The 72,089-nt window shown below is 38.9% G+C and overlaps 1 protein-coding gene across 1 annotated transcript; it reads left to right on the forward strand.

Annotated features, from left to right (window-relative positions):
- The first annotated feature begins 31,471 nt into the window (after positions 1-31,471).
- Positions 31,472-34,507, forward strand: pou4f2 (POU class 4 homeobox 2). The gene is made up of 2 exons (XM_087807840.1): positions 31,472-32,194; positions 32,499-34,507. Exons 1-2 carry the CDS (start codon positions 32,012-32,014, stop codon positions 33,420-33,422), a joined length of 1,107 nt encoding a protein of 368 aa, XP_087663966.1. The 5' UTR covers positions 31,472-32,011; the 3' UTR covers positions 33,423-34,507.
- The last annotated feature ends 37,582 nt before the right edge of the window (positions 34,508-72,089 follow it).

Genomic DNA, 72,089 nt, shown 5'->3' on the forward strand with positions numbered 1-72,089 from the left:
TTTCTGAAACGAAGGTTAAACACACGCCGTTAAAGCAATGATACGACATAATCTGAGCTGAGCCGACAGACCTCAGCTGACTGCACCATGTGGGCTCCGGCGTGAGGGATGAGCGGCGGCAGAGAGACATGAATCATGTGTCTGGGAATTATGTCCGGCACATTTAATAGAGTGGGAGTATATTTCTGCCCAGAGCCTCGGCGTCCCGGCCGGCAAGAGGAGTGGAAAACAAATCCGTAATGGGCTCACAATTGAATCAGGTGTCTGGTCCTCTTAAGGAAATTAAGTTGCCTCCGGAGCGGGGCCACTTAATGAGAGGCAGAGTCGCCGACAGTGACGAATGGAGGGTGACACGGGCAGGAGTGTGAGGCCGACACAATATCTGCATTCGGACCAGCGATGATTTTTCATCCGCCCATCTCCGACACACACACAGATACACTTCCCTGTGTGAGACTCCCAATTTATTTGCACATATATTCATGGGAATGATGACTTTTAATAAAAAAAAAAGCAGAATCTCCCCGCCATGTGTTTTTACTTCATTTACTTTGATGGATGTCTCTCGTGGACGACTCGCAACATGCCCCCCAGAAAGACTTTTAGCTGGGGTCCACAGCTTGTGTTATATGTTTCTTTATCGAGGACACCTCCAGTAATTATGCATTCACAGAGAAAACACACAAAAGATCTCACTCGCTATACTTACCTTTTCATAAAATATGGATGTGCAGTTGTGACTCACTTCAAATATCTTTTTATGTTCCTGCCTCGGCTGATGAGTCTGGTATCTAAATGTATGGAACCATCTTTATTTACTTGAAATGTATCAATAATAAGATGAAAAAACAGCTCAATATAAAAGAAAAACAAAACTGTCCAGAAGTAGGTTCTGGAGAACGACGGGACAAGAAATAAAACACAAATCCTTAACCCTTGTGTTGTCTCCGGGTCAAGGTGAACGGCCTCCACTACTGCATATGTGTTTATGGAAGTCTGGGAGGTCGTTGACCTTGACCCAGAGACCACACAAGGGATACCACAAACACATTCGTTTTCAGTCCACCAGGTCATCTTGACCCAGAGACAACACAAGGGTCTGGAAAAGCGTTATATAAATACAAATTACTTACTCAGTTACATTTGTTTTCAGTCCACCGGGTCATCTTGACCCAGAGACAACACAAGGGTTAATAAAAAGAAAGCCTCCACACTTGCTAACAACAACAACAACAACAATACTTTCAGTGAAATAAACACAAACACAGCCATAAATAAAAAGCCTTGAATGATTATTGGTCAATTATTAACTGCAGTATAGGTGTGTATTAGCAAGAATCCTGATAAATACGAGGGGCAACGATACGATATATTGCAATACCACAGGATTGAAAATATACATGTAGTATTGCCGGAGTACTTGAACTTATTTTATTTGTTTTAAACCCAAAATATGTCCAAACATCTGCATGTGGAGTCGACTGTATCCTCTCTTCCTCAGTCATTGCCGGGATCTAATCAAATTATTTAATTTTACACAAATTATTTTGGAAGAAGAAGCCATAGAAAAACTCAAAACAGTAATATTTATAATAATAATTAAATTAAATGATTTGAAAACCAAAAGAAAAAGTATAAATAAAAGGTTACATTTGATGACAGAAAAATGAGCTTTACACAGACAGCCAGGAAACATTTTTTGTATTTAAGAATTTCATTAGTTTCTGATGTTTTTCTACTTTCTTTTTTAAACGGGTCACTCTGGCACAGATCAACACTAAGGGAAGTTTGGTATCAACACAAGAATAAACCAGTAATGGGTTGATGACGCCTCATTAAGCAGCGTTCTCGGCTTCCATGCACAGTAGGTGCCGCTGTTGGCTTAACACTATTTTGTGGGTTTCATTTAAAAGCTGGTCGAAGCTAAACATTAAACAACAGAGAGTATTGTATATGTATATATATTTAGCTGAGTTTGAAAATGATTACAATGATTCATGAAGCTAAAGTACAACAAAACTAAGACAAAACATCTACATGCAAAAAAAAACTTCTAAGCTCCATGATAGTTAAAGCAAATTCATATTATTTTTGCAGTTTGGTTCTTATTTATTGATGATTATATGAGTAATTTGTAAGTTTTTAAATCAACATAAACAAAGGTTTAGCCTCGTGAAGAAAAAGAAACCACTTCAGTTGGACAACATAAAAGAAACGTGTCTGTAAAGCATGAGTAGCACATATATATATACTGTATATAAATATATATATAGTGTGAAGTAGTCAGCAATCTGTCATAAAAATGGATTATGTCGGATGTATTGCCACTAAACCTAGAGGAATAGACCTGAAAACTAAACCTGAAACACACGTATTATGAGGTTTAACTTCTGCAAGAACAGCAACAAAGATGGTCTCGCTTCACTTAAGGGTTGCAGAGGCCTTTGTTTTTCTAGCCCTTCACTCATAATCCAGAGAGAAAATTCATGCTTGTGCGCAGAACAACAAGTGTAGAGTGATTCTCTTTGACTCACGTCCTGACTGGGTGGACTGTATGCATAATGGCAGCGGTAGCGGCGGCGGCGCCGCGATGATCAATGGCCGCCCATTCAACAGAGTAATTGTGAGGCCAGAGAATAAGTGCGAAGCCGAAGCCGCCGCTGCTGCTGCTGCTTTTCTGGACACCGGAGTGAGCGGTCACTCATGTATGCCTTTTAAAGTTACACCGCTTCCAGACAAGACTCGGATTTAGATGTGTGGACGGAGGCAACAAGAAGAGTTGTATGATTCGATCAGGGCTTCACCGGCTCTCTCCCAGCTGACTGGCGATGAATAATTGACCCCGATAGTCTGGGCCCTCGTCTCATTACTGCGGGAAGTTTCAGCCTATTTTGTGATGCTGGGAGAGGAGGGTGTCATCTCCACACCGTCCACACACACCTGCCCGAGCTCGCTCTCCCACATCTCCGACCACACACTCCTTCATCTTTAATGGCGTTTGCCGAGGATCGGACATCCAGCCTCCTTCAACCTTCCAGCCTCTTGCGCGCTCACTTCATCACGAGCGTGTGGTCAGTCACACGTCCACCGCCAGAGTTCTTATGAATTCTGAAGAACTCTCGGGTGAATTTGAGGAGTTTGGGGCAGGAGTATCAAAGGAGCACCAGGTAGACAGTAGAGCGAATACTGACAGTTCGGAGAAAGTTCTGTGGGAAAGTTTGCTCTTACAAACTCAGAGTTTGGGGTTTGGAGAGAAGGAGAGAGGGGGGTCTTCTAGTTTAGGGTGTGGACTCCGAAAGCGTTGACTTGAATTCTATACTTTGTACAGATAACATTTCACCCAGAAGACAATAAAAATGAGAAAAAAAAGGCGAAGGAACAACCTTATCTGTCACGCAGACCAGGACCAATGGAAAGTGTGTATATACAGCACTGTGCAAAAGTTTTAGGTGAGTTTGAAAATATGCTGTAAACTAGGAATGCTTTCAAAAATATCAATAATAATTGTTTATTTTTTTTATCAATTTACAAAATGCAAAGTGAGCGAACACAAGAGAAATATAAATCAAATCAATATTTGTCGTTACTACCCTTTGCCTTCAAACCAGCATCAATTCTTAAGGGTACATTTGCACAAAGTCAGTTTTTGTAGGATTAAAGTGAAGTGTATGATCAACTAATTCTACCAAACAGGTGCTTATGATCATCAATTTCACATCAAGTAAAAAAGATACATCTCTATAGGAGCTTAAAACTGGATGAGGAACAAACTCTGCTACTGTAAGGAAATGACAACTTTACTGTAATCAATCATCTAGATTTAACACACATTTCAAATAGTCACTTGATTAACTGATAATCTTACATATTTAATTCATTCATTCCTTGCACACACACAGAAAGATTAAACAATCCCAGACTCCCAGCAAGTCTGTGGACACCTGTTTGAGAACTCACACTGAAAGACACAACAGGCCAGCAAGTCGCTGGGAACAGATTCTCTCTAGAAGACAACAACCTTTGGTAAATTTCCACGACGACCACGTGCGGCGGCCATCTTAGAATCAAGTGTTTACAGTTACTGACCAATCCTACATGTACATTTGACTAGAGGCGTTAACCTGAATATTCAACTATAAAGATCCACCATTTTGTGCGATCTTTGCGTTCTGGCATTCGAAGACGTCTGCGATAGATCTCTCTGCTTGCTAGCGCCCGTGTCCACGTAAGTTTGTCTCTGACTTTTGCATAATTCACTAAACAAGCATTTTTCTTAAACTCATCCATGTGTCTGTCCTTCATTTTCCACCACCACGTACGAGGCTGGGGAGGGGTCGGTTCACCGGAACACAAAATCCCCCCACTACCAAGCTGAGGTCGTGGAAGACAGTTTCATGTCACAGGTCATACACCAGGGCAGGACGGAGCACAGCAACAAGACACGAGGTAGTTCTACTGCATCAGCAAAGGTTTCTCCCAGACAAAGATTTCAATGCAGATATTTCAAGATGTTCAAGCTCTTTTGAAGAAGCACAAAGAAACAACGTTGAGGGTCAAAGACGCAGTGGTCGGCCAAGGAAACTTAGTGCAGCAGATGAAAGACACATCAAGCTTATTTCCCTTCGAAATCTAAAGATGTCCAGTTGCGCCATCACCTCAGAACTGGGAGAAACCAGTGGGACCCAGGTACACCCTAGAAGTCTGTCCATAAGTGGTCTTCATAGAAGAGTTGCAGCCAAAAAGACATTCCTCCGACATGGAAACAAGGTCAAGCGAATCAACTTTGCACGAAAGCATAGGAACTCGGTGCAGAAAAATGGCAGCAGGTGCTGCTTGAAATATTTGATTGTAGCAGAAGGCAGTTTGTTCGCTGAAGGGCTGGAAAGCAGTACAATAATGAGTGGAGTAAAGTTTGGGGCTGCATTTCTGCAAATGGAGTTGGAGATTTGGTCAGGATTAATGATACTTGTCCATCATGCAATACCATCAGGGAGGCGTATGATTGGCCCAAAATGTATTCGGCAGCAGGACAACGACCCCAAGCATATAGTCAATGTCATTAAGAAATATCGTCAGCGTAAAGAAGAAGAATAAGTAGTCCTGGAAGTGATTGTATGGACCCACAGAGCCCTGATCTCAACATCATGGAGTGTTTCTGGGATTTGAGACAGAAGGATTTGAGAAACATCTACAGAAGATCTGTGGTCAGTTCTCCAAGATGTTGGGGACAACCTACCAGCCGAGTTCCTTCAAAAACTGTGTGCAAGTGTAACTAAAAGAATTGATGCTGTTTTGAAGGCAAAAGGTAGTTACACGAAATATTGATATTATTTACAATCTCTTCTGTTCATTCACTGCATTTTGTTCATTGATGAAAATAAACTTTTAACGCTTCCATTTTTAAAATAATTCTTAGTTGACAGCATTTTTTCCACACCTGCCTAAAACCTTTGCACAGTACTGTATATGTATATATATATACTTTATTTATTAATATAGTAGTATAGTCTCTACAGGGACCCCCAACACCAACATTTGTTACCGGGTCGCACAAAAAAAAGAACAAAAAAAAGGTTACCCTAAAAGGTGTTTCATTTGGAAAAAGAAAACATATTTACTCTGAAATAACATTAGCGTGTAACTTGTAACTAGTAAAAAATGAGTCAAACATGAACTCTAAAAACAAAACTTCTGTTCTTTGATTTCCATTTCTTTTTTCAACATTACAGAATCATATAAAGCTGCAAATTATAAATAAATTAAATTAAAAAAAGTACGTTTTGTGTTGATCCTCTTATTGTGTATTTATTTAACACTCTTGTCTGCATACAATCAAATATACATAGGAGCAAATACACAAACATCTTTTTGTAGCCAGTCAGGAGCTTTTGGTGATTCAGTGTAATGGTGTTTTTTCATGCACTTAATTGTGGTTTCTTTCAGGTTATGCTATTCAATTTTATCTGAAAGTTGGTCCCTGAATAGAATCATTCAACCGGTCCACGGTACAAAAGAGGTTGAAGACTCCTGGTCTACATCATGATTGTTGTGGGTCAAATGTAGCTGAATAAACCTGGATAAAATAGCAGAAAAGGAAGGCGAAGCAAACATGGATATGAGTGGCACCACTTTCAGGCCCAGCGTGGAAAACGCTCACTGATCTCAGCCACAAGGTGCATGAATGCTACTATCACAGCTATTCCTGGTCACAGACAGGGATTTCTTGCCGGGCTGTCATTGTGTTTTCGGGGGAAAACGAGAGTGGGAGAAGAGCCCGTTTGAACCAGGAGTCTGTGAAAAATGGTGAGACGGGCATATTTATACTCTCGGTCTGCACGGCAGGATTACAAGCGGCGTCAAACCATCTGACAGCATCACTGCAGAGTGGGTTTGAAGACCTCCTCTCATTAGACCAGCGAGCCGTTTACCAACTTGAATAAACAAACGCTGCCGATGATCCCGAAGGCGACAGAAACAAAGTGATGTTTCCGAAGGATTAGCTTAAATTCAAGGTAGCATATGTTGCGCCGCTTGCATCCAAGAGTCCGCAGGTGTCTGGCGACGAAACCACAGGTCTAAAGTTAGTGGAAGGTCAATATACAATTGTTTGTCAAATGTGAAAGAACAAAAGGGTTAAAAAAATTATAAAATATAAGATTAATTTCCACTCTCTTCATACTTCAAGATAAAATCTTGGACTTGATCCGTAAACACACAACATCTCATCACAGATTCCTTTTTTTTTTTATTCTTTTTTTGAGAAGTCGCCTGAAAAATTCGCTTCAAGCACATTGGGTCTCATTCATGAAACGTGAGTTAATCGAGCAGATTCTCACATTAAGGTGAAACGAGAAAATGACTCTATATTCTTGAAGGATGCAGAACACTCCGGTCTTATGGTAAACATGTGATGAATCCCAGTCAAGGTGACCCAAAGGCCCCAAGAAAATGTGTTTGTGGTATCCCTTGTGTTGTCTCTGGGTCAAGGTGAACAGGTGGACTGAAAACAAATGTGTTTGTGGCATCCCTTGTGTGGTCTCTGGGTCAGGGTGATCTGGTGGACCGAAAACAAACGTGTTTGTGTTATCCATTGTGTTGTCTCTGGGTCAAGGTGACCCGGTGGACTTAAAACAAATGTGTTTGTGGTATCTTTTGTGTTGTCAAGGTGAACCTGGCTTCCATAAATAAATATGCAGGTAAGGCCCTGTTGAACTCCCCTAACCAGTGAAGTATCATCTGCCACCATTAGAACCTGAATCTGACTGAAAAACACAAATGTGCATTGCCAGAACTCTGAAGGTATTTAAAGTGATAGTTCACCCAGAATTCAAGCTTCACTCATTTTCTACTCACCCTCATGTCGACTAAGGTCATCTAACAGTAATATGTTCCTTTTTAGAGTCTTGTCTTCGTCGAAAAAGAAACTTAAAACACCCAACTAAGTTCATACTGCTCGACCTGAGAAATGACGTAATTAAAAAAACGTGAATAAGTTTATATTTATTTAAAAAAAAAATTGTAGCAGAATCCCATCCTATAAGCTATAGCCTTACATCTTAGGTGCCACCAAAGCCAAAAATCCAGGTCATTTCTAGAGGGCTTACAAGATGGTTAGCTTAAAATTAATTTACAGACGCATGTTCAGGATTTACACGGATGGCCTGGAATCATCCGCTTGCTTAAAATATAGACTTATTTTAATTTTTGTGAACAATTCCTATGCTTTTTATCACAAGACAGACATAATAGACGAGCAGTATGGAGGTATTTGGATGTTTTTAAGTGTCTTTTTGGCAAGACGAAGACAACTGAGCTCCAGTCGCTACATTAAAATGAACAAACAATTTTGTCTATAACTCTTAAAAGGAAAAGATTACTCTGAAAATAATCCCAACCCTTACTCAACCTGAGGGTGAGTAAAAAATGAGCGAAGTTTGAATTTTGAGTGAACTAAACATTAAAAGCATTAAAGGCTCCAGTGTGATTTTAAAGTCAACACAATCATCACAAAGCTTACAGGACATAGTTCTAGACTTGGTAAGAAAAGATGAAAGAAACAAGTCAAAGAGAAAAGCAGGCAATAGATGCCGGAAAAAAAAAGAAAATGTTTTTGTGCCTTGGCTTCACCTGAGAGGCAGATGTTAAGTCCCAGCAAGTATTTACCCATCAATTACCAAAGCTACAGAGAAGAGAAACCCTTCCCCTCCGCCGCCGTACAGAGGAGAGAACAAACAATAACAGCAGCTCCAGCACATTATAATATGTGCCGACGTGAGAGGGAAGAGCTGCCGTTGATATAGAGATGGAATTGAACTTGATTAAAAAGCAAACAAAACAAACCCCGTACAAAACACAAACACTCGCTGCGCTTTGTGAATGGGTTGGTGGAAGCAAGCGGGGAGCTACTGGGGCGCTCCCAAGGAAGCCAAGATGAAAAAGAGCGAGTGTTTAAAAGGAGATATCTTCTTCTGTTCGCCTGACATATTTACACAATTACGCGCAGAAGCCGCGCTATGGAAAACTGCATCACTCCCGTTCTAGTCAGAAGAAGTTTAGCTCTTTTTTTAAAAAAAAAACTTGATTCTTTCTTTCCACTTTTTTTATGTCACGCCGTTTCAATGAGTTGGATTTGCCGGAAAATGTCACCTGTCACATTTAAACCTGATCAAACGAACTCACCTTTAATTACAGGTGACACCAAAAATCTTCCAAACCTTCGTCCTAAAGAAAGAAAACAGACATTTTTTCTCTTCAGAAAGGAAACAATTTACTCTTGAGAATTCATAAACAAAAACACAATCCAGGTTTATTAATTTCACAATTTAATTTTTTTTTGAAAAACTGGATGAAAAATGTGTTGTTTCTTTTTTAAATTGATCAGGAATGACTAGTGTTGGTCTGATGAAGCTTCATGAAGCAGTGTCATTATTTTCAGAGTCCACTAGATGGCGGTCTCTACGCTATTTCTCTTTGATTTGAGAAACATCATTTTTAAACTGATGGCGCCACCTACTGACCTCTGAGCAACATGACACTGCTTCATGAAGCTTCATCAGACCATCACTAGAAAATACGACATGTTCTTGCTAGGAACCAGATCTATCAACATTTCGAAAGGATTGATCACAATGTTGTGAAATAAATCACTATTAAATATCAAGTATTTCTACATCTTTTCTTTAGAAAATATTGTTATCAGGAAATAACGAGTGTTGGTCTGATGAAGCTTCATGAAACAGTGTCATTATTTTCAGAGTCCACTAGATGGCGGTCTCTGCACTATTTCTCTTTGTTTTGAACAACTGTTCTAATGAAACATCACATCATTTTTAAAGTGATGGCGCCACCTACTGACCTCTGAGCAACATGACACTGCTTCATGAAGCTTCATCAACACCATCACTAGAAAATACGACCTCACTAGGAACCAGATCTATCAACATTTCAAAAGGATTGATCACAGTGTTGTGAAATAAATCACTATTAAATATCACGTATTTCTAAATCTTTTCTTTAGAAAATATTGTTATCAGGAAATAACAAGTGTTGGTCTGATGAAGCTTCATGAAACAGTGTCATTATTTTCAGAGTCCACTAGATGGCAGTCTCTGCACTATTTCTCTTTGTTTTGAACAACTGTTCTAATGAAACATCACATCATTTTTAAAGTGATGGCGCCACCTACTGACCTCTGAGCAACATGACACTGCTTCATGAAGCTTCATCAACACCATCACTAGAAAATACGACCTCACTAGGAACCAGATCTATCAACATTTCAAAAGGATTGATCACAGTGTTGTGTAATAAATCACTATTAAATATCATGTATTTCTAAATCTTTTCTTTAGAAAATATTGTTATCAGGAAATAACGAGTGTTGGTCTGATGAAGCTTCATGAAACAGTGTCATTATTTTCAGAGTCCACTAGATGGCGGTCTCTGCACTATTTCTCTTTGTTTTGAACAACTGTTCTAATGAAACATCACATCATTTTTAAAGTGATGGCGCCACCTACTGACCTCTGAGCAACATGACACTGCTTCATGAAGCTTCATCAACACCATCACTAGAAAATACGACCTCACTAGGAACCAGATCTATCAACATTTCAAAAGGATTGATCACAGTGTTGTGAAATAAATCACTATTAAATATCATGTATTTCTAAATCTTTTCTTTAGAAAATATTGTTATCAGGAAATAACGAGTGTTGGTCTGATGAAGCTTCATGAAACAGTGTCATTATTTTCAGAGTCCACTAGATGGCGGTCTCTGCACTATTTCTCTTTGTTTTGAACAACTGTTCTAATGGAACATCACATCATTTTTAAAGTGATGGCGCCACCTACTGACCTCTGAACAACATGAAGCTTCATGAAGCTTCATCAACACCATCACTAGAAAATACGACCTCACTAGGAACCAGATCTATCAACCTCAAAAGGATTGATCAAAATGTTGTGAAATAAATTAAATATCACGAATTTCTAAACCTTTTCGTTCTGCATGACTCGATAAAATATATATTTTTGCCTTTTTTTTTTTAAACTAATTTCAGAACAAAAAAAAAAATGTTTAAGCATCCATTAAGTGTCACACATGAATGTCCATTACTAAATAAGGTGCATTATGTAAAAGCGTCTCCTCTTTATTGACACCTGGAGGATGATTTAAAGCCTCGCACAAAAGGTTCCACATTCAGAGGCAGGAGTGCAATAAAACCACAATGAAAGGTATCACATATATAATGCTATGGGCAATTAAAATCAGCCGCACAAAAGGATCTCAAACCGCCCTTATACATATTCACCTCCTTCGCGAAATCCATAGGAATTGCCGAGTCATCGCCGATGTCTCCGAGGCATTCGGATACAATGGCTTTTATCATATGCTTATCAGCGGTGGCCCCTCTCCCTTCGAAAGAGCTCGATCTTTTGGCCCCTCAATCAGGGAGCATATTAGTCCTCTGTCAGAGCAAAGCACTTCCTAACGACAGCGTGGCCAGCTGGGACCTGAGCAGAGGGCAGGAGGCACATGCATAAACATAATAATCCAAGCACACTCCCACAGGCCCCGGGGCCAGACAGCATATTAGCTCGCCCCCCCTCCGTCACAGAGGGCCTCGGAGAGAAATGAGGTGGCTCCAGCCTGAGCCTTGTCAACCTGTGGCAAACACAATGAGAGACGATTGGCGACCTTGATACAAAAACAAAGAATTTTTTTTTCTACAGTACACAACTTCTAAATTAGACATAAATACATGTTTTTACAATCGCCAGAATTTTTAATTTTTTTTTACGATATTGGTGTGGATAAAACACCAATATTATGAGTCCCACAATGCAATGCAACAAAGCTGTATTCTTGATCATACTTAAGAGATATTTATGCTTTTTATTTCCATTGCAAAATAATATTCCACGATTTATTTCAAGCTGGATCAGTTTATAGCTTTATATATTTTCTTCTTTCATGACTGACAATTTTTATTTACTGTAAATATAAACCAGGGAAACGATCTTCATTCCGAGAAGCGCGGAGAATTCTCTTTTACCAGACAAATGGACACTTAAAAAACAAACATTCCCTCGCTTCCTGTGAGTATCGTTGTTTCCTAGCGTATCACATGAACAGGTCAGGAGTCTGCCTTAAACAAAGAATAGAAATCTGAGCCGGTTTAAAGAAACACATTTTACTTGTATACAAGTAAGAAAGAAGAACAACACAGAGTTTACATGTCTGCCTGAATCCTTTCTGAAGCGCAGAGCTGTTAGTTCGCCGTTATATCTCTGTTGCAGTTTCACAAGCTTTTAATGATCTCACTCCAAAGGTTTACACCAAACGTTAGCTTGAAAGAGTCATTATCCTCAAGGTCAAGGATTACGTTTGATAATTCATCGAGCAGTTACACAAAGATGTCTCATTACTCATTCATATTTGTATTAACAACAAATGAGCCACTTATTAACTATTATAAAGTACTACCTCAAACCGTGTTTATTGTGAATATACTCCACCATTAATAGCATGATATTAAGGAGTTCACGGTGATTATTAACAGGAAATAAAAAAAGTATTTAAAGAATAACTTTGGTGAAAACAAACTACTCTGTATTTACTTCTTATTAGGTGTAAGTACCACGAGTAAAGAAATTCACTGTTAATACTACTTTCTCTTTTACAGAAAAAAACAAACAAATGTAGCATCCTAATTTCTCAGAAATAAGTATAAATTTTTATGGTAAATAGGATTCTATTAATACTTGTTTTTCCCCAGCAGAGCTTTTTAACGTTATAACTGTCAAATACTAATAATTCAGTACTACTATGCTGCCACTATAGAATAGGCAACACGTTGACAATTACAAATACTTATTTTTGAAACAATATTACTAATAATGAATTATTATTATTATTAAAACTCATGGTATTTACACCTAAGAAAGGGGGAAATGAAGAGACTTTCACTAAAGTTAATCTTTAATTAATTATTTGTTTCCTGTTAATAATCAGAGTGAACTACTTAACATAATTACAATGAAGTGTGAGTAAGTATTTTAATGATATTTAATAAGTGGTTCATTTGCTGTTAATACACATTTAAATAAGTAGCGTATAATGGCCATTTATTTATGTTGTAAATCGAAAATGTTACCGATGTCTCTGATTCTCACGTTCGTTTCTGGTACAAGCTGGGATACAATTATAATAATATTATACATAAATTTGATAAAGATACTTTAGCTCATGACTTTCCCATCAACTTGAATGCTAATCTTAACTTAATTTTGGGCAGACCCTCCAAAAATGGCTCCTGGGTCTTGAGTTTGACACTGTTACCCGAGGTGGGTTTTCACTTTAGTGGCACTTCAGGAACTCTTCTTTGCTGACCTGCAGTGTACGTGTGGACTTCCTCGCTTTGGGTCATTTTTACTGGCCTGAAACAAGTTAGAAACTAAGAGGCAAAAGAAGAGTGTGAAGTGTAAAAATATATCTACCAAATTAAACCTTTTCTCTAGGTCAAAGTGACCCGCAAGCCCGTCAAACAAATGTGCTTGTGGTATTCCTTGTGTTTTGCCAACGGGTCACCTTGACCCAGAGACAACACAAGGGTTAAACAAGAGTCATAGCTCTTTGTACGACAAGCAATCTTCATGGATCAGATGCAATTTGTGGTTCAGCCCCACTTTAGCAAAACTCTACATTTCCTTGGTTTTTCAAAAAGTTCTGTTTATGATGATGTTTTTTTTTTTTTTTTATATTTGATGAAGAACACGATAGGGTTGCCATCCTTCCGCAGCTCCGAGTTTTAACCTAACCTATTTTGTGAAAATCTCAATCGATTAAAGAGAATAAAGATGATTCCCACTCTGTATACATTTGCTTTTTATTGCTTTCTACATTCGCATTGCAACACAACATAACCCACTAGCCTGACACACATTCCTGAGTATAGGAAGCATCTCCTCGCCTCATCTCGCGAAAATGAAATGGGGAGCGACGCCTGGCTTTGAGGACGAGAGAGAATAAAAAGGGGGGGCTGGGTGTTGGTTCCAGCAGCCTTTCCCTGTGGCATAAGCCGGGGAGTGTTAGCGCCGCGTGTGAGGCCTGTGATCCTTAGCACTGGAGTCCCATGGTACTCCGTGTGGCCTTCACGTCTCAAACCACACGAGACAGTCGCTATCGTTGCGTCAAAAGCCGTCATAATAAAGCTACGACGAAACGCCTGGAGACACAACAACACAAAGCCACGCCAGCAGATCATGAACAAAAAAAAAAAAGTATCGTAGTTCAGCCCGAGAAACTTCTGCCAAACTCAATCGAACCGTCAGCGAGTAACGCGATGGAGAAGCAGCCCATGATGCCGGGTCGGATCGTCGGCTCTGGAAACAGTCCGACTGTCAGAGCACCTCTATAATGTGAGAGTCCCACCGACTTGCTTCCTGTAAAGGCCTGAAACAAGTGAGTAACTCAGAGGCAAAAGAAGAGTGTGAAGTGTAAAAATACATCTACTAAATTAAACTTTTTCTCTGGGTCAAAATGACCCACTGGTCTGTAAACAAATGTGCCTGTAACATCCCTTGTGTTTTGCCACCGGGTCACTTTGACCCAGAGACAACACAAGGGTTAAACAAGAGTCATAGTTCTTTGTACGACAATCAATCTTCATAAATCAGGTGCAATTTGTGGTTCAGCCCCACTTTAGCAAAAACTCTACATTTCCATACAAAAAAAGTATCGTAGTTCAGCCCGAGAAACTTCTGCCAAACTCAATCGAACCGTAAGCGAGTAACGCGATGGAGAAGCAGCCCATGATGCCGGTCGGATCGTCGGCTCTGGAAACAGCCCGACTGTCAGAGCACCTTTATAATGTGAGAGTCCCACCGACTTGCTTCCTGTAAAGGCCTGAAACAAGCGAGTAACTCAGAGGCAAAAGAAGAGTGTGAAGTGTAAAAATACATCTACTAAATTAAACTTTTTCTCTGGGTCAAAGTGACCCACTGGTCTGTAAACAAATGTGCTTGTAACATCCCTTGTGTTTTGCCACCGGGTCACTTTGACCCAGAGTCAACACAAGGGTTAAACAAGAGTCATAGTTCTTTGTACGACAATCAATCTTCATAAATCAGGTGCAATTTGTGGTTCAGCCCCACTTTAGCAAAACTCTACATTTCCATACAAAAAAAGTACCGTAGTTCAGCCCGAGAAACTTCTGCCAAACTCAATCGAACCGCCAGCGAGTAACGCGATGGAGAAGCAGCCCATGATGCCGGGTCGGATCGTTGGCTCTGGAAATGCACAGTCCGACTGTCAGAGCACCTCTATAATGTGAGAGTCCCACCGACTTGCTCCTGTAAAGGCTGTCAGTCGCTCATTGGGGTCTTGACTGAAGACTCCTCTTGGCAGTTCACACACGGCAGTCGTCCACCGGCAATAGCCAGGCAGACAGTGTAGTGCAGAAGAAAGAAAGAAAAAAAGGGGTCTCCACAAATCATTTTTGATCAAGAGACAAGGTAGTGGAGAGCTAGACCTCCCCCCTGCTCCCGCCCTACCGGGAGACAACTCTCTAATTGGTGGAAAGGGCAGCCTGTCCGCGGCGCTCAGATCTCTCTCAGGACGGACCGGCCGACGTGCCAATTACTGCCAATTGTTGAGCCGGCGCTTGAGCCGCGGACAGTCGTCGGCGTGGAAACGTGGGTGAAGGGCCGGTAAAATGCTGCTGCTGACGGTGATATCATGATGGGCATGTTAACGTCTTTCATCGAGCTACTGGGACCTGGGCTGCTCCGGCGCCCCCACGATTTACAAAAGATAAATAATACAAATAAAATCCATGGATTTTTTCGTGTTGCATTATTTGTGAGCAACAACTTTCTGAAATCGTTAAACTCGTGGAAAAATGGTGGGTTTGTTTAGATTCCCTAAAAAACAAATCAATGAGATACCAAAACACAAAAGGGGTTATAGTTTTACTTAAATATAATGTTTTTCCAATATAAGAAATATAGGAAAAAAAATAAAAATAATCATCTTTTAAGCAAAATAACTCTTAAAGTTGAGCTTTATTAAGTATGGACACCAATATATATTGAAAGGTATCACATATATAATGCTATACACCATATTTTTGTTTATTCTTTTTTTGTTGTATCAATTTGTTTTAGGGTTTCCAGGTAAGAATTAATGCAACAAAGCTACAATGGAACTCCTGTTGTGTTATCAGTTTTATCTTGCCCTTTAAAGTATATACTTTATTGAATATTGTTTGGATTGTTTAAGCGCTTTGTGACCCTGGTCTGGAAAAGCGCTATACAAATAAAAAGTACTTACTTACTTACTTACAATAGCTGGTGTAGAAAATTGTCTTAGGTCCCAGTCAGCTTATAACGGTTTAAAAACAATCCCAACGGAACTTTATCTGGTTAAATAAAATTAATTAATTAAATATAATAATTAATTGGATTGTTTCCGCTGTCTTCTAATATAATTTGAAATGAGCTCCTTGGCAGAGGTATGTCTTTCCTCTGTGCTTTTTGAGTGGATTTATTAATGATAAAATTGATTTTTTTTTAAACATGTAGAAGGAACACAAGCTGTAGTTGCTACAACATCGCAAAATTTCAACTAAGAGAGAACATAGTGGTGCTACTGCTCACACCATAAGGTTGCTGGTTCGCTTCCAGCTTTAGGCAACTTGCCTAAGCTAGCCTTTCTGTGTGGATTTTTTTTTTTTTTAAATGACCTCCTTGTTCTTCCGTTTTATTTGTAATTAACGAACTACCAATGTCTAATCTGATAGTTCGCTTGCCAAGTTACAGAGAAATAATCTCCCTGGAAACGTTTCAGCGAAGACTCGTTCACCTTCAAAGGAGCCCTGCTGTGTCTTATGAAACCACCTGTAAGGATCAGAATGACATCAGTCACCAACATTGAAACACACGACATTATTTAAGTATGTTTTGAGGTGATGCTGAATCTGTTATCAGGTGATTTTTCAACGTTATCTCAGGAATGCCATAAGAAAAAATTTACATCACAAGTTGAAAGAGAGTTCTTTATTTTTCCTTCAATTCACAGGACGCTCATAACACCGCTTACGCCATTAGCGTCCCACCAACACCTTAAAGGTCAAAGTTAAAGTCGGACAAAAGTGGAGAAACAGCCGCCTCTTCAAATCTCCGCTCACCCGAGCGACTCATAAAACAAAAGCCGGAAGACGTGCACTGAGCGAGGAGGGAAAACAGTCATAATTCTTATTCAACTAAAACTCACTATAATGCTCTTTAATTGTGTAGGCAAAAAATCTTTTCCAAAGAGCATGGTAATTTTACCCTGCTAAATTATTCAGCGCACATTAATAACAGTCGGGCCGGCCCGGACGAGCGCGGCTGTTTTAGGAGTGATGAGCTGCTGGAGCTTCGAGACGAGATCCTCGCAGAGGCACTTTGGCCCTGTTTTTTAAGAAGCGTTTTCAAAGAATAAGACTTTGAATAAATGACCGGAAGTAACCCCCTAGAAGGTGGGAACACTTCAGTGAGAAGAGGAAATTAACTGACTCCTACATCCAACGTGATGAATATCTGCACGTCCGTCGCAGATGGAAAAGCTTCAGATCTTGTTGTCATTAAGTTAAGACCAAATTAGGAGGAAAGGTATCTTTCCAATTCTTGAGACATATAAGTGGAGTAAATTCTGCAGCTTTATGGCTAATAAAAGACCACATTTAAGATTGAAAAGAATAAGAAATTAGTTCCTGTAACTGGAGGTTAGAATTAAGTTTTATTTGCAACACCCGTCCATTCCACCCTCCCTGCACTCTCTTCCTCACCTCTCCTGATCTCTTTGTACTTAACCTGATGTGCACTTCAAAAAGAGAAGCCATTGCCAAAGTACATAAAAAAAATCAGCATTAAAAAACTGTATTTACTGCCAAAAAATGGTATGATTAAGCTTCATGAAGCAGTGTCATTATTTTCAGAGTCCACTAGATGGCGGTCTTTATTTCCTTTGTTTTGTTATAATGAAACATCACATGATTTTTAAACTGATGGCGCCACCTACTGACCTCTAAACAACATGACACTGCTTCATGAAGCTTCATCAGACCATCACCAACTATAGCTGATAAAGCAGTGTTACGGTTGTGAAGGTTGCTGGTTCGCTTCCAGTTTAAGAAAACCTGCCTAATTTCCTTATATCCTCCTTGTTCTTGCCTTGGTTTACACCGGGCACTCATCTTTCTCCCCACATTCCAAAAAGAGACAATTGAAAATCTTTATTTGCTATTAAATATCAATGCAGTAACGTGAAAAACAACCCTGTATATATCAGGATATTGATTTTTTTCTCATACCACTATTCAGCACATAAAGTAGAAGGGTGATAATACAATCCGATTAAACACTTCACTTTAGTGACAATGAGCGATAAATAGGCGTCATAACTTCAACCAAATGAACGTGGTTTAATCGTCCAATCGTAATTCGGCGACCCCGAACTTGACCGATGTCTCAGAAAAAGACTGCATATCCAACTGTTTTTTTAAACAGGTGTCAAAGATACTACGTCCAAATTATCGACAGTCAATACCTTTAATCCTTCCTACTCGTTACGTCTGACTTGTACTATCATCTCCACTTCACTTCTCTCACTACAAATCACTATACAATAGGCAAACATCATCATCCCTTGAGACTCCACCGTAAATTCATCTGGCGGTCGGTTGAAGTTTTTCCAACCTTTAACAAAATACGTTGCTAAAAAGATCTGATGATAGTGAGAATTGAAAAAGAAGCATCAGAAATAGATGATATACATTGTTGGCCCGAGGGTGTAGGAGTTCATCAACGTGGACATGAAGCTACATTTTCCTGATACATAATTAATACAATCTAACACAAAAATACGGATGCATACCATCCATCTATAGAACGAAGGCTTTAAAGTGCCTTGAAAACGCAGCAGCCTGACAAAACAAGCAGCAATGTGTGGAAGATGAAATGTGCCTCTACAAACCATCAAGATGAAAAAAGCAACAAACTCCATCCCTAGGCAAAGAGAGCTTTAACTATTCTTCTCAGTTCAAAGTCAGAGGGTCTACTCAAAATATTTGCGTAATAAACATAACGCACGAGATGGAATGAACGTCGGGCTTGAAGAGAAGTGCAGGGCCTGCAGGAGAAAACAACACAAGGCTGCAAATGCTTCTTAATGTCAATCAGACGAACACAAACAAGCAGTCGGAAAAACAAGCCAGGACTCGCGCTCCTCGAGGTCCCGTGTGATGATATTTTCCAGCTTCAGTGGTGTAACCTTGAGTGCAGAGTACTGCAAACTGATACAAAATAGCCTTGCTTGTATTCATCAATACATCAAGCGCTACTACATGGTCATCACTTACGTTTTCGGACCATGGGAAGAAACCGGAGTTCCCTGAAGGATGTCAAAGCAAGTACAGGGAGAAACTCCCACTAGAAAGGGCCAACCTTGAATTGAACCTGAAACCTTCTTGCTGGGAAGGTGCAACACTGCGAATACCGTGCTGGCAATGTACGACCGTATTTTCCGCACTATACAGCGCACTGGATTTAAGGGACACTGTCAATAAACTGTATAATTTCAAACTTTCTTTGTGTATTAAGCACACCGGATTATAAGGTGCATTAAGGGAGACCAACAATTCATAAGTCAGTCAAAGTTTATTAAACTCTTCAAGTTGTAACATGTTAAAAAGACAAGGCTAAACTTTAGCATATTCAACTATCCAAAGTGTTCAGTAATAACACTTAAAATACAACACAATACACTTGTTTTATCAGTTCATTCCTCGTCCACATATCCCTTAAAGTCTTCATCTTCAGTGTCCGAGTTTAAAAGTTGCGCGACTACGGCATCCAGATCCTGTCGTCACTAATCAGTGTCAGTGCTATTACTTGCCGATTCCCTGATGATTCCGGCCTCTGTGATGAAAGCCTGGACCATAGTTGAGACTGATACCTTAGCCCAGGTATAGCTGCTGAAGATCTTTAGTTATTCCAACCGCAATGTTGGCAAACGTGTTGTGTTCAAGTTGTCATGTTAAAAGTTCGTATCGCCATACTAGCGATAGCGTGTTGTGTGTGTCTTGATGGTGATCTGCCAGCAGGAACAAACTACAAACTCCTACAGTTGTTAATAAAAGCCAAAAACACTCATTACAACCCCGTCTACTTCTCCAGTCCTTCAACTAATCAAGTTTCATTAGTTTCATTATATCCAGAATCCACTAGATGGCGGTCTCAAGAGGAATTGTTCTAAAAAGAATTATAGACACTGTATTGCGATATTTACCCAGAGCGTTTCCTGTCTGTGTCGTATGTTACCTAGTGATGGTCTGATGAAGCTTCATGAAGCAGTGTCATTATGTTCAGAGTCCACTAGATGGCGGTCTCTGCACTATTTTCCTTTGTTTTGAACTTTTCTAATGAAACATCACATTTTTAAACTGATGGCGCCACCTACACAACACAACACTGTTTTATGAAGCTTCATATACAATACTAATATAAATTACTTTACTGTAGACCACTTTACTGTAGCAGTAATGCTGCAAGCAGTGTAACTGTGTTGTTTACCAAAGTGGTACTAAAACATTTTGACGGAGCTCGTTCAGCGCCGTGCACCACACAACAAAAACATAACCCAAATGAATCCATATATTAAGCGCCCCGGATTATAAAGCGCACTGACAGTTTTTTTTTCAGAAAATGAAATGCTTTCAAGTGCGCCTTATAGTCTGGAAAATACGGTAAATTTCGGTTTTAGTTTTGAAGTTAGAGGTAGGATCTCTCAGTGCAAATATATCATCTAGAGATAAATATGTGGATAAAGAGGAAACACTAAGGCACACAATATAGTTGGTTCCTAAAGTTATTTGATCTTTTTTTGTTTTTTTTTCAATTCATGTAAATGTTGGTAAAGTAAATATACGGTCAGGATAATAAAGACATCTTGGATCGTCAACTCGGTCGTGGTGAAAAGTTCTCTGACTCCCAAATGTATTTATACTTATAATATCTCCCCTTAAGGTTTTAGGAAATGTTGTTAATGCTAATATATTAATGGGATTGAGCTGCTGAACAAAGGTCTGCGAACCCTTGTCTCTTTATATCTTATTTTACAAATAAACATAAAAAGACCACAATTAACTTGAAAACATCGAGATTATTCTCATTTAACATTGTGTCTCAAATCGCATACTTCTCTTAGTATACTAGAAGTTAGTATGCATCAGGATAGTGTACATACTAACTAGTACGCAAATTCTCCACAGATAGTATGTCTCAAATCAAACTCTGCCGCTACGCACTAATTGACGCGACAGCTTCTTCTTCTACTACTATTTAACGATGGTTTCAACCAGCTGTTTGAACGCTAGCGACACCTGCTGGCTGCACGTTTTGAAAGGTTGGAAAAAGAAATAAAGAAGAAATATGAGAAGCAAAATATTCGCCAGATATTTAAGCTGGTATCAGCACCGAAGACGTCTCATCCTTCTGCTGCGGAAAATACACCTGTAAGTATATGAATATATATAAATATATATATATGACGTAACATCCGTTTACAAGGTCCCTAAGATGGCGGCTGTTTAGGGTAGAAAGTGTCCATCGAACCATACTCAGTTTTGTGGGCGTTTTAGTACGCCAATTTAGTGTGCATGGAGCACTAAATTTCGCATACTAAGAAGTGAGACGCACTAATGCACTAAAAATACTACCTTTGAGTACGCAAGTATGCGATTTGAGACACAGCAATATATTCATCTGTTACAACAAAGATAACGAGACTCAGAAGAACATATGGAGGTCATAGACGGAAGGAAACCACTGCTGAATTATCTTTTTTTTCCGAGCATCTCTGTGGAGAATCGCCTTGGCGTGGATCTGAAGCGAGCATCAGAGGAGAATCGCTAACGACAGGTGTGCACATGTATCCGTTTGAGCTCTCAGGCGCGCAACAAGGGCCGGACTGGAGAGGAAGAACCGTACAGCATGATTAAATGGAAAGATGCTGACTCTCAAACTGTTTGTTTGTTTATTGGGCAGAGTCAGGGGGAGTTCTGAGCCTCAGAACTCCATTTAAAGCTGATCTGGCTCCTTCAGACAGTGCTGCATCCGACTTCCTGTTGTCGACTTGCTGGAGAAAAAACTGCTGCTGCAGCCTTAGACAACCTACAGCACTTTGTATGCCGAAAGAAAATACTTAATTAGAAATACAAATTCTCACAGATTGTTATTAATGGGAACTGTAGAGTAAGCAACACATATTTTGTGCCCATAAGTAATTCTCAGGTATCTTTGATCTGTGGCCCAGAGCGGATGCTGTGGCGTGCTGCCGCCTGGCTTCTGGGACTTTGCCAGCGCCAGACATCTGGCTACTTTGTTATCATTGGCTGATCCGCTCCCACGAGGCCACTCTGGTGACACCGGGCGGAGCGAGTCCTGGCAAGGAAAATTATCAGCACATTTTGACTGGATTAGAGTTCCAAAGTGGTCTTCAAACCTCGACAGGGGTCCAGAGTCTTCGCCGTCTGGGGGGGGGATTGGGGGGGGTGTCATTGTGTAGCGATACAAGATAACAGTCGCCATCGAACTGTTGGTTCTGTCCGCGTTTATCTCTCGGTGAGAATAAACGGATAAACGGCAAGAGTACCTCGGAAATGTTGACAATGCTACGGTGGCGCAGTGGTTGAGTAGATCGCCGGTTTGCCTCTAGGTCACGAGGGGAGGAAACTTGTGACCTTTCAACTCTGTGTGGAGTTTGTATGTTCTTCTCTAGTGTGGGTTTACTCCGGGGACTCCGGTTTCCTCCCACAGTATTTATCAGTATCCCAAAAACATTCCCTGATTGGAAACTTGTGGGAAACCGTCAGGAGGTATGAGTGCGTTTGTGAATGGTTTTATATTTTTGTGTGTCCTGCAAAAGACTGGTGTCCTGTCCAGGGTGTCCCCTCGCCTCTCGCCCCAAGAAACTGGTATAAACTCCCCCCTCACCCCTGCATCCCCCAGAAGGAAATAAGCGTCAGAAAATGGATGGATGATACTGGAACAAAAAATTAATTAATTAAAAAGAAATATTTAAAATGTTGTGATGAAATAACGATATCACTGGAGTTGAGCTGCTTGGCAGAGGTCTGCAATCCCTCATCTCTTTATATCTTTATTGAACAATAGAAAGAAGGACAGAGACAGAAAGAGAACGATAACATGAATTACTTGAACAACACCTTGTTCACATTCAAGACTAACTATTTATTTCTTCATCAGCTTGATATACAATGTACTATTTACTCCAATTGTAGACGCAAATATAAGCACATTTGAATTCTATATACAATTATTAAAATACAACTCATAACTCATCCATTCAAGACTCGGAGTAGAGCAACACGTTTCTGCTTCAAGGGGGAATGAATGAATGTCAAGAGAGGATGTCAGTAAATCAGGTCATTGGTCGTTCGGTATTGATCCAGAATGACGACTCGACAATATTCGGATTTAGAAGATTGAGGCAACTCTGTCTTGTGAGTAAACCCTGGAGGTTCGTCTAAAGGTTTATTCCTACAATCCTGAAACTCAAGGTTGAATCATGACCTAAATAGTTCACAAATATAAGTTCACTTTTGTCAATGTTGTTTCCAGCTTATCGCTCTATGTAGCTGGGATAGAACCAAGCATCCGAGATAAAAGAAAAAGAAAACTTAATTTAAAATCACCAAAACATAATTTCTTCCTTACTTCCTTATAAAAATCCTATAACTTTTTAAGTCCATTTAATCACAAATACATTTTTTACCGAGACAGAAGAAATATTTATAACCTACTTCCAGAAAATATCTACATTTCAGGTTCTGTCATGAATTTGTCCCAGAGTGCATTTTGTGTTTTTTCCATTGTCTTATTGAGCAGAAATACCCCGAATTGTTTTTTTCCCCGACAAATGCAGTTTTACTGTTCCTTATGTTCAGCGACTACGAGATTTAAAGTCGTAAAAACCTTTCGCCTCGAGGGTTTTTTTCTTTTTTTTTTCTTTCATACAAAAGGGGTTTAATGCGACTGCATCTCAAAGGTTGCGTCTAACAATCCGTCACACAAAACACTTGTTTAGAGGTCAAAGAGAAGAATGCTGCCTAAGCACCGGTTTAGTGGAGAGGGGAAGAAAAAAAAAAAGAAAAAAGTCATGATGTGACAACCTGAACCTTATTTGCGGGATTGATTGAGGTATCGTGTCTTCTCCCTTTTTTCTCTCTTGGCGTTTCCATTTGTGAATACAAAGCTTCGGTGACCCATAAATATTACATGGTGAGGAGATGCAAAGTAGGAATTAATGACTGGGGTTGTGTGTGAGTGTGTGTGTGTGTGTGTGTGTGTGTATGGCAGGTCCCTGTGGGATTCTGCTTAGACAGGCGGGAATCGAGAGGGTGTGGTCTCTCTCTCTCTCTTTCTCTCTCTCTCTCTCTCTCTCTCTCTCTCTCTCTCTCTCTCTCTCTCTCTCTCTTTCTCTCTCACACTCGGCGAACCTTCAGACACTTTCATAGCACATTTTCATCGCACTGATGGAGTCAGCGGCTTCAGCTCTGATGAAAATGCTCAAGAGCGAGAAGATTTGATCGGATTTGTTGTTGATCTGCAGTCTCAAATCCATCCCTGTGTTCGTCCTTATTCCTCATCCAAACATCTTATGGAGATGGATAGTTGCTGCATACTAGAATATTGCTGGTAGTGGTCCCTAAAAAAAAAGTCATCATTTCATGTGCGGTTGCTTTGTCCAATCAGAGCTGTCGCTGATGTCGGAAAATAATTACAACTCAACACCAAAACGCTTTTTTTTTTTTTAACTCCAACCGTTTTCTACAAACATAAAACACTACTAACAATCCTCTGGTTCATCCAATTCTTCGTCAATACCAGTGATGAAGCTTCATGAAGCAGTGTCATGTTGTTTAGAGGTCAGTAGGTGGCGCCATCAGTTTAAAAATGATGCTTCTTTAGAAAAGTTGTTAAAAAAAAAAGAAAACAGTGTAGACACCGCCATCTAGTGGAGTCTGAAAATAATGTCACTGCTTCATGAAGCTTCATCAAACCATCACTTCTTTCTCCTAACTTTGTGCCAATGTGTGAGTTTGTTGTTTTAAGCTTTATTCTTATTATTATTATATTCTGAAAGCCTCAGGGACTAAAAGAGTTTTGAGAGAAAGTTCTCAGTGTTGGATCTAAACTTGACAAACAAAAGAGGATACCAAGCGTGTCAAAGGTGCGAAAGAAAGGGGGGCGTTTTTTTCACCCTCTTTCTTTTCGAGCGATGAGTCGGTAAAAGGAGGGGCCACTTGACACATGTCACCTAAGCCGCCACACACAATTACCTCTGGAGGGGGCGCTGGGGATTTACCCGGGTGTTGCGAGTCGCTCGTTCCAATAGCTGCGTGTTTGAAGATCATTAGCGTTACAGGAATCATCTTCATGGCCCTGTCCGACCTCCTGAACCGCTGCCTTTGATCACCCCACAGTTGTTGTTTTTTTTGGGGGGGTGGGAAACTGGGTGTAAAATATAACATCGTATAAAGCAGGTAAAACATCCATATCGCTCTGTTTTGACGTGGATTGTTGAGGTCACTTGAAAAAACGAATGTCCAATACATTCTCAGGTGGTTCTCCGCTGGCCTGGGAATGCCTTGGGATCCCACAAGAACACCTGGAAAGAGCGTCCAGGGATAGGACTCTCTCGCTAATGTGACACGACTCCGGATAAGTGGCGGTAAAGAAGACGAAGACGAGTCAAATGAAGGCAAAACTACTACAATATAAGTGGAATAAACTCCTTGGCAGAGTGATGCACTCCCTGGGTGCTTCTCTGGTTACGCTGGCGTGACGGTCGTGGTGCGAGTCGATCTAGAGGTGGTTGTCTAAACTCTAAAAGGTGGAGATGGTGGTTAGCTCATTAACACGACTCACTAGAGGTTAGCGCCGCTGATTCAAACTCCAGCAAAAGCTTGACAGAAATCAGATTTCTAGATTTGAAGCAGCATAAAAAAAAGACCTTGAAGGAAGGAATAAACAATAGCAGCAGCAGCAGCAGCAGCAGCTGAAGTGGGTGAAGGACAGTTCAAGATGAACCGTATTGAACACTTCACAGATGACAGACCTTCAGAGATGTCACAATGCTCGGCTGCAGCCGCGCGAGTTTACCGTTTCCTCCGCGGAGAAAAGATCATTACGGCTAATGAGGCAAAGGACGCCGGGATGATGACAGCGTGACAGCGCCGAGGTTCTTCTTCTTTTTTTTTTTTTTAATTTGTCGGATCACTTTGTGACAACCTCCATCAGTGGGAATCTTTTCATTTGCGCGGAAGAAAAAGGGAAAGGAGGTCAATTAGCGCCAGCCTTTCCGACAACCCGGTGACAAGCGGTACCAAATACGGCGCGGGACAGTCACGCTAATAACATTGGTTTGACATTAATCACACGTGTAGCTCTTGACACGCAGGTTCCGTGAAGTGAAGTGCACGAAACTGAAGACGCACTTCATCGTGTTTGAGGCTGAGATGTATCCAACCTTTTAATTAAGAAGTGATGATGAAGCTTCATGAAACAGTGTCATGTTGTTTAGAGGTCAGTAGGTGGCGCCATCAGTTTAAAAAATGATGTTACATTAGAACAGTTGTTCAAAACAAAAGGAAAATAGTGCAGAGACCGCCATCTAGTGGACTCTGAAGATAATGACACTGCTTCATGAAGCGTCATCAGACCATCACTTACGTAAACAGAGATTTACGTATCCTATGATTGGATAAGCCACACTTACGCTGAAGTCACATGTTTGTACCGTGTCCTGTGATTGGATAAGCACTTTGTTAGCATATTTTAAAACATACACCATAGAAGGAGGAGAAATTATAGATGTGGTTGTGTTTACGGAAATACTCTTGGGCCCGAAGAAAGTGACCAACAACGAAAATGTAGGTCTTCTTGAGAAAAGATTGTAATAATAATAATAATAATTGATAGGTTTTATAAAGCGCTTTTTTGGAGGTCACTCAAAGACGCTTTACATTGCATAGAATATACATAAAAGAAAAGAAAAAACACGAAAAGTAAGTAAGGGGGCGATCGGAAGTAGATAAAGGTTGGTAATTGCAAGAATTGTATTTCTATTTTTAACATGTTTAGATGTTTGATTTTGTTAGCAATCGACCAATGATAATAAAAAATAAAAAGATTCAAATTCTACGAATTAACAAAATACATTCTCATCCATTTCAATTGAAATAAACAATATTATTACCTGGGAGTTTATTTTTAATATATGAAATGACAATAATTTATTGTGCAAAAACTAGCATATAGTTGTAGGTGACACAGGTCGCCATGAATACATATGCAGTGGTGGAGGTCGTCACCCTTGACCTTGAGACCAAAAAATATTTGTTTTCGGGCCTAGGGGTCACCTTGACCATGAGTTAACACAAGGGTTAAAAAAAATAGCATTTTAAATAAAATGTATATCAAAGAGTTTAATGGAACAATATTTGTTATATTTGCACCTGGGATATCTTCAATAAATTGGTGGATCCAGATGGTAATCCAAAACACCTCCAAAACGCAGCCATTTTTTCCTTGTTCTTCTAGTTTAGTGAATTTTGTGAGTAGCAGAGGTTATCACAACGACAAAAATAATAAGTATAATAATCATGTAATAAAAGGGTATATCAAAAGTATAAAGTGTCATCATTGGTCACAAAAACAAATCTCATTTTCTCAGAAATATGTTTCTATCCGTCCCGTTTTTTATTTGACCGGGGCGGTCCGGTCGACCGATCCTCCCCTGATATTGATCTCAAGTACCTTAAGGTATGTGACATCATTATGAGACTTGACCTTATCATCTGCTGCCCCGCAGCCAATAGTCAAGAGTGGGACACAATCTCAAGCTGCCGCCCCCTCAAGGTTGGTCGTTGGTGCGGTGTAGGGAGATCGGCGGACACTTTATTTGTTTTCCTGACCCTGGTGACACACCTGAGTTTCCCCGCTCTAACTGGCAAGAACTTGGTTAGAACAGACGTGTAGGTTGAGAGAAGGAAGGATTTTACTGTATTTATTATCATGAATATTAGTTAAATCCCACTCCAGTGTTTTCAATATTTAAGAATTATACTTGGAAAAGTGACTTTTATGGCGGAAAATGGAGTAAACCAATTGTTAGTCGAGTAAATTAGTAAATTGTAGTTTTTATTTGGGCTTTTTTTGGAAAAATATACTTAAAAAAAAAAAGTTTAAATCCTCCTATTAGAACTAAAGTTCATGTTAATGCCAGTGAATAAGCTAAACTAAAATACAGGGATTATGTGTGTTAGGACTTTTTTTAAAGACATAAACAGTAACACTTATGTTGAAGGAATTTGATTCAGACACATCTTGGTGAATATAACAATGTGACTAAGAGCTAAAATATGTTATGCCCCTTATGTGATCGAGTTTCAAACCCCTGACCTACACTGAAGTGCATCCCGGGGGGGGCCATATGGGGCCCTTTATTTATGAGGCCCTAATAGAGTCAAGTTAATCAAACAAAAATGCAGTTTCAAGTTTCTGTTGAGTCTTTCAGCTATTAATTCTTATTTTTGTTGATTTTTTTTCCAACGTCTATAATCTTAATATTTAAAAGAACTACTCAACATCTCTCGGAATAATTTTATTACATTTTTGATCAATCCATTATCGATTTTGGATTTAATTATACAATTTGCATGTACTTTGGTTTTATGCATTTATTGATTTATAATAACTACCATTTAAATGTAACTAAGTAAATAAGTAATTTGTATTTACATAGTGCTTTTCCAGACCAGGGTCACAAAGCACTAAAACAATCAAAACAATACTCAATAAAATATATACTTAAAAGGTCAAGATAACACCGAGAACAACACAGGAGTTCCAAAAAATCACAAATGTAAATAAATAAAATAATAATAACTTCCTTTTCTATTCACTGAGTTCCATCCTTTTTCCCTTTATCGTCCTTTAAAAAAATGTTAAGCATAAGGTTAGGGAATTGTTTGATTATCCCATAAAACAGTTATATATAAATTAAATATTGATGTCACCCTGTGGGGAATCTACACGGAGTCAGTCAGTCCCAGCTAGAAAGGGGGGAATGAAGGGAAGACCCAATAGACACGTTTCCTCCCATGAACATAGCAATGTGTCCTTTATTTATATCCTCGGCTGTTCTTATGAACCGCACACTTGTTTAGGGCCGATCCTGCCTCTCACCCCGAGTAGCTGGGATTTGCCCTTCATTTCCCTGTGACCCACCCTTCGAGACAACATGCAGGAAAAAAAAAAGTGAATCTATGTGTTTTTTTAGTGGTGGAAATCGCACCTCAGCCCACTGTCTGATCTGCTTTGGCGAGCTCCTTGTAGCCTGTGGGAGCTCAGTGAACGTGAAATGCTTTTTAGCTGCTGCCGTTTGCATTCAAACGACACATTAAAGCCCAACTGGTCCTGGTGGAACTTGTCACCAGGTAAGACTGAGTAAATAAGAGTCTGTGCGATTTTGCCTTGAGTAAGATCCTCTCACTCTTTGTAGAACCTCTCTCAACACGCATTGACCTTCTGCTCTGACATGTAAAGAGCTCCACCAGATCAGAAGGAGAAAGGGGGCGAAGAGGGGGGGGGCTCAGCTGTGAATAAAGGCATCACTACACTGCAAGCAGTCAGCAGACTTCATCCACATCTCTGCGTCGACTGCTGCAGCTTCAGTGTCGGAGCAGAGATACCTCGTTGGCGGCACAAAGGAGCGGCTCTGTAATAAAAACAGCTGTCTCTGGTGGTCTCGGTGTAATTGGGATTGTTAACGTGCACGGCTCCTGAGGGAGACGCAGGAGAGTATGTCTTTGTGTAAAGCACACAGACACCTCTGCAGCTCGCCTTGATTCGGATGTAAGAGGGAGTGCGAGGAGAAGAAAAAAAGCAAACAAGTCACCTGAGTTAAATCAAGCTTTGCTGCACGCACTCTCTCTGTTTTACTTTTGTTTTTTCACACGCTGCACATTTATTTATTTGTAGTCGTGGGCCTTGAAGTTGTCTCTCCCTCCGTCTCTATCTCTTGCACGAGTCCATTGAGGATTGTTTTGTGTTGAAAAGCTGGGAAAAGTGCATCTTGTTACTCGCCTTATCATAGCAACAATTACCTTAGGTGTTTGCCAGGAAAAACAGAGCAAAATCAATGGGTAGCCAGTAACAAAATATACACAATATATTATAATAAAATGTATATGGCGGCCATTTGTTCCTGGCGTCTGTAGCTTCTTATGTCATCACCGATAAATATTAGACTTTTTGGTTGTTTTAGGAGCGACACAGAAGCTGGAAATCACAAGCAAAGAACCGGTACGGCATGACAAAAACATACAAATTGCATTAAATATGATATAATAAAAGAAAGAAGATATTGTTTTTGGCTCCTTCTTCTGGTCAACAATTGCATGTGTTCAAGCGTTGTTTTTTTTAAATTGTGTTTCATTATTTAGTCACTGGCTACAAATGGAATATTTAGTGTTATGAGGAAAGTGTTTGAAATATTTGATTAGTTATATTTATTAAACAAAAATAAAAAACTGCTTAATGTATACATCTAAATCCAGATAAAGTAAAGCATTTATTACACGCATAATTTGTCACTATTTCAACGAGAAGATCTTGACAGTAAAAATTAAATCGCTGCGGATTCACTGATTCATTCTTCAACCTCAAAAATCTGTCTGGAAAAAAAAAAAATCAAGGATGTCAAGGTGACAGTTTGTGTCACTCAAGGCGTCGCGAAATATAAACGCTTTCTTGATAGTTTTTACTATAAATCAGTCTGTATTTGTGAGCAGCCGCCTGGTTTCTCCGGGCTGTCTCCGGGGATCTCTGGTGTCTGCAGGTGTGTGTGTGCGCGCGCGCGCGTGTGTGTGTGTGAGTGTGTGTGTGTGTGTTGTCCCGCTGGGGTGACACCACTATATTTTATTTATTTATATATTATTTATTTGGCAACGAAAAAAACACACGACGGACGCGGACTTTGACGCACTTGAATCCAGAACGAATTTAACGGCAAACAATAATTTTAAAGACTTTCTTCATACCTGATGAAAAAATTGCTCCATATATAGATATATATTCTCCTGTAAATTTCGGTATAACGTCACCCATAAATGTGCAACTGTCATGCCTGCACGAGTTGATCCTTTTAAACCGATTAAGACGCGCGTTAATTACGGTGAGATTAATTGTCTTTGGCGGTGAATCGTAATTGGAGCAGACATCGGATAATAGTGCACGTGTTACGCTGTGCGATTAATAACTATAATTCATAACCAATGGTTACACAAACGCTCGGAAATAAAAAACAAGTTAAATAAGCAAAATATATTTCGAAATTAATATTACGCAATAATATTTTTGCTCCGTTATTTAAAAAAAAAACGGGGGAAAATCCGTGATCCAAAAACTACGTTGCGGCACGAATATCTGGTTGTTTTTTAAAGAAATAACGAAATATAAATTGTTTTTTATCTAAATTATATAACCTTAAAATATTTTTTTTTACCGACAAGTACTGCGGGAGCGCCGATTGTAAGAGTCCGATGTTTTTTTTTTAAAAAAAGAGAGAGTTTGAAGCCAATTCGGAAGGAGCTGGTAAAAAAAAAGCTGCTGCTGGTGAGAAGAAGTCACTGGAAATAAAACAAATGCCGTGTCGTGGACTGCCCATGCGCAGAATCCCCAGCGGCGCCGGTGATGGTGGTGGTGCTGAGGCTAATGAAGAATAATAAATCATGAAAGCCGAGTGTGTGTGTGTGTGTGTCAGTGTGTGTGTGTGAATGAGAGGCAGGGAATGAGAGGGTGTGTGTTAGTGTGTGTGTGTGATAGAGCTAGAGAGAGAGAGAGAGCAGCGGAGAGAGACTCAGTCTGCCCTTCGCCTCAGAGCAGAGGCAGTTCGAGTCCCCGCAGCATTCAACCCAGTCGAGGAGGTCCAGAACAACCGAGACCGTTTGGCCACCAGCACCACCGATCCACACCGCGGTCATCATCTCAAGACGGACAACCTTTTCAGAACCAACTCTCCACTCTGGACTCCACAGAGATGGACAGAAACTTTTTCTAATTTTTTTTTTTATTTCCATTTTTTTTTTCCAGGCGAGGAAGACAAACAAATCTAAGAGAAAAAATATTTACATCGCTGAGTTTTGAGAATTCTGTGCCACAGGTGCAACAAAAAAAAAAGAAAAGAAAACCCGACCAAAACAAAAGAGGAGATCGATAAAAACGAAAGAAAATAAATTGGACCGACGCTTTCTTTCGTCAACAAAAAAAGAAAAAAACATTCCTGCGAAGAGATTTTTTGGAGCTTCAACTTCCATCCGAGGAGGGCGGAGTCTGAACTTATTAAAAGGAACTTGCTGAGGCTCGGACGCCCGCAAACATGATGATGATGTCTCTGAACAGCAAGCAGCCTTTCGCCATGGCGCACAGCAGCTTGCCCGAGCCCAAATATTCCCTCCATTCCTCCTCGTCCTCGACGTCCACGTCCTCCTCCTGCGCCTCCTCCCGCCACAGCAGCAGCATCATCAGCAGCGGCGCCAGAGCTTGTCTCCCAACCCCACCGGTACGTATTCTGCATAATCACTGCTTAAAGGCACATTTTGACAGCCCACTTTTTTTTTTTTTTTTTTGCTTGATGTTTTTTTCATGTCTGCACAGCAAATCACCCAACACCTCCATGTTTTTTTTCCTCCTCAACTTATGTATTCAGTCTGCTTTGCCGTCCATATTAATTTTTATGACCTGGGATGTTGCTTGTTTTGTGAGGATTTCTTTTTTTTTCTTCTCTCTCTCATTCTGGAAATGTCTTAAACCAAGGGGAGAATTCCCCGCTGACAGTTATGTGTGCATTCTATTTGCAATTCCAGAGCAATATATTCGGAGGATTGGATGAGAGTTTGTTGGCCCGGGCAGAAGCTCTAGCGGCGGTGGATATAGTCTCGCAGAACAAGAGCCACCACCACCCTCCGCACCACAGCCCCTTCAAGCCGGACGCCACCTACCACACCATGAACTCTCTCCCCTGCACCTCCTCGTCTTCCTCCTCGGTGCCTATCTCACACCCCTCCGCCTTGTCCGGACACCACCATCACCACCACCACCATCACCACCACCAGCCCCACCAGGCGCTGGAAGGGGACCTGCTGGACCACATAACGCCGGGGCTCTCCCTCGGATCCATGGCGGGACCGGACGGCTCGGTGGTGTCCACGGCGTCTCACCCCGCGCACATGGCGGGCATGAACCACATGCACCAGGCGGCTCTCAACATGGCACACGCCCACGGACTGTCCCACATGGGCATGAACGACGTGGACGCCGATCCACGGGACTTGGAAGCGTTCGCGGAGCGGTTTAAGCAGAGACGGATCAAACTCGGGGTGACCCAGGCGGACGTGGGGTCAGCGTTGGCCAGCTTGAAGATCCCCGGCGTGGGGTCCCTCAGCCAGAGCACCATCTGCAGGTTCGAGTCGCTGACGCTGTCCCACAACAACATGATCGCCCTGAAGCCCATCCTGCAAGCCTGGCTGGAGGAAGCCGAGAAGTCGCACCGGGAGAAACTAAACAAGCCCGAGCTCTTCAACGGCGCCGAGAAGAAGCGCAAGCGCACGTCGATAGCGGCGCCGGAGAAGCGCTCGCTGGAGGCCTACTTCGCCATCCAGCCGCGACCCTCGTCCGAGAAGATCGCGGCCATCGCAGAGAAGCTGGACCTGAAAAAGAACGTGGTCCGGGTCTGGTTCTGTAACCAGCGGCAGAAACAGAAACGAATGAAGTACTCGGCGTGCGTCTAATCCAGCGAGAACCCGAGAGAGAAAAAAGACGAACAATAACAACAAGACTTTTGGAGAAGATTTGTATCATATCTCACGTCTCAATTTGCCAAAACCTCGATGACTTTGAGAATTCCTTTAAATCAAAAAAAAAAAAAAAAAAAAAAAAGATGGCTGGTGTGGAGCATCGAGCAAAGTAAGAACACCGTTTCACATTTTTTTTCAATTATTTATTTTGTTAATTATAAAACACCATATTTAACCCGTGGGGGGAGAAAAAAAACTGAAAGCACTTCACTGTTTATATTTTCTATGTCCTTCTTAAGAGGGGGGTCGACTTAAGATTGCCAAAAAATACTGCTGTACATTAATGATTTACTCATTCCGCACTTCATTTTGTGTCTTTTTCGTGTGCTTTTACTCGTCTTTAGTTAGAAACAAGCTACTGTTAATAATCGACAGGCCCCGTTTTGTAAAGATCTTAATAGCGATTTAAAAAAAAAACAAGAACAGTATCACCCCCTCCTTCCCTTTCGCTGCAATAAGTTTACGATCCAGCGTGGGCCGCCATCTTATGAACTATTTATTGAGTGAGGTCATGTTTACTTCATTACATATTTATCGGGATTCCCCTCCTCGTTTTTGCCGGAGAAAAATCAAATTCTGACAGCAAGTTTAAAGCGTGTTGTTCCTGTTGAAGGGAAAGTTTCTTCTTTTTACTTCTAACGTACAATCGAGATATATATGAGATATTAGTCTCTGTTCTCAAAGTTAATTTATGTATGTTTTCTTTGTACAAATATACGTGCAACACAATTAAGAAGGCATTGCTTGTTACAAAAAAAAAAAATCACTTTGTTTGTTTTTCTTAAAGAGAAAAGAAATATGTGTATAATGTAAATATTTCATTGGAATCAGTCGATGCACATAAATATATTCGTACAGGTTTTTGCTGTATTGCTGTTTTAGCTGAGGTAATTCTGTATTGTATGTTGATTTATTTATTTCATTTCACTTATTTACTTTTTATTTATGTGGTTATTTATTTATTTATTTAAATATTGATCTGAAATGTGTTTCATTAAAGAACGAACTTTAACATTTAATCAGACGGGTTTTCTTCCCAGGTGTTTTGTTTATTTTTGTAAGAACAGTGTTCGTACTTGTCAATTAAATGTTCGATACTTTCGATTGATCACATGACCAAGTTGCCCCTTCACTTCCTCCTGCGAGCGGAAATCAACCATGCTAGCGGTTCTAAAAGAGGCTAACGGTATTTATAAGAGATTTTCGACCCTAAAGGCTCAACACAGCGTTACAATTCAAACAAAAATCAAAAGTATTCACCTTTCTTTTGAAACAAACAGCCAAGTTAAAAAAAAAAGCTTTTCCAAAGCTTCATTATTAGCTATAAACCCAAACCGTGTTTCACGTTGTCAATAAAGTTATTTCAAATGTGAACTATTATCTCAGAGTTTTATTATGTGATTTTTAAAAATCAATAAAATTGCAATGTTCTTAGTCACAATGCTATGTGTATTTTAATATTCTTATTACATTTAGATATAAAACGTTTCTAAATTATATGTTTAAATTTATTTATAGCATTAAACACATCAATATAAATCAGTTCTTTGCATTTGTGTTTTGAACCCCTTAACTTGCTAGTGTGTTGCCAACAACATGGGATCACACGACGGATAATATTCTGCCCCAGACCTTTACTCCACCAATGGACTGTCGGCTCACTGTTGCGGTACCTGAGAGCAAATGCTAATATTCTATTAGAGTCTAATCAGGGGGTCTATGGAGAGCTGATGGGTCCCTGGAGCGCAGACTTGCCAGATGTCAGCCCGCCAGAAAAACAGCTCGCCTGCCAACACCGCCCGTCTCTATTTAAACACACACTTGCTTGGTTCACGCTCTTTGAAGCACAAAGACGGAGAAGCAAGTTGGAGGAGGAGGTTTTATTTAATGTCACGTCCAGAGCAGAGGTTTTCTTTTCTTTTTTTTTTTTTTAGGAGGGACTTCAGGGCGGATTGGAAGCGCTGAGCAAGCGTTTCAGGACCATGGACAGAACCACGCGCTGCTGCAGGAGGCAAACATTTGCATTTCTGAAAGCTTGTCCTCCACCTTTACGCTTATTCATTACAGCACCTGGAATACATTTACATGGAATTATCTATATTTGATCATTACAAACTGGATTTTACAGCGTGCGGGTGGAGAGCGAAACACACACTCCAAATCATTCCAATGTTAAATAGATATACCACTTTAAAACATTAATGTATGTATAAATGTTGTAAAAACTGTTCTAATTCTTCTTCTAAAAAAAAAAAAATGCAATTATCTGGCAACTTGTTACACTGTAATACATTTATTTTTTTTAACTCTCATGCATTATTAATTTAAAGCAAGTTTAGGAAATATATTGCACTGTTTTAACTATCGGTGTTAATGTATAATTATTACATGATAACACCAGTGTGTTGCAATCACACGCCTCTGAATGATTAAAGAACATTGCGTTAATATTCAACTATTCATAGAACGTGAGGCCACGTGGTTCCAAAAAAAAAAAAAAAAAAAGCGTTCTGGTGACAAATGAGAGGGAATCAAAACGAGGTTTTATTAATGAGACAGCCATTATAGTCCATCAATTTAAAGATGCTCCTGGTGAGTGCTTCTAATTTCCTCCCCTAAATGAGCCATTCCACTTAATAAGAGGGAATTATTAAATTACACAGAGAATTTTGAAAAGCAGATAATGATGATGAGGAGCGAGTTAAGCAGTCATTAGCCATCCCTGTTAATTACCGCTGGTCAGGGAGGGATGTCGAGGGAGGGTCTCATCGGGACTGGGAAATTAACTTTGTGCAGCAACATTGCTGGCAGATCCAGTTGGTACACAGGACAGAATCAATCCTCTGATCCAGTCCGGGAGCACAGCGAGCTGCATTTGTATATATGTTCCATTTCAAACCATGAAACATTATTTTTTTTACGGATTTAATTAACAAACACAACCATGATTTAACCATTAATGAAGATGAGAATGTTTGTTTTTTTTAAAAGGTAAACTCTTGATTAAATACCTACAAATGTCTACAAGTTCAACCAAGAATAATCAAGACGTTTAAATTGGATTCGAGTCACTCAAATAAAATAAATCATATTTTAATAAATACTTAGCATCATGGCAACAAGTTAAAAAAAAAACCAAACAATTAATCTTTACAACGGAAACTCGGCCCACTAGTTCAATTTTTAATATGAGTTAATTATTTCAGTATTTCTTTAAATAAACTATTTAAAAATACACATTTTAAGGTGACGACACGAGTTAAACCTCAACACGATCGACCTCTACACAACAACAACAACACAACAAAAAAAAAAGGGTTTCTTACTAAACGAAAAAAGGGCAGCGCTGTTTCCTTTTGTTATAATTACGTCCCTCTGTTTTATTTTTCCCCTTTTTTTTTCTCCCCTGAACATTCGCCCTCTTTCACAGGGATGCTGATGAATTTTTAATGAAGCCAGGGACTGTCGGAGCTCTGCCTGGGGACCCGGGAGTAGAATATTTTAACTGTACATTTACGCCAAAGTGTCTGCCTTCAAAGACGCGACTGCTGTCGAATTAGAGAACTCGCTACATCCGCCGCCGAACAGCCCTTTATTTATCAATCTTGTGTGTGTGTGTGTGTGTGTGTGTGTGTGTGTGTGTTGTGGCGTCAGATGGCCGCGACCCATCACCAATGAGCTTCAATATGAATCATCTTTTAAATGGTTTGTTACCTGCTCAGATCAGATGCTGATCGATGCCACGGCTCAAGCTATATATATATATATATATATTATTTATTATTTTATTATGTAAAGGGAGGGAGAGTTGCTCCGACAGCCAATCAGAAGGCTCCAACTGACGCTCCTTTTGGATGACTGGACGCAGGCGCGGGTGACGCGCCGTTAACGCCGAGGGCAAGTGACTTTCATTTAATCATCTGGTTGTTTTGGTATCGACGGAAATAGAAGATTTTCCCATCTTAGAAAACGATAATAAAAATTAAAATAAAAAAATTAAATCCACGGCAGAGTTTTATTCTGTATTAACATTAACCAAATACGTTATTAAGATTTATTTTTTTAATTTAAGGTCAAAATCGTATTCATTACAACCACCTTATATTGCTTTTATTACATATTATACTATAACAACGTTCATAATACAATATAATGAAAAGATGTAAACATGCAGTCCAGACATGCGCAGTTGTCTAAAATCTACAAGATACATTGATCAATTTATTCTGCTGTGAGAACGAACGACAAAAAATGATCATTAAAAAAATAAACGCTGTCAAAATAGATGATGTTCAAATACAATTAAAAATGGAGGTCGATATTTCATGTTTGAGTTTTTAATTATTTATATTAATGTATTCATTAAGATACGCGTTACAACCCTTGAGGATTTTAAATCCAATAAAAAACAAGGCATATATATTTGATTAAAATGTATAAAACGTCTGATAAGTAGATTATTTGAACACGGAATTGATGACGGAAATTATTAGTTTTGGCCTAATAATAAAATGTAAAAAAAAACTAACGGTAATTCAAATTAAAATATCTCAATAAAAGCTTTTATCGCACAACTGAAGAAACGATGCGCTGCACACATGCGCAGACGGTCTTTCATTAAAAATGCATGTACAACGCATATTATTTTATTTCCTACAAACGGGCAACGTTAGAATAAAATAATTAAGCAAAAATCGTAGATTTGTATTTAACAATTAATTGCACGAGTTTATGAATCAAACATAAACAATAATTAATTATTAAAAAGAACTAATAGAATTATGCGTCTTGCAAAATGTACTATTCAATCACAGGAATGGTGAGAAATAAATGACAAAAATATAAGTATTTCAGTAGTTCAATAGCGTAAATATGTGGAAGGGATAAGCTCTTGTATAAAGTGGCTGATGTGAGCGGTTTTAATAATGCATGAGCTCCATACAGCAGGTTTTCTATGGACGCTTTCTTATTAATTATAGACTCAAATACATCAAAATCTTAAACGAAATTAGAGTTTAAATACAATTTACATTAACTCCGCAGGGAAGAAACGCGTATAACGGTTTACTGATGCTATATATGAGGTGTATAAACTCAAGAGAAGCAAACATTTTAAGTAAAAAAGAATAAATCCTCTGTACACAGAATGGCCGAGGGGCATGATTAGAGGCCACCGTCACCTCTGACTTGCTGCTGTCAGCAAAATAATGATTTGGATGCAAAAACCTGTTCCCTCATTGAGCTCATGTGTTCCTTTGATACATTTTGGAATTGATGAGGCTTAAAGCTCAAAGCCCCTCAACTTCTGGACAATTTGGAGAACATGGTAAGCCTCTTATTATGGCATTATCACATTAATACATTAGGTTTTGAAGATGTTTCTTTCAAAACAACTAATATAAAAGGCATTATTTCATTACAAAAACAATGTTATTCTCATAAATGGTGAGTCCTTTGGTTTATATATTGCAATATTACGTTTTTCTTTAAATAATAATAATAAACAGATTTGAAAAACACCAAATTTTGTTTATCATATTTGTTTATGTATAAATTGTTTTTGTTTTTTTTAAACGAAGTTGCCATACGAAAATATTAAAGCAAATTATATCCTAAAATATAATTACAACCAGTTCTGTCAGTGCAGTTTAACTGTTAAGACAATGAAAGTAAAATTGAATTGACACACAAATCGTATGCCGAGTGACATCTCTTCAGTAAGGTTGTTAAAAAATATCCATATGGTGATCACAATATCCTCCGATACTGTATCAATACACTACTGTATCGGGGGTTTCTTTGGCTAGCAAATTATATTTTATATCTCACCTTATAGTTATTTTATGGTTTATAGCTCAATAAAGTGCGTGAAAATTAAGATGCCGATTCTCACCCCACCTTCATTTTTGGGGTTGCAATTAAACCTCCGGCCGCTAGATGGCAGTGGTAATTTTGTCCTCTACAGCTAGAGAAACAATGTAATCACAGCAATGACTGAGGACAAGAGGATACTGTGACTCCAGCAGCTTTTTAAATTCTTGCCTTTTTAAATATACAATGCCAGAGTCAAGTATACTCGGGCAAAACTAAAAATATATCCTTTCTCCTACAGTATCGCGATGTATGCACTATGCAGATTGTTGCTGCTGTATCGTGATATGCATCGTGTCGACAGATTCTTGCCAAGATCCAGGATTTGGTGGGTTTCCTGTCATTTACCGGGAAACATTTTTCGGATTAATCCTGACTTGTCTTTGACTTTTAAAGTTTTTTAAAGGTCCCGTGGCGAGAGAAAAAGTCAGAGTAAGTCGCATTCAAAAACATTCCACTACACATAGGAAGAGATCCTTTGATGCTTTCATATCTTTTCATTTCTGTTGTAAAATGATCAGACTACAAATGGTCAGATTGCACTTCAGTGTACGTGTGAACACGTATGTACGTGTTGTTGATAATATTCCTGTCTCTTCATCCACTCTTCGTTTCCGGTTCGGGTTTTTTTGTGCTGCTGCCCCCTGCAGTCTTCCTCTTGTCATTACAAGAATTGAGTACTTTTGTTTTGACCTGAATAATTTTGATGAATCAGTGTAATAATTTGATTGGATCTAATTCAATGTATATAATCATATAATTATCATGTTCAAGTTGTTCTTTTTTATTTCATTTTTATGATTTTATTTATTCGAGTAATTCTTTATCATTTTATTTTACCATTTTGTTTAATTGTACTCTGTAGTCATTTATTATTATTGATTTGTTTTTTGTTTTAATTTGAGAGGAAATTATATATATATATATATATATATATATATATATATATATATATATATATATATATATATACTGTATATATATAATGTCTTTATTTTTATATATATATTTTACTTTGTACCCTGTAGCTTTTCTAACAGTGCAATCTGATGTCCACTATACTCGGACGATAGCTTAGCATCTTTAGCTCATGATGGGATTCAAAGTTTTACTAAATATTCTTCAAATACTTCAGCGTACTTGTACCAGTGACCCGAGATGACTACTTCTTTGGGAGTCGAACCCATCAACTTCTCGTGTTCTGGAGGTCTTTGAGATCTGGACCTTAATGAGAAGGTGCCGCCGACGTCGGCTCTGGTTGTGTTCGTGAAAAGCCACGAGGAAGGAGAGCAGCTTCATCCCTCCATCCCTCCGTCTCTCCTCCTCACTCAACCCCTCGCACACTCCCAGCTTATACAGAGCCGAATCATTTACATAAAGTCCTTAAGGCAAATAACTGTTGGGGGCTCTAATTTATATCTGATCGAAAATTAGCCGTCATTATGCGCACCATTAGCCGCGTCTTTAATGTGCTTCTAAGCACCATTTGTCAAGCAGCTTGTTAATATCCTTCAAGTCTTTAAAGTTGAGAGCTCATTAAGGACTGCTGGGCCAGCTCCCGACGCTTTTTCATAACAATCCTTAGCAAAAGGGGGAGTTTTTTTAGGATTATTTTTTGCAAAGGAGTCGTATCGTTTCAAAAGAATTGACATCTTTTTTCTTTTGGTGGTTGTGTTGGTTTGTGTCTGAAGAGCTCAAACACCTGAAAGATAAGGACGGAATTTCTCGTTTTCTCGAGTAAACCAATTACATGTCAATGACTTGATCAAATAAATAAAGAAACTAACAATATTAAAGTTTCATTTAAGACAAGAATCTCTCTAAACACTTATAAACCACTGTTTTTACTTTAGTTTTTTCTATTTTCCCCTTAAAGGAGCACCATCAGAAAAGTCATTTTAATACACACATATTGAAAAATATTGTTTTTAAAGAGGTTGACGTTTTTCTAGATGTTGTTATGTTTGGGTTTAGAACAAAATAGCTCTTGCTAAACTAAGCATTTGGGATAAGTTGAGCATATGTACATTTTCGAATCATCATTTAAAGATAAAGGTTAATGCAAAAAGACTTCCAGCGTTGGGTCGAAACCCACTTAAAACCAGAGAGATCACAACACTTTTAACTTGTCTTTGTTTGGTTTAAATGATTTATTAGGTGTGCTTTTGACATTAAATATAAAACATTTCTTGCTCTGGATGATTAACGAAAGTTTATTTATGGAGTTAAATATTTAATACGTGATTAGCCGTCAAGACAAAACATATTATGTTAGTATTACATACTATATTCAATTAAAAATGGTAAAAAACAAACAATATAGTAGATAGAGAGCACTGTAGCACAAAAGCGACAAGGCGGTTTCTAACATATAATAAATATAAATTAAAAATCTGGATGATGATGTATGATCTGGATTGTAACTATTTGTTTATTATGGGGTTACGTTCATTTTAAGTACAATAACATCAGGAAAACCCAAATGAATGACTCCTAATATTACTATTTTGCTCATATTGGAGGCCCCTCATAGGGCCAATATTTTCCTATGTCTGATGAGAGTTCCGCTTCTTTATTATTGCTTAAAAACTCAGTGTCCTTTTCTCCTCCTTCCCCCCCTCCAACAGATTCCTTCAGGCGAAAGCAATAAAGAGAGTAATTAGAATGCTAAAGACAGATGTAAATAAAGGGAATGAGACAGTGGTGAGGGATGAGGCGTCGAGGTCACACACTCTCATCAAAAACCCGGTTGGTAGCAAATGACACAACGTTTTGGTGCCAAGCGGCCCGAGGCTACGGCTGCAAACCAGAGGCTGTAATGGACTAAATTATGGCCTGGAAGGCTGAGTATCTCGTGACACAAAAGAAGGGAAAAAAAAGGACACTTAGGACAAGGACAAGTATATCAAAATATTGAATGGTTGAATTTAAAACATTTTATTTATGAAATGTGCTATTATTTTTTTTAAATAACTGAGTTCAATAATTCCAATATAGAAAGATTGGATTTGTTTTTATTGACTAAATTTTCAAAACAAATTTAACCCTTGTTTTATCTCTGGGTCAAGGTGACCCGAAGGCCCGGAAAACAAACGTGTTTTATGGTATGCCTTGTGTTGCTTCTGGCTCAAGGTGAGTATATCCATAAATACATATGGTGTGGTGAAGGTCGTTCACCTGGACCCAGAGGCAACACGAGGGATACCACAAACACATTTGTTTCGGACCTCTTGACCCTGAGATAAAACAAGGGGTTAAAATAAAAGTCACACATAGGGTTTTATATTCTAATCCCAATAGTTTAAAAATAAAAGTTCTAGATTCAATGTAGTTTAATTCGTAGCCATTTAAATTCAATAAAAAAAAAAGAAGCATTAAAAATTCAATATAAATTTTGGCATAAAAGACCGAAAAGAGTACTGAGCTACTTGACTTGGACTTCCACCCAATAATACAACATGCAGACGATCGGGTAGTATGGTAAATTATATTTTAATTTAAAGTACTTGCAGAGGTTGACACTCAATATCATGTATAAAGTGTGGCTTGAAGTTAACCATCATGAGTCGACCGACCTTCTAGCTCAGTATTTCAGCACCGATGAGAATGCAAATGGTCTAAATGATAAAATGGGGGAAAACTAAACTATTTAGTCTGGAGATCGAGCTGAAACCGTGTTTGGCTAAACGGTCGATTACAACAAACGGGTTCCTCGTGTGTTTGTACAAGAGAAATACTCAGATTTGAATCTCATCAGATGGAAAAAATAGAGCCAGGGAGCGACAAAGGGTGTTACAACCCCTAAACAGTACACACTAGAGAGTACAAGCGCGTGGTCGTTAGGGAGGGGGCGGGTCGGACTAATTAAAATATTTGCATTATTAAAAATACATCAACTACTAGAATGCTGTCATATTTAACAACACCAGTCATGAATAAATTAGTGTATTTTCGGTAATGAAATGAGTTCATTCAGCCTTCACTCTGGGCTTTTTCGAGGAAATTCCAGAGGGTCATAAGAAGAGGATGCAAATGTATTCGGAGTTGTTGACGTGATTATGGCAGGCGTGTCAAAGTACTGCGGTCCACGAATCCCTCGCCACTCGCGATACAAGTCCCATTTAACGCGTAAGAGCAAGGCTCAAAATAAGCTCAGTTTCAAGTATTTCTTGATCCATAGCTTCCTTCTTTATCCCTCAATCAGACGACCACGGCCCTAGTGGTCAAAAAGACAGAAGCAACAGATCTAAAAAGACACTAGAAAGGCACTGAGCTTGAAGATACCCTTTAAAAAAGGCTAATTTACGGTATTTATAAAGCAATTTACCAAACATCACCTTTGTTTCATCAAACTGATTCTGTTTTACCAACTCAAGGTTTCCAGGGTCTTTCATTAAATTGCCATTCGAGCAGCAGCGTATAGAAGGCATACAAATGAAAAAATAAATATGAAATCACCGTTTCTTAGTGATAATAAGAGTTTCGCTGAAATGTTACTAATTTTTCCAGTTTTCATGTGTTAGTGATGGACTGATGAAGCTTCATTTAACTGATCTGCGGTACAAAAGAGGTTGGGGACCCCCGACTCGTAGAGTCTCTTACTTGCCTTTACTAAAAGAAATATCAACTATATAGGTGGCCCCCAAAAACTGTCACATCTGGAGCCTACTTTTCTTCATCCAAAAAACCCTAGTAAAATATTCAAATTCCTCAAAACGGCTCGTCTGTAGCATCCCTCTTGTCCATTGAGCTCCCAGTCTCTCAAAGAAGAGGCGTTTCCTGCCTGTGTAGCATGTTAGCCTTTTAGCTTCTACTTTCAAAAAGCTTAAATATAGGATTGTTTAATTGTTCATGATATGTCGGGGTTTTGATGTGAAAAAGGGACGAGTTGTACGCAGGTATTTGAGCGTTATTAAGTTTGTCTTTTGAAATAAGAAAAGTGGACGCTGGTCACAACTGTGATACAGACTTACATTTTTGTCTACAACTCTAAAAAGGAACAGATTACCCTGAAAATAATCCCAACCCTTAGTCAACATGAGGGCGAGTAGATCATGAGTGAAGTTAGAATTTTGGGTGAACTATCACTTTAAGGTAAGGTAAGGTAAGGTAAAACTTTATTGACCTCTGGAGGTCTCCTTCGGGAAATTGTTTTTTACCACTAGCCAGCAGTTTTTCATAAACAATAAAAAATGATACATTAAAAATAAAATAAGAAGAAGGACATAAAGAGGAAGAACAAGATGACACAATCTAAGTCTAAAGATAAAGATAAAGAACATAGGTCAAAGAAAAACAACAAAGACAAAGGATACAAAGACTAACATGGAACAGAACAGAACAGAACACTTTAATGGAGAACCTGAAACACAGACCATGTATATAAGAAAGTTCAGAGTAGACTGTACTTTCTGAGGAGGCTCCGATCATTTAACATCTGCAAGAAGCTCCTCTGCATGTTCTACCAGTCTGTGGTGGCCAGTGTTTTATGCTGTGGTGTGTTGGGGTGGGAATGTGTCCAAGAGGAGTGTCAACAGGTTGGACAGGTTGATCAGGAGGGCTGGCTCTGTGGTTGGAATGAAGCTGGACTCACTGGTGACAGTTGCTGAGAGGAGATCATTGAACAAACTACTGTCCATCATGGATGATGACAGTCATCCTCTGAACACTGTCATCAGTGAGCAGAGAAGCAGATGGAGCACGAATGCTCCTTCCATGATGCAACACTAATAGACTCAGGGACTCATTCATTCCTAGTGTTACTAGATTGTTTAATTCTGAGTTTGGGGGCAGGAGTGGAGTGAAAAGTATGAGGTTATTATATTCTATGCGAGTATTTTCTTTGTTATTTTCTTTGAGTTATTTCCTTTTGATCCATGTTCTTTATATTTGCACTTAGTCATTTTGTTTGCACTTTGTTCTTGATCTGTTAAGTAAAGTCTATCTAATCTAATCTAAATGTTGGGGACCCCTCATTTAAGGTATCTGGACACTAAAATGAATATTCAGCTTATTACTTCTTTCCTTCACTAAGCCTCACTCATCGCCGACCAGGCTCCTCGCTGGTGGACGCAATTTAGTCTTTCACAAAAGTCTGCCAAATGGCTGTATTCGTAACATATAATGATGATGAGCTGATGAACTTAAACGTCCCACTTTTGTGCCAGTCTGTTCTGTAGAGGTGACGCTTTAAAAAAAAAAAAAAAAGGTTGATTGCTTCCAGAACATATGGCTCGACGCTTTCGGCTATTTTTGCTTTAAGATTTGGTCTGTAGTCAGGTATTGATGAAACGATCCTGAATGGGCCACGTCGACCCAATAAAACCATACAGGTGATTCAGTAGGAACATAAAGAAATGTTAATGATCTCCAAGGACCTTTGGATTGGATTGATTTCCTAATATTCTGTTTCAGCTGCTTCTCTCCCGCTCGTGTATTCGCCCTCAGCCACCGGTGTCTGGAAGAGGAATCAGACGATAAGAATATAAGCGAAGCTGTACTAATTTCCCCTTGTTAAAAGTGCGGCACAGTTGCAGACTCTGACCTCTATATGGCAGCGTGGAAAGACCTCGACAGCTGTAAACAACACTGCAATCAGTGTCCCATCTGCTCCAGTATCCCACTTGTGTCGATGCCTTTTTGCCATTTCTTTCACCCTCTGCCAAGTGGCTGCCTCAGGACATCTAACCCAGAGAAAGAGCTCATTTACTGAGGAGGAACGAGGCAGGCTATATTTCTGTTAGTGTTTGCTGACTGACAGACCCGGTGCCGATGCCATTTCCACAGGTTTACAACTCCATTTGACTCAGGGGGTGTAATTACAAACAGTCTACAACATAGTTCATGAAGAGAGAAAGCAGTATAATAGTCTATACCTTTACCCCGGTTGAGTATTACTCTGGGCGGTGTCTGGTAGGAATTATCGATACGTATTGCAATATTTTCTTTTGGGACTGCATCAGTATTCAACAGCATATATTACCATAGTTATATTTAATAGTATAAAAATGTGTAGAAAATAAAATAATTCAATTTTAAAGGAAGAATATAATCCTATCATCAAAGGGGCTATAGGAGAACGGCAGCCTTTCCAGTAGCTCCCACACCAACTTTTAGACTGTATAATTCTGAATTTGGGGGCACAGGTGGAGTGAAAGTTTGATGATATTCTAAGTTATCCTTTTCTTTGCGTTATTTCCTTTGATCCATGTTCTTTCAATTTGCACTTTGTCATCCCTTGCACTTCGTACTTTTCATTTGCACTTTGTTCCTGTTCTTGGTTTTATTGAAACTCTGGTCTGTACTGGAAACCCAATTTCCCGAAGGAAGTCTCCAGAGGGATTAATAAAGTCTGAGGACTGAGGACTGATGACGAGAGGATACAGTCGACTTTAGCAGCTTTTTAAGATGATTTTTGGACATATTTGGGTTTCAAAACAAATGAAAACAGTTACGACTTTGTCAAGATTCAGGTGGTCTCGACAATACTACAAATACATCCTTGTTACTACAGTATCACGATACATCGTATGGTCCATGGAGTAGATTCTTGCTAATAAATCCATCTAGTGTCTCGGTACCTTCTAATTTTTTTGGTGGAACTGCTGATGCGAACACTAGCAACGTTTGCGCTTCTGACGATGGCTTTCTGAGGAACCATCTCACAATTCTTTGGTCTCATGTGCAATGGAAGCAGTGGGGGGACGAGGGTCAAACAGGAAGTGCATTAGGATGTAGTGTAGGAGACAGATATTGAAGCAAAGCTCTAACATTATCAACAAGTCTTTATCAACAAGTCTTTATCAAAGACGTTAACCTGAAGCATAAACTCTTACAATTCCTCTACAAATAGCTGCCACTCACGATCAAGAAACCCCTCGTCCACGACACTTGATGATTTAACCTCTTCACCTCCTCTCGAGGATAATGATGCTTCACGGGGACTGACAAGAGTCGGTCCTCAGTACACTTGAGAGGTAAGTGCTTTCCTGCATTCATCGATCCGACCTGGCCATGCTGCTGCTGTGGATCTACATAATTGTGGTAATAATAGGTTTTATACACTTTGAATTACACATATTGATAAAATAGAACAGCAACAAAAAGTGTGTGTGAGAGTAAAACACCAAGCAATAAGTAGAGATAATAATTAAACATGAATTGAAAGGAAAACAATGTGACATTGTTTTATTCCATATGGTAAAAAGGCATTTCATATTTCATTCAAAACAAGAGGATTCCTATCAGACTGTAAGTTGCCTAATGTGATGTCATACAATATATTTTTAAACGTTTGCATGCCATCAGTTCCGTCACCACTAAAGAATAAATACGGACAATTTGTAAGCAGTGAAGAAAAAACAAACAAACTCAGCAATAAATATAATTGATAAATACTCGCCTCCCTCTTTTTTACTCATTTAAAAAAAACAACAACATATTGTGAAGGGTTGAAGGGTTGGGATTGTTCTCAGAGTAATTTGTTCCTTTTTAGAATTAAATTATAGACAAAAATGTAAGTGCATATTAATGAAGCGACTGGAGCTCAGTTGTCTTCTTCTCCATCCAAAAAGACACTTAAAAACATTCAAATCCCTCCATACTGCTCGACTGTAACGTCCATCTTGTATTGAAGCCACCACACTGGGAATTTTTGAGAAAAAAACAATGTGTTCTGTGTGTGTAGCATGTTAGCATTTTAGCTCCTGCAACAAACAAACTTAAAATAAATAAAAAAAATTCTCCAAATAATTCCTCATGTCGAGGCTTCAATACAAGATGGACGTTAAAGAGGAGCAGTATGGAGGTATTTGTTTTTAATTGTCTTTTTGGAAGAAAACTTGGCTCCGGTCGCTACATTAAAATGAACAAACATTTTCCCCTATAATTACAAAAAGGAATGGATTACTGAATATAATTCCAACCATTATTCGACATGAGGGCGAGTAGAAAAAGAGTGAAATTTCAATTTTGTGTGACCAATCTCTTTAAATCAATATCATGGAAAGAAAAGCAAAAATGACACTGTATAGTCAGTTTATCCATATTGTGGGTTAATATGCAAACATTATTATAAACTTTTCTTAATGACTGGGCAAACTATTCAAAGGTTAGCGTGTTTTCTTTTGGTTTAAATAAGTGAAGGAACGCTGCTCTTATGGTGCAGTCGGGTCATGGCTCCTCAATCAATCCAGCAACTTTGGGCGAAATAATTGCCTTATGTTTTTGTAATCAAGGCGTTACATCCACTGGCGGCGCTCACTCACAGGTGGGCAGGGGTGAACCTCCTGCATGCATAATCCATGTAAATATGCCGTACACCGGAGCCCCGAGTGCTCGCTAATCTGACCGGGGTCACAGCCACTTGTATTCCTGTGGGTGGGATTGCGGAATGATATTTGATTGTGGCGTCGTCCCGACAGGAGCGCCCTGTAGAACTCCTATCTGTTGTTCCCGCACTCATTTACTCAAACAGCGCTGCTGTAATATCCATAATTCAGGCGAGCAGGGGGAATGTCTTTGGGCTCCGAACCACCTGCTGGCTTTTATTAGCTAATTAACGGTGATTTATCAGAGCTGCTAATTTGAGTGGGGTCGCTTGCCTTCAGGAAGACTCGCAACACTGCATGAATTCTGATAGTAATTATGATTATTTGATGGGCAGTTTGCTAAGTTGGGTCTTTTCGGCCCTGCAGGGTTGAGAGTTTTTTCTCTATGCCGACGACCTTGTGTGGATTCTTTCATTTTGTCTCATCAAGGACTTACACAAAGTTAACACCTGAGCCTCTGAACGGAATATTTTCCTTTTAATGTCTTTATTTTCTGTGCTACTTCAGGCCTGGAATATTTTCTTTCTGATTTTTAAAGTCAGCCAAAATTCACTCATTTTCTACTCCCCCTCATGTCGACTAAGGGTTGGGATTATTTTCAGAGTAATCTCTTCATTTCTAGAGTTGTAGACGAAATTCATTTTAATGTAACGCTCGCAATATTTACCCAGACTTTTTTTAGTCGCTCGCTATTCTTTAAACTTCTGCTACAAATTAACTTAAAAATAAAGACTTGTTTAAGTTTTCTTGGAACAATTCCTCTCGTCGAGGCTTCAATACAAGATGGACAATACAGATGAGGATCTTTGTGTTGAAGAGAAAGAGAATTGTACAGAAAAATTTGAAACAATGTTTCCCGTCTGTGTAGCATGTTAGCCTTTTAGCTTCTGCTACAAACAACCTTAAAATACAGACTTGTTTAATTTATTCCCCAAAAAAAATCCTCATGTCAAGGCTTTTATACCTTTTTTAAAAATGCTTTTGAAAATGTGTAATTTCATTAATTCATCCACTATCCACAGATTATTTAGGTCACCGGGGCAGCAGCCAGAGGAAAGAGATCCAGATTTCCCGCTCAGTAGAGATCGCTTGTAGGGAGAACACTGAGAGAATATGAGACATCATCTCTCCTGGGTCTGCCTGAAGGTCTTCTCCACTCGATCACCCCTTAGGGAAGGTGTCTAGGGGGCATCCTTCAGAGGTGCACCTCAGCTGACCTTTCTCAACGTGGTGATGCTGGAGTTCTGCTACGAGTCTCCCATGAATGACTTAGCAAATTATTTTTTGCCGCTTGTATCCAAGATCTTGCTCTTACTGCAGCGATGTCTTCAATATCTCGCTTAACTTTCCATCACTTGTGAGCAAGATGCCATGATGGAGTAGAGACAGTGAGTATGGAGTATAAATTAAAAGGTAAAATGGCCCATAGATGCAGAGAAGTACCTCTTTGAGAGAACAAATAAATGTTATATTACAAATATATAGAGTATACAGTGTTATGTTATCCATCAGAGTGACATTAAGGTAAGGTAAGGTAAGGTAGAACTTTATTGATTGTAAATATACATTTCTTTTTCCAATAGCCACAGCAAACACAGCAATTTTTCATAAAAAATAAATTTAAAAAAAGAACAAAGAGAAATAAAGAGAAATAACAAGATGATACAATCTAAGTCTAAAGATAAAGATAAAGAACATAGATCAAAGAAAAACAACAAAGACAAAGGATACAAAGACTAACATAGAACAGAACATCCAAATACTTTAACTCCACTCCTGCCCCCGAACTCAGAATTGTACAATTTAATAGCCCGAGGAATGAATGAGTCCTTGAGTCTATTTGTTTTCCACCTGGGAAGGAGCATTCGTTACTCATTACTACTCAACATATGATACTCAAGATGAGCACATGTCGCCAACTTGCATCTTCTACGCTTTCTTCCGTGGTTTATATAGTCTTTGAACCAAAAGGTACTACATTCAATCTGCCTTGAAAAGCTCTTCCAGGATAAAGATAACTCCTCCAAGCATGTGTGGTTTAAAGTCAGGAAGTCCTCGGGGAGGAGCTGTCAACTCCTCCAGAGCAGGGTTAGATCCCACGAGGCAAGTGCAGGTACGGAAATATGGAAACAGCTTGTCAAGTAGTTAGACGCGCGAGTGTATGGAATGTGGGAGGGTTAGAAGAAGTAATTCCGGGATTAAGATGCGTCTGCCGGCGCGCACCTTTTTTTTTTTTCTTCCCCTGATCTTTTCATCCCGGCTCAAATAAAATTCAAAACGGCTGGTAAATGGTAATATCACACAAGCAAAGCAACAGCGCCTCCAGCAACAGGCGAACTCGAGTACACGAGCCGCTCCGTCTGCACAAACTCGAGTGTTTGCTCAGTGGGAATTGGATGGGAATCCTGAACACACACTTTAATGTAGGAGGTTTCTAAACAGTCCAAACACACCTGTTTTCAAAGCAATACACGGGAACAAGCAAGGAAATCTGTGGACAGAAATATAAAGAATCTGGTGATTCAAAGTTTTAAACTGGTGTTTACTAAATGGTTAATTTGTTACTATCTGGCAAAACAACACTTAATGACTGGTTATTACTATTTATTTGTTGACTTCTCAATAGAAAATAATGCACTTGATGCTTTTTTCGACAACGAAAAATGGTTTTCACCCTTACGGGATATGTCTGGGGTACTTCGACGATGTCCTGGATTGGCTGTATCGTAGACCATTTAAAGTCATTTAAAAATAGCTGATAGTCAATTTCTGACTTTCGAGTGAGTCTTAAATAGATGTTGGACTCTATTGTATCATCAGTATGTGTCTGTTTGTAAAAAAAAAACTCTCTTTTCATTGAAATATTTACATTAGAAAATAATCTTAAGCCCCGTCCATTGAGATGAAATCTTGTTTACCATGATCACACCCACTCTGCTGTGATGGATCGTAAATTGCGACACAGATGTAACAGCAAACTAACAGCTCTTTGCTTCAGAAAGGATTCAGACATACATGTAAACTCTGTGTTCCATTTACTTGCAAGTAAAACTTAACGTAAAATAAATATGTCAGAATCCTGACCTGAGGATACCTTCACTGATGTATAGTGCATTTGAAAATAGTCATAATTGTTTTTGGTCATTATTGTTTTGTATGGCTAAAACCATTTTAAGTGATACGGAAGCTAACACTAGTTAGCACCACAGCTAACACTATATATTGTATTATCCTGCTTGAGAGAGGCAACAATGTAAAAATGTAACTAAGATGATTTCAATCCCAAATCTAAACATTTACAGATCGATGTCATCGCTAACCTAACCTAACGCTATGAGTGCACGAATGCTCATACCCAGGTGCAAAACAAATAGACTCAGGGACTCATTCATTCCTCGGGCTATTAAATTGTACAATTCTGAGTTCGGGGACAGGAGTGGAGTGAGAGTATCTGGATGTTCTGTTCTATGTTAGTCTTTGTATCCTTTGTCTTTGTTGTTTTTCTTTGACCTATGTTCTTTATCTTTAGACTTAGATTGTGTCATCTTGTTCTTTTTCGCTTTATGTTCTTCTTCTTATTTTTTTTTTATTTATTATTTTTTATTGTTTATGAAAAATTGCTGGCTATTGGAAAAAAACAATTTCCCGAAGTAGACCTCCTGAGGGATCAATAAAGTTTTACCTTACCTTACCTTAACCCAAGACCTAGCCAAAAACAAGAAAGAAGCTAAAGCCACCATCTCTTTTAGGTCAATCTGTTTACGTTTACACAGAGGCTAAATCGAGCACATAACTGGTCTTTATGGTCAGTTTATAAATATTTTTCGGGACATGTTCATTTCTGAAAAGATCTTAAAGAGGCGAGTGGAGTGGTGGGATCAAGGGTTAACCCATGACAAGGACAAACTAGTTTTATAGGCAACATTAAAATAAATTCAACATGAATACTGTTGTTCCCATCCTCTACTCTAAAGGCTCCCGGGGTCTCTACAAAGAGGGTCGAGGCAATAAGTTCACTTTGTCAAATTAATGCTGTAATTCTTTATCAAGAGAGCCTTGGCATTACCTTGAACCGGGCTGGTTTTTTTCCACAGAATGGTTTCAAGCCTATTTTTTTAATGATGGTCCTAATTTGTTGGCTCGCGCTAAATTATTAATCTCTTTTATATTCAAGAACGTGTAATAACACCAGTTTCTATGGGCTGAGGTTTAATGGTATCCGCTGGACCTTAGGAAAGGAGCCAATGCGGGATTGCTATTAAATATTAATTGTTAGCTAAATATTAGCCTTGGCACCTGCTTTGAGCCGGCGTGCTAATGGGCTCGGGAACAGCCGCGGTGGTCATTGAAGCCGCACAATGAGATGATCACAGGCTCAGTGGAGAACGTGGATGTTTTAATAAGAAATTGATGGGACAGATTTGCACAGTGTATTAAAAAGTAATGTAAACTATGAGCAGAGCTCCGAGACTGACACCAGCAAACCTGATATTTTATTCTGGTGGTTTCTACATCGAACTAAATTATACCTGCACTAGAACACGTCAAATTACAATTGATTCCATAAATCATGTCAAAGCAACTAGGATTTTGTCTTCATTAAATATTATTAATAAAATGGAATTATCATCTCTATCAATATAAATATGATTTAGTCACTTCTTTCAGATATATTTTCCAAAAATAAACATTTTTTAATGCAATTTTTTCTCAGTTCTTGAAAGTATTTTAATAAAGCGTCAGAGGATTTTTTTTATCATGCATGAATTTAAAAAATAATAATCTGAGTTACGTTCAAATACATAGTATGGCAGTTTTCAGTGCCGTCTTTTATAGATACAAGATATTAAAAGTAATTCTCATTTATAAGAAATTAAAAATAATAATAATTAAGAATGTGCTACTTTTTATTCATACATAGTTTATTGTTGTGTTTTAAATGTTTTATGTATGTACCCCATGTATGGTGACCTTGAGTGCCAAGAAAGATGCCTTTAAATAAAATGTATTATTATTATTATAAATTATATTTATAATAATTGATGATAATAATAATAATAATAATGTTATTTCTCCATTTTATTTAGTTCCATACTTTTACTGTTATGTTTTATCTAATGTATACATATATTTCTAGAAATCCCTTTTTCAAGTTTTTTATTTTGCAATAAATATTAACAATAATAATAAATAATAATATAAATACTTTATAATTTCAAGCAAATTACACAGACACTTTGAGTCATTCACACAAATATATGTTCAAATATTTTACTATAATCAAGTCATCAGGAGTCGGAGAGGAAATGAAAGTGAGGAAATGTGACCTCGGCATGACGAACTACTCCACAGACAAAATGACAGAAGAATAACAAAGTCAGCACTATCTGTCAGTCTGTCCATCATCACACATACCACTGAACCATCTGCCAGCCTCCCCCATTCAGCTGAACCCCCACAGCCACCAGCCACGGGACCACGCTCTCCTGGGGCCTGATGTGCTAATGTAAACCTTTGTGTTGCAGGGTTAAGAGGAGAGGTGTGTGTGTGTGTGTGTGTGTGCATGTGTGTGAGAGAGACTCAACAGTGATGTGTTGCACAGAAAACCAGGAAGCAAACATTCCATGCGGCTCATTATTGCGAAATACTGTTTGAGATTTTATAATTAAAGTTGTCGTTAAAAATCTCAGGAGTGAAAGACAATGTAGAGGCGACTCTTCTCGTGTCCTTTTTAAAATTTAAAAAACATGTTCAATTATTTATTGACAGTGATGGATGATGACAGTCAGAAGCAGATGGAGTGCATGAATGCTTCTCCCATGATGCAACACTAATAGACTCAGGGACTCATTCATTCCTCGTGCTATTAGATTGTTTAGGTCTGAGTTTGGGGGTAGGATGGAGGGAAAAAAATATGTTATTCTATGTTAATCTTCGTATTCTTTTCTTTATTTTTCTTGGATCTATGTTCTTTATACTTTTTGTAATTTCTCGTGTTATTTCTTCTTGTTCTTGTTTTTATTAATCTTGTCTGTGTTGCTGTGTGCTGGAAAAAAAAATGTCCCGAAGGAGATCTCCAGAGGGATCAATAAAGTTTATCTAACTATCTACAAAAAAAAAAAACTGTACTATTTATAACTTATAAATGTCTGTTTTGGATTTTTGTTTATATATTTCCATTTATAAGATAATATAACGATAACTAATATTAAAAGTATTGATTTATTTGCTCTGGATGCATATAATTCTGAATTATACTTATCATTTCATCCATTTGAATAAACAAAACATTAACAAATGAATAATATAAACAGTAATTTGGATTTTTATTGTATTTGCAAACGTCGTTTTATTTGATTCCAACCATTAAATGTTTTAAAATGTTCCATCAGATCACAAAACTCTTCATTTTGTATCAGAAAGAACTCTCGGACTCGGCTCCGCGTGGTGTCTTCACTGAAATTCAATTAGACATAATAGTCCACTGCAATCTATTCATTTGAGGCGCCGAGTGAGGCAGCCAGTGGGAGTGTATTGATTGGAGTGTGTCATGTGTGCAGGCGAGAGAGGGGTGGTCACACTTTCTGCTTAATGGACTGAAAAAAAAAGAGGCAGGAACAGGCTTTAATTAGAGAACAGTGGACGGGGGGGGATCTAATTTCACCCCCATTAGTTAGTCTGCAGAGCGAGTTTCTCCGCGCTCGCTTTTAGATGCTTAATAACAGTCAAGTTTTTACAGCGAGATGCGATGGCGACACCAGCTCTGCGAGCGCGCACACACACTGAGAACACACAGGAGGAGGTCGAAGGAGGATGGTGGGGGTGAAGGTTAAAAAAAAGAAAAAAAAAAAAAAAAGGAAGCAGTGCAGGGATCCTGTGGTCTCAGCTGCTCCTACAGTGCTGCCTGCACCTCGCAATGAGTTGCAACTGTCAGTTTATTTTATGTGAGCCCTTTCATCATCTCGGAGCGGCTGGATGGAGGAAGCCACCCGAGAGTCCCGGGTATTTGTCGAGTACAGGTCATTAGCGGAGGCCGCCGAGATGTGTGGAGGGCAGAGGTGTGGAGGTGCAGGCTTCACCCCTGAAGACGGCAGCGACCGCACCGCGGTCAAGATGGCATCGAGAGTCAGCAACGGTCGTCTCTATAGTAGCTTTAGCGATCGCATCCAGAACAACCCATGTGTTGATTTGGAGCCACTTTTGGTTGTGTCTGGTTAGGAATTTGACTCGTGATTTTATTAAAAGGAGAAGAAATCAGTAGTGATGGTTTGATGCCGCTTTATGAAGCAGTGTCATTATTAATAGAGTCCACTAGATGGCGGTCTCTGCACTATTTTCCTTTGTTTTGAAACATCGCAACTGTTGGCGCCACCTACTGACCTCTAAATAACATGACACCGGTTCATCAACCCATCACTAGATTTCAGATTTCTGGTTTAAAGTCAAACATTTCACTAGTATACAAGTGAAAAAGAAGAACAACACAGAGTTGACATGTCCGTCGGATGAATCACGGAGCTGTTAGTTCGCCATTATATTTTCGTTTTGAGATAAGAAAAATGAGTTATCCTGAAGGTCAAATGATGGAGTTCACTCCTTCAGAGACATGTGCTGTGTCTGAAATCGCATACTTCTCTTAGTATACTAGAAGTTAGTATGTATCAGGATAGTGTACATACTAACTAGTACGCAAATTCTCAACCGATAGTACGTCTCAAATCAAACACTGCTGCTACGCACTAACCGGAAATGATGCGACAGCTTCTTCTTCTACTACTATTTAACGATGGTTGCAGCCAGCTGATGGAACGTTATCGCCACCTGCTGGCAGCACGTTTTGCAAGTTTGGAAAAATAAATAAAGAATAAATATGAGAATCGAAATATGCACGAGATATTTAAGCTGGTATCAGCACCGAAGACAACTCATCCTTCTACTGCTGCCGAAAATACACCTGTAAGTATATGAATATATATGAAGTAACTTCTGTTTAAAACGTCACTAAGATGGAGCCGTTTAGTGTAGATAGTGTCCATCGAACCATACTCAGTTTTGTGGGCATTTTAGTACTGCAATTTAGTGACTAAATTTCTCATACTAAGAATTGAGACGCACTTACGAACTAAAAATACTACCTTTGAGTACGCAAGTATGCGATTTAAGACACAGCTATGTTCTTCACATTACTTTCTCGCACATGCAGTGACACAATAATAATGATAAGTAAATTTGATTTAGAAAAAATACTTTAGCTCAGCACTTTCCCTTCTGTATGAAAATAACATGGAGTGCCTCAAAGCACCATTTTTGTCAATAGGATGTCATAGATATTGAGGTAAGTAGTTCTTCTCTCTTACTCTTGATCTATTTTTATTCTAATCATTACATCTGTTCACTTTTTGGTGTTAGATTTTTTGGGACTTTTGATCCATTTTCTAAATACCTTTAATAAGTGTGAACGTTGCAGGTGCTCATGGATAAAACATCATGTTATCAGATCCTTATCACAACGTCTGGTAGCCTATTTGATATACTAAGCGACTGGGGTCAAGAGGAGACACGTTTTCTTCCTAGTGTCTTCTACGATGGCAGGAAAGACGACGTGACCACGAGGGGATTCAGTATCAAATATGGATTTTATTTTGGCCCTCCCTTTCATCTCCAGTCAAAAACCTACGTGTTGAAGAATCAGTTTCAGCCGACGATCTCGTAGCAACGGGAGGTTTGTCGAGGCGATTACTCAACAAACACAAACAGTGGTGCTAACCTCCAACACGAGGCGTCATCTCGGAGGAAAGGGAAGCAAAAAAAAAGTGAAATTCCAGCAGGTGTTTCTGTGTTTGTGTAACCTGGTGGACTCACAGGAGACGGGAGCTTGATGGAGTTATAACACATCCGTGCCTCGAACACGTGTGCGGCTGAATCCATTACGGCCGCGGAGACGAGGCTCGGCCCAGATTCTGCCGAGACCTTTCATCACCTCGGTGTCACGGGTCAGGTAATTGCAGCGGCTACTGTTTGCTTTTCATTACTAAAATACAAACTTTAGGGATGTCTTTCTTTTTTTTTTTTCGCTTTTCAAGAGGGAACAGTGTTGACTTTAGCCATGATTAGAGTCGTATTATTTCTCACTGTGTCTCTGAATTCCGTGAGCCGAGGGAGAGTTCTTTGATGCAGCAAACCAAACTGGTGTTGCATCAACGAACAGAACAGTTGTGGGCATTCTTGGAAATTAATTACGCAAACATAACTTGTACTATTTAGTCTTCTAAATTAATAAACGCTTTATATTCCTCTCAATGAGAAAAACACATTTTTCCAAACTCAGAATATTCCTTCTAAATTCTCCTTTAAATATCACATTTGGATGGTTTTACACTTTGTTACAGGTTTACTCCGGGCACTCTGGTTTACTCCCACAGTCCAAAAATATAGAGTGGTTGTGTATCGAAGAGTAGAACATGAATAAATGGTTTTCTAACAGACACTTAAATGTCTTGTCCAAGCAAAACTTCCCAATGTTTTTCTACAAAGTTCACAGTGAACACAATAATTCCCTTGATGCGGAGCTGTAACAAAAAAACAACAGAAGCAGGGAAAGTGAACAAGAATGAGCATCTACTATTGTTTTTTTTGTCTTTTTTAATCTTCTAGCATCTCTTTTTCCATGGATATCAAATCATACCAGGTTTATTATTTTATACATGTTTAAAAAGAACACGTTCTAATAGAAATGAACACAAGAATGGGGAAAAAGCTCACTGTTAATTTTTTGGCCTCCACACCATAAATAAAAAGGAATCTACGGAATGTAAATAAATCAAAACCATACAGCAACCTGAGGAATAAATCAACAATACGAAAAAGTATTTCAAGCGGACTTGGGTATTGGAGGCGAGAACTAGTAACGGTGTTTATGAAGCTTCATGAAACAGTGTCATGTTGTTTAAAGGTCAGTAGGTGGCGCCATCAGTTTAAAAAATTATGTTTCATTAGAACAGTTGTTCAAAATAAAGGAAAATAGTGTAACGACCGCCATCTAGTGGACTCTGAAAATAATGACACTGCTTTGTGAGGCTTCATTAGAACATCACTAGTGAAAACAAGATTGAATCTATGAATGAATACTAATCCGCAAAAACAAACCAAACAATTTGTTAAACTGAAAGAAATACATAAAACAAACAACAACTAACAATCACTTCATAGAACGAGCCTTACGTTTATTTATACTTTTTAGAGTTTTTTGCTAAACAGGAATAATCTTTTAACAAGTAATGTCATTTAAATAATCCTGATTTAATACTCAAAGTAAAAAACAAAAAAGATGGATGATCCATCACAGTTCTCCAGTTTAGTATTTGCAGTTGGTTAAAAAAAAAAGGAAATGTTCCAACAGGACAAGAAAAGACTTCTTTTCATTCTCAAGTAGCGTGTTTTACTTTCATGTTCATCAACTGGTGCAGACAACTATACAAACAAACTGCAACAAAAACTCAAAATAATTACTATCGTACGGTATTTTTGGGACTTCAAATCCTTTATATTTTTCAAAACTTGAAAAGTGTGCCTTCAGATGTCATGCATTCATTTGATCCAGACTCATTCCAGGGCCGGGTCTAGGCAGGGGCAAGAGGGGGCCTGGCCCCCTCAAATAAATGTTGTGCCCCCTCAAACTTACATGTAAGTAAGTAAGTAACAGCACAATGCCCCCTCAAGATTTGTGGCTGCCCCCTCATACATGACTGTCTAGACCCGGCCCTGACTCATTCACTCTTGTCTACTCAACATGTAAACTAAGCATTAGTTATTATTTTCAGATTAATTCACTTCTTTCTGGAGTTATAAAATGGTTTTGACCATAAGAGCAAATTCTTCTTTCATAAAAAGTAGAAAAAATGTGGCAAAATCACAATGTTTAATGAAAATAGAAATGAAATAAAAACCCAGATTCTTAGTAAATGGCACTGTGAGCCTCCGTGATATAACTCCATGAGCTCTGTAGTCAGGAAACTGTATTTCTTTTATTGGTTTACTTTTGCTCAAACACATGTAAACCTGTTAGTTGTTGCTAAAAAAAAAGGTGGAAAAAACAGTGTGTGTTCAAACTTTTAAAATCATAAAGAGGTGTGTGTGTAAATTCTGAAGGAAAATCCTCGAAATTAATTGTCATTTTTACAAAAGAAAATGGTTCCTGTTGACGCGATTGATTCTCAACAGACACGTTTTTTTTTTTTCCCTTTGCACTTGATCCATGGTGTCACATCTCTGAGAAAGATGCTGGTTATCACGCCTCGTCCTCCCCTGACAACCCTACAATTATGTATATCTCAATCGGCCGAATGTTTGCACTTGAAGTAATCAATACAGGATGTGGGTGAGTGCACATGGATTTTTGGCGCAATGAAATGCATGAAGCGGAAATTATCGGCGAAGTCTGGCGGCGAATATGACACGTGGAGCTGCTGAAGGAGGAGCTGATTAGAGATTGTAGTTTGATATATTTGATCGTCACAGCAAAAGGGTGACAGGTGGATACGTGGGTGAGGAGGCGGTGCTCCGTGTCATGAATAAATGTAAACACAGCATCAAGCAATTACTGTGGCCGGTCACCTCTTTAGCGTGGAGGACGAGGGGGTTGTTACGGCGACATCCCTGCGAGGTTCAATCTAATGAAAACGTGCAAGTTACTGGGGCGTTTAATTGTATATACGATAAGGCAAAGAGTGAGTGGTGTCGCTGCTTGTTGCGGATGAAAGCCCAAACGCCAACAACTGGAAAATTTGATTCAGTTTAAACATAGCGTTTCATTTATTGATCCGCTGTGGAAAGGAAAGATCATCACGAGAACACAACCCAAAGCAAATGGATTCATTTGAAGGAGGGCTTGGAACACATGGGCCTCTCCGCTCTGGAGGATTACTTGTTGCACACGGACCCAAACACTAACCTGACATTTTTGCTTTTTTCACGGTTAATATTAGAAAGTTACAACAAAAAAAAAAATCTTGTTTGTTGAGGTTAGTTTAGGATTATAAAATAATGATTTTTTCCAGAAATATTACTGTCATAAAGTAAATCAAATATGATATTCTGACCCAAAATACACATTAAAGTAAGTGACTTTTTGTCAATACATTACTGTGATATTGTTTAAAAAATGTAATTTTCAAAGAAGGTTTTACACCTGGAGGGGGAAGAAGACCCCCATGAAAATGTGTATCATTTCAAAATTTAAATGATAGATAGATAAATATAGATAGATACATTTGACCACATTTAATACATATTAACAAAGACGAATACACAATTCCAATTCTGTTACTTCCTTCTCTCACCCGGCTCTCTCTCCACAGTCTGTTTTGGTTACAAAAGTTTGTCACTTCTATTCTCAATCATTTCTATTTGTTTTCCTTCATCAGACTCTTACTAAAGCAAACCTACGGGATCGTCTGTGGATAATTTGTATTATTGAGTTACTTTGTTACTTTGATATGCATTTTGTTTTGAGAAAAGATGGTATTGTCTCCTAAAGTAAAATTAGCTTGTGGCTGTAGACACGATTTTATCTCAAGGCCGGTTTGTGAATAAAATGCCGAAATAATACTGGTGGGTGGTGATAAAATATGTTGGGGACCCCCTGCTTTAAACCCCTTATGAGTGGTGTAACAATAAAACACTCTAATGGTTAATATTTGTATGGTGTGTAAACATTTTTCTAATTTTTCTCTTTTTTTTTACTGGTTCTGCTCTTGGATGATGTTAGAAGCCATTTAAATGGACCTTTGTTAATAAAGCTGGAACAACAGAACACAACCAGACTTAAATCATTTGATTCTCATCATCAAAATTCACTCAAAATTCCTGACATGACCTGACGGGTTTGCATCGAGTAAATCCCTCATCATGATGATGTTTTCCTCGTCCGAAATCTCAACGAACGAGAGGTTACAAGAGCCACTATGAGGTAATAATGTCTCCACTCCTAGTCCAGCCAGCTATAATCACGCCCTGCTTTGTTTATACTATGAGTCCCTTGGAGGTGGAGACGTCCATGTTTAATGATGCGCAGTGACAAATGTTGATGTTGGACCAATCACAGCACAGTGGGCGTGGCTTTGGTAAACAACATTTAATCTCCAAGTGGATTTAGTGGGAGGAGCTTTAGAACTTTTTCTAATGTAAATATTTTAATAAAAAGACAGTTTTGTACAAATATAAACATACTGATGATACAATAGAGTCCGACATCTATTTAGGACACACTTAAATCAAGACATTAGTTGACCTTTAACAGACCGACAGGTAAGGTGGCAACAACACTGAAATGAAAGATGTCTTCGACCCCATTTTGATTTAACAAGAACAGGTTTTTCTCTGCGTCTGTAACAAAATATTCAGATTGCAGAAAAAACCCGGATTAGACCGCCTAAATCCAGACGGCTCAAATATCCATATGGTAAAAAATATCCCCCCGCGGTGGAGACGGGTTATCCAATTTTGCGGAAAAAATCTTATGTCATCATCTGCATGCATATGCATAACTTTATGACATTTACACTTATCCTCCACAGAAGTGGCAGGTCAAAGCACACTGCGGTTCTATCTTTTCTATTACCAGAGTTAATCAATAATTCATGGGTCACAATAGCAGGCGCTGAGAGTTTGGGGGGGGGGAGGAGGGAGGAACTCGGGGATCTTCTCCCTTAAACAGGACCACCTTAAAAAGAGGAATCAAACAATTCAACGTGATGAAAAAATAAATGTTCTCTTGCCGATGTTTTTTTTTTTCATTTGACAAAAATGCATCCTCAAACAATATCTCCGACACCTCCGTGGCTCGATTAGTAGGCCTGCGCTCCCTCGCTCTTCCCTTCTCGCCGGTCTCAAAGTGGTGCTCACACCGTCACTTAGGGCATTAATCAAGGAGCGTACGCCTAATGGCTCCTGACAGGCAGCGCCAGTAATGGGCTCCGGTCCAAGCCCGGCATCTTCCTCACGCATCCGGTGCAACACTAACAGCAGCGGGTCCAAAGCGCGGCTAGCCGCCCGGGTACCCTGGCGTGCATTGTTGATGTGCACGCCATGATACGGTCTCGCTCGCCATAAAACACTTAAGGCCGGGAGATGTTACTGCATCACGTGCGAAGAAAGCTTTTTGATAGTATGCTAATCTCGGCCATTACTGCTGGATGATTTACAATCACTTAAACGGCACACGGATCCGAGACAGTGGCTGGCCGCGATGATAAAGACACAGCAGCGTGTTGATGATTAGAGAGCTCTCGCCGGTCGCCGCTTCTGTGTGTGATAGTGTGTGTGTGTGTGTGTGTGTGTGTGGTAGCAGGCGAGGCTGCTGTGGTATTTGGCTTAATTTCCCAGCGATAACATTAACAAGACAAAAGAGAGAAGGCCAACGGTGAGTAAATGCTGGCGTAGACTTCTTTACAGCTGAAATCGGTAATGTGCACATCCGTTCGTAAGGTAGTGAATTAGTCGCCTCGTTGAGTGGTTGTTGAATCGTTATTAAACTTTGTCGGGTTGTTTACTTAAACAAAGAACAAGAATCCGATCTGGTTTACAGTCACATGTTTTACTTGCAGGTGAAAGAGAAGAACACAGAGTTGACATGTCTGTCCGAGTTCATTCTGAAGCACAGAGCTGTTAGTTCGCTGTTGTAGCTTCATTGCAGGGTTTCCAGGGTTAGCGTTAGCTCCATTAGAGATCAGTCCATGGTATGAAGACACCTACAGAAGCTCAGGAGTTTTCCATCGAACTTCAATACTTCATCGCACCAGGCCGGGATCAAATACTTGAACTTCACGACAAAATCTGGAGACAGCAGATTCAAGACCTAGCTACACAGTAAGTAAGTAAGTCATTTTTATTTGTATAGCGCTTTTCCAGACCAGGGTCACGAAGCGCTTAAACAATCAAAACAATATTCAATAAAGTATATACTTTAAAGGGCAAGATAAAACTGATAACACAACAGGTGAGAATAGACATGAACACGTCAGATTTGTAGCTAAATTATATTATTTTGAAAGCAGAACTACGTAAGATTGAACACGTTCGTGTTCTGGCTCCCCCCAGAGTTAGACAAGTGTAATTACAAATTCATGAAATCACCAGAACCATTGCCAGAGTCCAAATATGCATTTGGATCAGTTTTCCAATATACCTGGAAGCTTCAGAAAGTACTGCCAGCTTGTTAGCAGCCATTATGGAAATAAGTACAAACGCCGTCTCCGTGGTCATGTGGGGACACAGGCACATCGACCAGTGTAGAGCAGTGGCTTTCAAAGCGGATAAAACAGAAAACTGAAACACAAACTGCCTTATTTTTCAGGTTTCTTGATTTTCCACTTCCGACAGAGCCCGAAAAACATTGAAGACTTTGGTACGGCAATCTTCTTTATATACACAGTACCTACCTTGTTTGGTAAAGAGATTTTCCAGGATTTATTTTCAATTTGAAATTGATGTTGAATAGTTATTAAACAGGAATATACCATATTGAAAACACATTTGTTAATAATTCCCTATGCTTAAGCGAATTAAAGTAAGGAAACACACCGTTTTATCATATATTTTGAAGTATTTGCAGTGTTTATGAAAAAAAAAGGGGTCCCCAGTCAAAGGGCCTATGGTGTTTGGGCACCGTAACCAGTTGACATTCGGGAACACCTGGTTTAAAGCACTATTAAAATAGAATAAAGAAACAATAGAAAGATAGATAGTGATGGTTGAAGGTAGTTGGTTGGTTGGTTCACTGTTTCTGATATATTGATGAGACCTGGGCGACCGACCATAGAGTCATTTTTTCCCGGCAAAGTTTTCCCTAACCTTGTTTTCAACGAAAACAATCTCAAAATGTTTTGGCATTAAAAAAAGAAATGAAACTCAAAATATTGTGATTATGAATTAAAAATATCAAAAAACAAAGTTTTCTTAATTAAAAAAAATGTAAAGTCTTTGACTTTTATTTGCTGGAAAGAAAACTGTATTCTTCAATCTATTAGATAACATTTGTTTTTCCATAAAGGTTTGTATAAAAAAAAAGGTTTAAAATAAAAAGCTATTAGAAATAGTATAAGCATTTTATTTTTGGTTTTCTCCATCTTTCAAATCAATTTTGTTTTCATTATTGATCCAGATGCAAACCATCTGCTCTAATATGTTGGTCAACTTATTTTTACGATTATAATGTTGGTTTAAACTCTTTTTATGATGTTCTTAGTTGCTTTTTTCGCCGAGAAATCATTTAGGCAGTACTGTAATATTATGCAGTATTAATAAAGTGCTTGTAGGTTTCTTACGTTTTAGATCGATGAATAAACTTTATTGATCAATCTGATAGATCACTTAGTTAGCTTGTCAAACAGTAGCAAACATTAGCATCATTTTTACAGTTAAAGATACATTCATATGATAAAATGATGAGTGAAACCTTGTTTTCTTCCTATAATGGTTATCATAGCCTTGTGTGCATCACTTGACAAACAAACACAAAAAAGTAAAACATGGAATGCCTAAAAGCACTGGTAGCTAATGACGTAAGAACTTAAGTAAGGTGGTTATAATCAATAAAACCATGGAAAATCTCTAGATATCAGCTCTTGAATTCAACCATTAAACGTTTTTTACAGTACATGTCCAAAAAATGTAGCTTTGTTGTACTGTTAAGCATTTAAAAAACAATAAATTGAAAAAAAAACCCAGTATGTTTGTAAAAAAGTATATTCCTACAGTGATTAAGTGTATAAAAGTGTAATCATTACTACAAGTCATGCGGTAATATCTGTAATAGTCGGCCAGCCATCTTGAAAATACACATTGATGTTCTGTTTATTTCGTTAACATTGTCTGAGATGTTTGTTAAACCATGTGTAAACTCACCTCTAGGTACAGATTTAAAAAACAAGCCAGTAGTGAGCAGTGCTGTTCAAACAATGGATGACAACCTGCTCACCCGCAGCATACAACACGCGTGTTGTTCCCGCCGCATATCAACCAGTGGAACACCTCACTTTTTGCAATTGCTTTCTACATATAAAGCTCGGAAATTGCATCAATATTTCATAGAAGGCATCATTTTCTTGTGCACTGATTCAACGGGCAAAGAGACAAACAGTGGGATATTAATAATGCATTGCGGTGACACTGACCTTATTTTGCGCCTTTCAACCTGCGCTGGTATTTTGATGCACAGTGCCCCGCTACTCTCTGGCACACACAAGGTTTTCATGCTCTTTGTTCAAAGCCTGCGAGGAAAAAAAAAATAAACTTCCTGTTAGACAGAGGTTACATCACTGCATAAACCACCTAAAGACATTAACGGGAAACGCCAGGGCTACGTGTTTGGTGTTCTGGATCTGCTCTGAAAATACATATCTTTATTTTCAGCGAAACATTGCGAATGCTAAGTGGCGGTTTGACAACTGCTGCTGACAGCCGAGGAGATGCCTTGAAGGTGAACAGTGAGAGGCTTTGACAGGAGACTAAAAAGGCAGCGCAACAACTGCTTCTTTTTTTCTTTTTTTTTCGTAGCGGAGAGGGGATGATATTCAGCAGGAAGAGAAAAGGTAGCCCGAGTTCAGGTCACCGGTGCCAAGACAAACATCTAAGGAAACGCTAAGAGATATCGACGGGATGTTTCTTTGTTTGTTAATGAAAAGTAGAATGAAAGAGTGAAGGGCATTTCCAAAAGCAGAGTTTTACTATTTAAAAAAAAGAGAAAAAAATGACTTTTATAAAGGTTACTCTTTATTCCCGTTATACTCACTTGTTGTGGGTCTTAGATTGAGTCAGATAACAATAAAAGACTGACATTTTCTTCATGATTCCTGTTCAAATCAATTCAAAATATTATTTTAAATTAAGAGAGGAGCAGAAGGAATTCTAGTTAAATAATAGTAACTTTGATGATTTTATACGTTTAATTTATAAACTGAAATGAATCAAACAATGTTTTTTTTAAATTAACTGTATTGTTAATACTATAATGAAATATATCCGTTTATATGTTTTTTATATACAAGATAAAGGGATTTTACTGTCATTGTACTTATTGGCCAATTTGTCCAACGCCTGGTCCGGTGAAAAGGAACGGAATGAAAAGAATGTTGTATTTAATATTAATGCCTAAAATGTTTTTTTCATTTAGAAACATAACAATATTTCTCTGAAATAACAAGTGTGTGACTCTTGACTAGTAAAAATGAGGAAATAAGAACTTAACTTAACTCTATTAAGAAACAAAAACCTTTTGTTTCAGAGCCTCATTCAATATAAATCATGCTTAAACACAAACTCACACATCGACACGAAGTCTATTAAAGCTATGAGACTCACACATACAGAACACCATCGTCAGCATACAATCAAACATCCATAGATGCAAAAACACAAACGCCTTGTTGTAACCAGTCCAGAGCTCTTGCTGATCCAGCTTTTTCATTTACTTAATTGTAGTTTTTTGCAGCTCATGCCATTGTATTTTTACTTTTTTCTGAACGTCAGTCCGTCAAAACAATCCTGATATTTAACTGGTCCGCGGTACAAAAAAAAGGTCTTAGCTTAATGCTAGCTTAACTTTTTCCTGCCGATCTTAGCAACCGCAAAGTAACGGTGAATGAAAAATGCCATATATTTCGTCAATATATATGAAATAATTGTATAGTCTGCGTGTCGTATGAACTCCCAAACCGCTGGAGAAAATACTTAAAAAATGAATATGTAGAATCTCAGTGAGGGATTAAGAGGCAAGTAGATTATGTTAAGGCGGGAAGAAAATTTGTGAAAATTCTACTTAAAATGTAGACAATGTGTATAAAATAAGTAAAATAGATTTTCCAGAATTCCATCTCTTTTGGTTAATAGTAAGAGGGTAGAGGTAGCAAAAGATTCCTGTTAAAAATCAAACATGTTACATCAGATTTAATATATTTTAAGGATGATCTCAATTATTCTAACTCACCTGATTTTTTTTTGAGTTATTTGGTGCTCATGCGTCAAATAAACCTGCTGTAATTTAATCTTCTACTCAACGACTCAAAGTGATTTCCCAGAAACGGACAAATCCACGCGAAAGAACGTTCACCATCAGTTAAACGTGCGTGACAGGTCGGACGTCGCCCCCAAAATCCTTATTTAGCAGGATTTTCCATCAAACTCCGCCGTGAAATGCCGGCGGGTTTTTTTTTTCTCTGATTCATGAGTTAAACATTTATTTAGCCCCGTCTGGAAAAAAAAACAACAACAAATCACCCGACAAGATGTTCCTTTGTTGAGAAACGATGGAGAGAATTGTCCACAGGTCCACAAAAGAAAAGAAAAAAAAAAAGGGGAGACAGTTCCTCCCTGTCAGAACAGTTAACCACATGTGCTCTAACAAGCACTAATAAGAGTCAATAATTCACGACCCAGATCTTGACTTCTCAACAATTCCACGTGTCTCGCTGATGGATGCGTTTCTATCTCGCTGTGGGCTTGTAAAAAAAAAAAAAAAAAAAGAAAAAAAATCCTTCAGCTTCCCAGTAGAGTTTTGGCCTGACAATAAACAACAGTTTAACACTTTATTTAATCCCTGCCAGGAGGTGAGTCCAGCAGCGAGCTCTTGCAGATGTTCACATCCAATAATCTATCCATAATTGATGAAACAGGGAGGTCAGATGTAATGGCCGCTTCCATTTCCCCACCCAACAAATAAATGATTATTGACAAAACAAGCCAGTGTGGCACCGAGTGGGCGGCGAGATGACAGGAGACGAAGGAGTCGACTCTGGACCACTGCTCCTCCAGATGGGGGGGCCGGGAGTCCGGAGCCGAAGGAGAGGATCCTCCGGTGGAAGGTAGTGGACGCGACCCCCCCCCCCCCCGAGGAGCCATCAACAGAGAGTGAAGACAGGAGGAGATTGGAGGAGGAAAAAGGAAGAGGAGTGAAGGGAGGGAGGGACCAGTGAGGAGAGGTGAGTACAACTGCTGAGTGCAGTGGGCCAGCTGTCCGCTCGGCTTTCATCTCTGGCTTCTGTGTCAGATACAATCTACCTCGCTGTCAGGCCCGAGCAAACCCTCTCTCTCTCTCCTTCTCTCTCTCTACCTCCCTCTCTCTCTCTCTCTTTCTCCCTCTCATCTCGCCGCTTCGCTCCCTCCATCACTCTCCGCCAATCTCGCTGGTGGCAGTCCGCCCTCCTGACCTCGGAATTCTTATTGTTTAAATCTCTCAATGGGCTGCAGAAGGGCCTCGATTCGCCGGCACGAGCGGGAGCTTCATCCCTGTGTCGAGTGCGGCAGGCGACGACGGGAGTGGAATCCGGGGGGGAAAAAAAAAGACAAAAAAAACACCGAAAAGGTCACTCAACGGTCAAATTTAGAGGTTCTTATCGTTCGAAAACATTGTAATAAAAGGGATTTCTACGTTTAATAATACACATAATGAATTATTGTCTGAATATGATACATACTGTAATCACGCCCCACTTTGTTTACACAACGACTCTCTTGGAGGTGGACGCTTCTCGGATTGATGACATGCTGTGACGTACCGTGATGCTTGACCAATCACAGTAGACCGTTTTCAGTGGGCGGGGCTTGACCCTCGTGTTATCAAATGGTCTAGACATTTGTTTTCGGGGGACCTTAATTAAAGTTAATTACATTTTCTAATTTAAATATTTCTATGAAAAAAGAGTTTTGTACCAACAGAAACATACTAATGATACAATAGAGTCCAACATCTATTTAATACACGCAACTTTAAGTACATTTTCTTCGTGCCTTTATCAACATTTCCTGAAAATTATTTTGCTGACAGAAAAAAAAGGGATCACACAAACATTTCCTTGCACATTTTCTTTGATAATCCATGTAATAGAACCTCCATTTTTTTGCGCTCATATTAAATCCTCACCATCGTAGTCCACGGTGAACCGACTCAACACTTGCGTTTAATAATAACATTTTAATTGCTCGTTCTCGGAGCATCGGTCTTAGAAGCCGCGCATTCCCGAGTAAGAAATATAATAGACGGTAGTCCGAGGTTGAGGATGTCACGCGTCGAGCGCCAGCCGAGTACAAAGGGAAGTCTAATGACACCAGCGCGGCGGGAAAACAACTCCGGCGTCACACGCTGCAGGATCTCGGGGCCACTTAACTGGAGTTAACACACTAAACAAAAACTCCGCTTCTATAAAGCCTCATTAGCTCTTGTGTGGTAAGTGGCTCCGTGACACACACACACAATTGTTTCCAAGAATCACAGAAAAGGCTAAGGACTGTGTGCTTTTTTTTTTTCCCTCCCACTGCTGGAACCAAAGAGCGTTTATAGAGAGTCTCCCTTCTCTGCTGGTTAATTACGGCCTGCTATCATGAATATTTCACACATATGCTTTCCCCACTTTGTCATCGGAGTTCAGAACTAAGAGAAACAAGTTCATATGCATATTAATAGGGGGTTTGCGGGTGGAGGCAGACAGGAGGACTAAGGGTTGCCAGTGTGCAAGTGACAGCAGGAGGAAATGGCACTCATTCCCCAGCAGCTGCTCTTTTTAGATCCCCCTCAGAGGGAACTGCCCGAGGACGCCCTGCGCCACAAAGGGGATAAAGGAGATGAGGGCTCTTGATGGAAAACAGGCGAGCAACCACTGGGACCCGTTACCACCACCACCCTCCTCCTCCTCCTCTCTTTCAAACACCATCGCGAGCTCGCGCTCTCACATAAACCCTCGGCCCACACTTGGAGGATCCCCAGGAGTTGTCAAGACCTCTTTAGCACCGAGAACGTTTCTGATGACGCGAGTTTATAACGTGGAAATATTAGTGAAATGAAAAATAAAATAATAAAAAAAACACTGACATGCAAACCAATATACATGACATTTTGCGAGTCAAAATATCAATATGATTTGGACTTTGTTACGAGTATATGGGTTTAAAGCGATGCCATGTATGGAAGAACATCAGTGGCATCAGAAATTTTAATAGTTCAATTCAAATGTTATAGATTTTTTTTTAAATGTTTTTCAATATTCACTTTTTGCAATTGGGTTATTTTGAATAAATGAATGATCGAACTTATTAACGTTTTCAAACAACAAATGTGTAAACTATTTGTACGTACAAAATAACAAAACACCAATTAAACAAAAAAAAAAAAAAAAAAAAGATATAACAAAACCCTGTTGTTCCAAAATAGAGAAAAATAAAATCGTTTTTTTTTTCTAATTATTATTTTGTTTGTGACATATTTTTACACAGATTTCCATACTTGAAATACTATATTAAAACTATAATATTTGTTATATAGAAGCGTATGCTAAATAGGTGTAAATACACATGATATACATAATATACATTATTACTGTCATTGTTGGTTCTCACATGTCCTCTTCCGTATACTTGTGCATAAAAATCTTTTGAGACTTTTTTTAAACAGATTTTTTTTTTTTTTTTTTTATTTTTTTAAATTCTATGTAGATTTCTATATTAGTTGAATGTATATATATACATATATATATATATATATATATATATATATATATATAAGTTAGAAATTTATTTTAAAACATGTATTTTCATGTCAATGTACAAATGATTGATTTAAATTATTTAATAAACAAATTAACTTTCGAATATAGAACCTTTTTTTTTTCAATAAAACACAGATTTCAATAAAAATATTGAAAGATTAACATTTGAAATCTTAAATTCAACCAGTTAATGTTAAAAAAAATAATAAAGATTTAATCTCTGGAAAAACGTTTTCAGTGGGAGGGCCTGAAGCATGTTTTTTTTTAATATAAATATTTCAATTAAGAGGTTTTTTCTGTTTTACAGAAAAAGTAAAATCTAAATAAATGTGGTAGGAAAAATTTCCCACATACACATATATATACTATGTATAAATGTACTTCCTAGAGTAACCAGAAACCATAATGTTTTTATAAAAGACCGAAGAAAAATGAGCTGCAGTCTAAGGGACAAACAGGGGCCCCTTGAAGCATCTCCCACCCTCATTGGTGGAGGACTACCATTAAGACGACTATATAAATGTAAATCCCCGGCAATAATTCTTAAAAACAGCCGACATGACCCTTCCACTGATCATGTGCGTCGATGCACTCTCATGGTCGGGGGACGGCATTAAACACTGTCTAATTGAATTTATGGCCCTTTAAAAGAGCACTTAGCACCCAGCGGAGTGTAATGATATGCTTTATTTAACATATCTAAACAAAGACCATTACAGCTTTGTGCGGCGCTAATGGAGCGCAAAGTGTTCTCTTTCCACTCCATGAAGAGGCGGATCTGCACGCCGAACATTATTGCCAAATAAAAGCCTCAAACCAGTCAAGTGATCGTGGCTCATTAAGCAATGACAGCCGAACACATCCCGGGT

The sequence above is a fragment of the Callionymus lyra genome, chromosome 1 (genome assembly GCF_982586985.1).
Source record: "Callionymus lyra chromosome 1, fCalLyr1.hap1.1, whole genome shotgun sequence".
Classification (NCBI taxonomy): domain Eukaryota; kingdom Metazoa; phylum Chordata; class Actinopteri; order Syngnathiformes; family Callionymidae; genus Callionymus; species Callionymus lyra.

Coding starts and splice junctions, on each gene's coding strand:
- pou4f2 (XM_087807840.1), top strand. CDS start 32,012: ATGATGATGATGTCTCTGAACAGCAAGCAGCCTTTCGCCATGGCGCAC. Junction 32,195..32,498: donor CTTGTCTCCCAACCCCACCG/GTACGTATTCTG, acceptor TTGCAATTCCAG/AGCAATATATTCGGAGGATT.